The following is a 71,661-nucleotide window of genomic DNA, read 5'->3' as shown; positions in this document are numbered from 1 at the left end:
TGTGACATGTAATATTTGCTTATTTGTTGTATTTGGTTTGTCTGTGGGGAAAGTGAAGGTTCATGTTTTTATTGGACCGTTCAATGTTGTACAGTTGTGCTCCCTCTGTGGACTTTTGGCTCCTTATGTATGCGCAGATGTTGCCACACTTAAATAAATGAATGTATATATCGCTAAAAAAACGGAGCAAATACATTAGAGTGGAGCTATCTGTTGACTGCATCTCACAGTAGACTACTCTCAGAAAGCTCTTCCAAAATAAACCTGTTTTTGGACTTTTAAATTGAAATTATTTTAACAGGTATGGACTGTTGTGTTGAAGGGTAAGCACCAGAACCCAGCTCAACCGGAGTCAGCAAGATCGCTGCTGCCCCCCCCACCTCAAAAAAAACAAAACAAATTTAATTTTCTTACTCCTCCTCATGGAGCCTACTTCTGATACCAGTCAGTCTGGTGGAGACAAGTTTGTCCTCCTTGCTGTCCTCTCAGCTTCTGACGGGGACAGCTGTTCGTAACGGAGGTTGGATCCAGTTTGGACGGAATGGTTGGACACTTCTACAGTGCTGACGTCTCGCTTCTGGTGAGGATTCCTAGTGAGTCCCTAGTATGGGTCAACATTAGCCCCCCCTGCAAGCGGTAAGCGCAAACTCCACAATAGTTTGTAAAGTAAGCTTTCCTTAAAAATATGTCGCTGTCGATATGGTCATCTGTCAAAATGGCAGCACTTTCGTCTTCAAGGCTGGAGACTGAGTCATTAAAAAAATGGGACTAGGGGATTGGTAAACCAGGTCCTAACATCTGGCGGGGTAGGACTGGAACCAAGGGGGTGGAGGCTGATTAAAAGAGCAGCACATTAATGCCATGTTCAACTCTCTGAGTTCCCTCTAAACCAACGACAAGCAGATGAGGTGATTCAGCCACTTGGTGGAGGTAGAGGAATACAAAGCCATCCCAGGAATTAAACAGCTTCACGTCAGTCACCTGATATTACCTACACCCTACCTACCCTATATTAACACAGAAAGATTGTTTTAAATTATAAGAATGGACAATTATATTAATAATTATATTAATAATCAAAATGGGCCAGCCCAGTGTCAATTAAAGAAAAAAAAAAGATGGGCCGATCTACCTGTTTTATGGGCCGGCTACACACACACACACACACACACACACACACACACACACACACAAAAAAAAGACAGAAGTGGCCCGTCCAGCCCTGATCGAGACCCTGGAAAAGAGAGAGAAACGGCTGCTGCTGCTAGCTGAAAGCTCTGGGGAAAAAAAAAATCTAGTAAGTGGACCTTGAGTGAATGGATTTAGCATTGCATTCCTACCTTTTAATAAGTGCCCTTTTCAGAACAGTTTTCAAATCACAAGTTATATATATTTTTATGTATATGTACATATACATGTATGGGTCATAAAGAGAGGAAGCAGCGAAGGAAAGAAGAAGACAGAGGAGTAACGGACGAGGTCACAGACTGAGGCGGCATTCGGACCAAAATCTGCGGAAATAAACGCCAGACTTCACGTTCATTTTGAATGTTGGTGGTGCGTTTAGGCTGCGGCGGTTCGGACTACCGATGGAAAAGCTGAGGCGGATTCAATGCAACCTCACCGTCACACGACGGTGGCCGATCAGACCGGAAGACGCCCAAGAGAAGAAGAACCTCGTTTACCTCTTTAGCACTGTAGCGCTGCGCTTGTTTGCCGAGCAGCTGCGGAGATGGAAGAGAGACTGACATTTATATATCGCAAGGTTTGCAATGTCTTTAGTGTTGTACCTAAGAATTTGGGTGTCATAACGAATGGAGGAAGAGTTTAGACTGGCTTGCGACAGGTGGCCGGGTTCAAGTCCAGCACGGAACCACTTGCCCTTGAACGAGGCACCGAACGCCTGAACTGCTCGGCCCCTCGCTCTGGCATCCCTCCATACATTAATGCATGTGTATAGGTCCTGTTTCTGCATGTGTGTATTCTGGGGGACTGTGTGTGTGTAAAACAACAACAGAGTGAAAAAAATTTATTTCCCCTAGAAAGATTAGTATGCCTTCTTCTTCTTCATTATACAAATAACAGATGGTGAGCTTTTTAAGGCTGATTGTGGCTCATTGAGCCTCATGCTTGAATCACTCATTTAATAGAACTTGTCACAATCAACTAATTTTTCCTCATATTTAGATTTTTTTTTCTAAGCCACAAACGCAATTCACAAGTGGTCCAGACCCGTCACAGAAGGAGACAGTCCCATCTTTCTCTAAAGGAAGGAGACAGTTGAATGACTGATACTTTAATCTGATTGATGTGCATCATACTCGCCAATCTACTGAGAGGCTCCATGCCGTTTTCTTTATTTTTAGATTTTTATTGGATGATTACTTTGCATGTGCAGCAATTATGATACAGGTGACGTTTCCAAAAGCTGGAGTGCAGATTAGACTCGGTAAATAATAGTTACCGCTTTCAGGGCAATTGGTTCCCTGGATTTTAGAAGGAAGATCAACTTTATGGTGTAGTTGCAGGAAAAGTTGCAGGGTGACATCATTCTGTTGTCTATGGCCGTGACTGTTACATCCCCTTGACCACCTCCAATTTTTGTGGCATCAAACTTTACGTCTCCAAATATCTCCACTGACACTTTTCAAATTTGTTTTGTTTTTGCTTGCGGACTTGTGATTGCTGGACTTCAAGCTCCGCACTGGGTGAGATTTTTGGGAATGAAACTTGCCCACACGTGGAACAGGTAGTCTTCAATGCTGCGTGTTTTATGTCTTGGCTCCCTGTTTCTACCCGGGTTACCAGTGTTTCGGATCTTAACGTATTGGACTTTGCCACTTTATTGGACTTCTGTTTCTTGCCGGCTCCTTGGCGGATTTGTTTGCCTGTTTGGGCTGCCTTCTCTGGTTTTGACCTTTTGTCTGCATCACCATCCCGTAAGTCTCCTCAGCGGTCTGCATTTGGGTCCTATTCCCTGTGTGCCTCGCAACCCTGCTTGCATGGCCGTGACATCAAGCAAAGCGTGCCTGATATTAATAATGTGGTTGGACTATACCTCCTGCAGGCGAGGCCATAACCCCTCGTCTGTCATGGAGACGGCTAATCCAAGGTGACAACCAGCGCTCCAGAAATTGCACATCCTAAGGGAGGAGATATACAGTAGTGGGCCTAAGTCTGAATCCCTCACCTCCCCCAGGAACTAGACAGAGACGAAAAACTGACGAACACCAGTTTTAAAGAATGTTTTAAAGCAGATTATACTGTTGTGTTATTTTCCCCCCAGCATAGGATAACGTCCACCTTTGTTCACTATCAGCGCCGCCGAGCAGAGAGGAAAAGAGGAATCTTCATCTTCTGTTTAATTAATTGGCGGCTGGCAAACAGCTTTTAGGCGCATTACCGCCACCTTCTGGATTGGAGGAATCAGAAAGGACTAACTGGTTCCAAGTGCCACAGGGCTCTTGCTAAGCTTGGAATTGGTATAGTGATTACAGAAGCCTTCTGTTGTACCTACCCAGGTAGATAAGATCCGATACCATTTTTTTTTCTCAATCAAGACGCACAATTGTCATTTCATAATCCATACAGGACTTCAGTCCCGCGGAACACTACAGCGCGAGTTTTACCTGGGACGTTTTGGCAGCGCACCAGTTGTTGTAGTTACAGCGAAAATGGGCAACGATTAGTGTCAAACTGAATGCCGACATCGCTCAACTGAAGTCGGGTCTGTCTGCGGAAACAAAACATGACATTTACAACGGCATCGTCTGAAGGTGTCGAATAGCGGAACGAGACAAAACCAGACTAGAGGGCGAGTCCCTCTCCCCACAGCAGGCGAGTTGGACTAGGGGTAGTGTATTACCGCCCGTCACAAAGTAAATTCTCCACCTGTGGGAAACACTGAGGTGGCTATTACACTTTGCAGCGTTGGACCGTCCAAGGTGAAAGTTAACAGGCACATGACGCCCTTAAAGTCATGGAAGATGTTGAACATAACGGAGTTTCCAAGTTGTGACATTTAATAAGAACACTTGGAGTTGGAAGCTCATTCTGCACTTGAAGGCAGGATCAATCTTCGAAGGTTACTGAGCCCAAAATGTCCAACTCCCCTTTCACCCTGCAGCTTCTGTTTCAGTCCACCAACAACAACACGGAAAGGTCACGTTTCCAACCAACCCCTGTTGTAACTTTCAGGCTGATCTTGAATCTAAAAAAGTGCATCTTTTCGAACTATTTGTTACTGAAATGCCATGCTATGTCTAAGGGCTGGTTTGGGAAAAAAAAAATCCTAGTCAACCAGTACTGTTGTCAGCTAGTTTCATCCTTCAAGCAACCAAAAGCACACAGAAGAAGCAGAGACCTCATTTCAAATTCGAGATCCAAGAAATCTGAAACGGATATTTATGATCACTTTCGTATTTTCCCGGCCAGTTAGCTACAGAATGAACTGCTTGTCCCTCCATTCACTCCACAAATGAATCAGCAGACAAACCACTAATCAGCACTGACACTGTTAATAACCCATTCATTTATATCAATTATGACATATTTGATCAATTTAACGGGCATCTCCCGATCACAAGACATTGCCTTTTACACATGCTTTATTTTTTTAGAGGAAGGGAGGATATTTAGAACACTATCATAAGCCAAGTGTCGAGATGACCCCCAATATCTCTCTTCATATGTCTACAGTTCTGCAGTAAAACGTAATCATCTCTGCAGGAGAGACGCAGCAGCAGATGCCTGTAATTCAGGCTCTGATAGGACACGGGCTTCTACAACAATGGTGAATTCAGAGCGATACTTGAAGGACTTCAGCCCTAAATCACTCGCAGAGCAGCCAGTCATGCTTGGGGAGCCGCCAGTGAGGACCATTACTCAGCTGTCACATCACCTGGAAAATGGATGACCTTTCCAGAGTGGAGACTGCAGAGGGGATTTTGCGTCATCATCAAACTGGCACGTCTGCAATTTAAGTGTCGGTACACCATTTAGCCCACATGCAGACAGTGGATCCTGACCTTTTTAAAACGGTCAGATTCCATCTTTGAAATTCAGCAACTGACCGACTTCCACGCCACTGATCACGCTAAACGCGTTGCTAAAGGAAAGAGAACAAATGCATGCCTATACATCTTTTCCTGTTAACCTATTCTTTTATTTGATGATCAATTTATGCTGATTCACATTTTAAAAGATCTGAACTGGGTTTAAAAAAAAACTATATTTTGCATTACACTGTTGGTGGAGCCAGCTACCGTTATTGTGCAGCAGAGACAAGATTTGTGATCCCAAGTCCACAATTCAAAACCAAGTGTCCGTTGGATAAAGAGGGGCTAATCAACCCAATGAATCTCTTTTATGAGTAACAATAATATTTGTAATAGTTTTCGGTCAGCTCGCCACAGCACAGAGACGAGCCCTTGTGAAGTTCTCTAATGACCTAATTTTAACAGCACATAGGGGTGACAGCTCAGTCCTTGAGCTGTACTTTCGACACGATTGATCACCCTGTTACCCTGCACCGTCTATAGACCTGGGTTGGCCTAACTCCTACGTTCTTACCTCTCCATTCAAACCTTCTCTGCCCGTTCTCCAGTTGCTCATTTTAATTCTGGGGTTCCTCAAGGGTCCATTCTTGTGCCACTGTTACTTTCATTTTTACATGCCTTCCCTCAGCCAGGTCATTCAAAACCATGGCGTCTGCATCCATTGTTACGCGGACGACACTCAGTTATATGTCCCTCTCCAGTCCAGTAACTCCGATGTTTAGACCTCCTTGCCCGCCTCAAGGATGTCAAATGCCGGGTGTCGCAAAAAAAAACGTTTTAAAATTGAAATTAAATCTGAGATCATTGGTCTAAATAACTCTACCTGCCTGATCGACAGCAAACTTGCTTCTCTTACTCACAATATGAAACAGGTTGCAAGAGGTCTTGGCATAATATCTGATGCTGCAAGTGACTGACAACTGGCTCCATCATTTGCATCTTTCAAATGCCTTCTTAAAACTTTCCTTTATTGGAAAGTGTTTATGAATATTTAATATGTTGCTGGGTTTTATCTTCCCACTTTTGCCATTTTATATGTTTTTTTGTTGTTTTTTTTAAACTTCATTTTATCCCCCGATGTGTTGGTGTTTTTAAGATCCCCCTGTTGTTTTTATTGTTGTTTTTGCTTTTTATCTGCTGTTTTTTCTGTAAAGCACTTTCTTCGGTGTCCCCGGCTCGAACTGCAAGAAACCTGGGTGTGACACTGGATGACCAGCTGTCTCGCTCCTGACCGGTCTGCCTGCGTGTGCCAATTCCGACTTCTGCAGCTGATTCAGAATGCAGCAGCTCGGCTGGTCTTCAATCTACTCAAGTTCTCCCTACACTACATCGCTCCTCCGCACCCTACACTGGCCACCGGTGGCTGCCCGAATCCCATTCAAGACACTGGTACTTCCCTACTTGAATGGCTCAGGTCCATCTTACATCCAGGGCATAGTCAAACCATACACCCCAGCCCCGTCCACTACGCTCTGCTACTGCCAATCGGCTTGCTGCTCCCTCACTACGAGGGGGGCCTGTCTGCAGGACAGCAGAAACTCTACGCATCTTCTGTCGCAGACTGAAAACCCAGCTGTTCTTTCTCTTATTGTTTCTAAATGTAACACTTAAAAGCAGTTCGGCATAGTTCATGTACTTTCATGATTCTTGCAATTCCTGGGTTGTATCCACATGGTTGAATGCACTTATTGTGAGTCACTTTGGATAAATGTGATGTACCCACAGGCGATGCAAGGATGGGCTATACAAACAACAAAAATATTGGGTAATCCAGAGGAATTTGCTAAAAAACTAAAAAACAAACAAGCAAAAATGTACCACAAAACACTATCTGACCTTAACAACATTAAAAAACAAAACAAAACAAAACAAAAATGTGTGCTGTATTTTACTGGTCCATAATGTTAATACATTCCTAATATTTCCTAGGGAAGTTTCCAGAAAATAACTATTTATGAACCTAACCTAATTATGAACCTAAAAATAACAAATAGTAAAATAAAGCATGAACAAATTGATTCAAGCTGTGGGACTGCAGTCCATGAATTTTGATTTAGCAGTTAGTAATTACCCCTCCGCTATGCTGGAGGTGGAAGCTGCCCCTGCAACCACAGCTGCACTTACCAGTAACCTTGAAAATGAAAGCCTTCCATTACATGCAAGCTGCACTCGCTTAAAGTAATGTTCCTTTTGATCCGACTAGGTTTTAAATGTAAACGCGAGATCGTCTTTATTTATTTATTTATTTATTTACTGCACTTACACATGGGTTTTTGTACAGCAAAGATTCAGGGAAAAAGAACAATGAAGAAAAAGATGTGCACAGTGATGTTTTTGTTTTCCAGCCGTCTAGTTTTCTCTTGAAAGCTGTAGGGTGTAGAGAGTGTTTGCAATCCACTTTTCGGACTTGTTTCTTGTCCATGTTAGCTGTAAAAATAGATTTAATAGAAAAATTTAATGTTTTTGATCACGGATAAGAAAAAAAAAAAACTCCTTTGCTCATTTTAGATACTATGGCTTTCTTTCCCTTTTATGCACGGTGGCTTTAGTATTAGCATTTTGTTTTCCTGGCGGTAATTCAGAGTGATCTTCACTTCTTTTACTTTGTTGTTTTGGTTTTCTAGCCTACCAACTCTGCTCTCACCAATGGATCCCTCACAGTACAGACAACTGCCAAGAAAACAAAAGTCTTTATGCTAAGCTAGGCTAACCATGTCCTGACACTAGCTATGAGACCGCTATTGATTTTCTCATCCAACTCTTGGAAAATAAGCTAACAAGCCAAACTTGCCAAATGTTGTGCCATTCCTCTAATAACAGACCCGTGTTTTAATATCACATTTTATTCCCTACAGTAGAGGCAGTGTTTGAGGAATATGTGCAAGGTATTCTGGGCCCCACAAGCATATATAATGCACATAAAACCATAGGACCGTGTCAAAGTCATATTCACCCACCGTCATGTGAGGGTCCACTGGGAATGTTACATTATCCCCACTAGCTGACATTGAATGCTGCAGTAGAAATTTAGACATGATGCGTTGTTTCTGAAGGGGGTCAAAGCTTAAAGCATTCGGTATCTCTTACCAGTTTTGCTCAAGTCATCGCTCTCTGTCACAGCCCTACGGTTCTCATGAAAACCTCCTCAAAGAATTAAGCATCAAATGTATTTTTCAACTTACTGACTGTCTCTCTGTAACACGTCACACTTTCCACTGTACCCATGACTTCACATCTTAACTCTTGATTTTTACGCAACCTTCCACCATGACACACATATAGACACACATATGGCATGTTTCCACCTAGTTGTGCAAAACTTGAAACAGGAAGCTGTCGGGAGATTTCAACTGAGTGACACGGGTGGGACGAACATGTAACATCTCCAGATTTATATATAAAAAAAGTCTCTAGTGCCCAACTTTTCAAAACTCCTCCCAGCTGGTTAATGAGATGAGCCGAAATCTAAGGGCCCTCGCAATCTAAATTAAATTTTTTTGCCATGAAACAGGTGGCTGTTGTAACTTGACTTATGCGTTGTCCGACCTGCAGCTAACTCATCCTGACAGTTTGTATTGGCGACGTTAAACTGCACATTGGGGCGGTGGTCTATCCTGGTGCTGACGGGGTTTCAGATCCCTGACTTCGGCTTGATTCTGGGTAATCTTGGTCGCATGTCGTTCTCTCGTCTCTCGTATTCCTTTAATTCCCGTCAGTCAGCTCTCTACTGTTGCCGTCTAATAAAGACGAAATAGCATATTATAACACACACACACACACACAAAAAAAAAAGTATGGCGACCAGACTTTTCATCTCTCTACAAACGTGAATTTGACTTTAAAAGCGACACCATCTCATAGGTCTCTATGTATATTCACACCTCGGCCCCCGGAACCTTCCAGACGACAACATTACTCACCCCACTTGAAAAAGCCAGCCTGCTGTTTGCTGAGCCATTGTCATGAGGCACTGCTGCGTGCGTCTGTGCCCATGTGGCCCAGCCCCCCCCCCCCCCCCCCCCCCCCGTCTGTCTCACATTTTCTGCAAAGTAAAAATGATCCAAAACAGTCACACTGTCGTTACGCCATGGTTACGCCAAACATCCAAACACTATACTACAGAAAAGTCCAGGAAACAAGTCTAGGAAACACTCACTTCCTGTGTGTAATATCCGACAGTCCACCTGACTGAAACGACTAAACGTTAACAAGGCAGCTGTACAGCAGAACTCTGCGTCTCCAGAAGGGGACTGAAGGAAAAGGACAACACCGTTCGCTCATCACACCAAACAGTAAGGGGACATGTATTTGCTAATTGGAAGTGTACCAAGACAACACTGTCTCCGTCATCTCTTACAAGTTGTATCAAATCACATTTAGTCCTTTCCAAGAGCCCTCCGTCATTGCTGATTCCCACTGTTGGCCAGTGAAAGGTGTACACAGTCAGCCATGCGCACCCCCCCCCACATGCACTCACTTCTTTTGCTCCAGTGGTAGGGTGTAAAGTTTGAACCACGTTGTCCAAGCTGCATACATTGGCGAATAGGGAACGGAGTTTGTTAACAGATGTTCCAAACCTGGCCCCCCAAACAGGACTTGAATCAGCCAATTCGCTTGCCTGACATGCCGTTTTTAACGGCTGGTGTTGCGATTGGTGCATGCGGTGACACCTCTGCAAGATTCTGCGACACACGGTTCACCCATGTCCAACGTTCTCACCAAAGTGCAATGTCCTGGTGGCTGGTGATTAAGATGCATAGGAGGGCACTTTGTAGCATGTCATTCCACCTCTCTCTGCCCTCTTGTTTCGTGTCACCTCTCAACCATCCACCATCAAATACAGGCAAACCCCAGCCAGCACCCACAGCCCCAGCCAGGAAAGAAGCTGCTCCATAGTCGGGCGGTACGACAGCTGATGCTTCTGTATCGGCAGCAGGGTGAACGGGTCTCTTAGTATCCTTTGGGTTCGTAGGGGTAGGCATGATGTTTCTGGGTGGTTTTAATCACCCGCTGCATAGCCCAGTCAGGACGCTTTCTATCTGCTCCTCCGTAAAAAGTTAGCAAGAACTTGGCGCAGGAATTTTGCCCTCTGGAGTTACCTTACTATTATAAAGAGTACGGCCCAGACCTGCTCTATATAAATAACTTTGAACTGAAATTAAGAAATAGGGTCATTCATTGCTGTTTCGGAAAGGTTCTGCATGTCGCGCTTTATTTCACGATCATCACCTCTTGCACAGAGGATGCCTTGCCAGTGATGAAGGACCAGATTTCAGGTTGTTGGGGGTACACCCAGTTTAGACCCGTGCATCACTACAATCTGCTGCCGGCAGCATCCACAAGAGGCTGGTAGAAACAATAAGAGTTCAGGGGCACTTTGGCTCCGTTTAACCGCCAGTCAGCCTGCCTAACTAACCTCTGGTCTGGTCCATGAAGGGTTAGAAGAAAGGGGACTCTACAAGGCATACAGCAAGAGCAAAAATATGACACTGATATCCGCAATCAGGAAAGCAAAATCTAATTACACAATCAAAGCGGAAACAACAAATTGCATCTAATGACACCAGGACTGGAATGCCACTTATTGCAATATCTGGAGAACCATGACACCTCTCCCTTAACCGAGGGCCATCTCAGCAGCAGTATCTTGGTGCATCTCAAAGTAAACTAACAGACCGAAAGAAAAAGTTCTTCCCGAAGGCTGGCCGCACTAGCGGGGCGCTATCTCAGCGTTCCCCCCCGGACATCGGGACCATCTGAGCAGGTGTTCTCCGCCACGGGTGTCACAGTCGCGCACCGGTTAACTAGCCTGTTTATTTTGATAAGTCATAAAACATTTTTTTTTTTTTAAAACATGGGAGAGCCAGGCTGTTAAATGTCCTACACAGTGGGAGGATTCTATGTGCGCCAACGCGTGAATCCTCATGTTCTGTTGTTGTTTGTGTTGCTATTGCACATGGGAAAAAAAAAAGAAACCCTTTTCCATTTCTAATAGGCCCATTGGTCATTTTTTTAACGGGCCACAGACATTCGCCCCAATCTATATGGCTACGTTTGAATCGGTGATGATCGGTAATGATCGGTTAACGTGGGTGAGAGGGAAAAATAAAAAAAAATAAAAGAATTAGCATCCCTACTCCAAAGACCTCATGGCAGCGGTGTGGTTATGGAACCATCGGGGTCATGGGTAAAAGAATCCAACCATTGAGTGTTGGTAGGAATCCGGAAGTGAATAGCAGTCTCCTGCTAAAAACTGCTGCCGTGTCAGGGCGCAAGTAAAGCAAGTAAAGCGCAAAGTAGCCTTTCCCACCCACTCCGTCTCAATCCCCTACACACACACACACGCATAGTGACTCAGTGCACCCACTGTCCTCTTGAGCATTTCAAGTCGTGCGTCAACCAGGGCTGCAGCCGACGAAGAGGACATTGAGGTCGTGTCCCAACTTTTTTTTGGAGTTTTTAGCAACCTGGTGGTGGTGATGTGGTCGTGGCTGATTCTAGTATACACTCGACATATTTCAATGTCAGAGTCCCAGATGATATAATGTATATATATGTATATATATATATATACATATATATACATATATATACACATATTTCTTTATCCTGTGCACACACGACATTAACGCACAAGTTCCACGCTCCAGATCCATATCTTGTGCGAGTTGATATCGAGTGCTCCGAGGTAGTAAAAAAACAAACAAAATCTTTCAGGACGTTGTGGACTAGTGATCATTTTCACTATTGATCAATCTATCATTTTTATTTTATTTATCTATTTATTTTTTGTCTGACTGAAGCAAATCCTTGACATCAGAGAAGCCTATATTAAAAACAACAACAACTACAACAATAACAACAACACACAAATGTAACGTTACCTGAGCCTGAAAGTGTCATCTTTGCTCATATTGTCAATATTTATCAATTTTTATAAAAATTCTAAAGATTCTAGAAATTTCTAAAAATGAGTGCTTACATGGCCTGGCCTGTTTGTGAAATGATGATGATGATGATGATCTTGTGGTGTTCATTACAGTGAGATTTTTATCAGCTGCTGCATCCATGGAGCAGAACAGTGACGGGGCGGGTTGGGAGGGGAGGGGGGGGGGGGGGCACCTGTGGCAGCACAGACCCATCCTGCCGCTCTGTATCCACCCGTTCACATAAAGCCCAGCTCCCAAGTTAAGTTCACTTACCGCAGACCTTTCGTCACCAAGCCACCTCCATCTTCATCCTCCTCTCCAAATCCCGCGTGTCTTCAAGTCAAACTAGATGATGATGATGATGATGATGATGATGATCCTGTTGCACAAAGCTGCGGCGTTTCCCCAGCTCTCTTCACATGACGCGCGCGCGCCCACTAAACAAAAAAGAATGAACAAAGAAAACAAGAATAAAGTCATGATGCCCGCGTGCGTTAATCCACCTGTCACTCATCTGGCTGTGTGGGGGGTGGGGGGGGAGAAAACAGGGGGGCTTCACGAGCCATGCCTCCGACATCCCCTCAGCGTAGAGCTGCTGCTCGACTCTCCTCCTCCTCCTCATCTTCCTCCCGCCGAGGCTGTCGTTACTCCGCTGCTGCATTCAAGTGCCGTCGCAAATGTTGTAATTGTGACCGGCGTGCGCCCCCCCAAAAAAAGGACTCCCCCAGCGAGTAATATCTGACGTCTTCCATCACACGTGCCGCTTGCCACCTGGCAATGCTTGCTAATTGACCAAGCCCAGCACCGTCGTGGCCACTATTTGAGCATTTTTGTTCTTTTCCGTTGAGCTGCAGAGAGAGAGAGAAAAAAACAAAACAGGCCTGTGCCAGGGCAGTAGCCACAGTTTTTGAGGTCGTGGCTCCGAGGTTTTACCCCCCCCCCCTACAATCGTATTCATGGAAATCACATCAGGAAAAGAAAAACAATAATCTCACAAAGAGAGAATCAGGTCTCTCTCAGACCACGACCCACGTGAACCCAGCGAGGCGACAGAAAGCACAAAAAACGGAAACTGCGGGGGGGGGGAAGATGTCAAGTTAGTGACATGCATCGGTGGGACATGAATGCGTAAAGGTCGGAGAGCGAGAGGAGGAAAGCTCAGTGCATCATGGGAACCCCCCCCCCCCACACCCCAGCAGTCTAGACCTATAGCAGCATAACTTGGGGGGACCTGAGCCAGCCCCTAACTATAAGCGTTATCAAAAAGCAAAACTTTCAAGCCAAAAAAACCCACCCCCAGAACATTACAGCACCACTATGATAATATAATTTCCACATATATTTTTGGGGGGTCCAAGGACACTCCCAACACACGGACACGAAGAGCAGGGAAATCGAACCGCCGCCGCCGCACTGAGACACAGATGCCCCGTAACGTAAAATCGTCACGGTTCTGCTTCAAGTAAGTGGAGCGCGAGCGGATTTTTGAAATTCAGTCACCCCCCCCCCCCCCCCCCCCCCCCCCCCCACACACACTACTACTTTGAGTCTTTCAAACGGATCAAGTACTCCTTGAGAGGTCAAAGATGCGTCAGCTCCACTTCACCAGGTTGTCCTGCCTGTGCATTCCAGCACCTCCAGCGGCCTCCAGGCGACTCCGAGCCCTCTGCGCACAAAACTTCTGCGCGATCGATCGCGCGTGACGTGGCACCGGTGTGGAGCTGGGTATGGCAGGGTGGTCTTCGGTGGCACAAGACCATCTTCGTTTTCACACTGAAAGAAGAAGCTGCGGCTTATCGTAGCTTGAGACTCAAACGGGACCACAGCCAGATACTGTTACTGATTTGTGTTAAAACTCCGTAATATTTGCTTGGTGAGTGTAATTGAAGTAAAGACCCCACTTAAATTTCTCTCAACAATTCTGTTACTAATCGAAGGGGACTTTGTGTTTCACTATAATGGGTTGTATGTGTGCGTCAAGAGTCAGAAACTAGTGGAAATCAATGGATTGTAATGTTGTTCTTAAAAATCTGTCCACGCTAAGTAGACCTTGATTTGTTGCGTCCAGCGATTCGCTCATCGAATGCAGGTATTTTTAGTAGCATGGCTCACAATGAGGAATAATAATTAGAAGAAAAAAAAACAGAATGATCAATAATGAGAAAAACAATTACTAATAAGAAAGAAAAAAGAAGAAGCATGCTTTGGACCAGTACTGTCTGTGGTGTCAGAATGTCCCCGCTGCTTCCCCCCCCCCCCTCTAATGCCTTTGTTATTGGGTTAGTATTGACTATATAAAAATCATTTGATCTCACTTAATGTCACAGTTCCCCCTCCGCACAAGCAGAAAAACAACACATAAAAATGAGACCAACCCTGCAAGGAGAGGAGGAGGAGGAGGAAGCAGTGTAGACGGTAATGATATTCTTGTATAGCATAATTCTGACGTCATCGTGTTTGCTGCCGATATGTTATTGTAATGAATCCCCAACCTTTTTCTTAAGGCAGGTCAAGACGCCATAAGGCTAAAATTGTCCAACTCGCCATCAGAATACATCTAAGCAACACTTATATACACAAATGTAATTATCGTCAGATTTCCTCGAGCTCTACTGATGGGACAGTGATATTAGAAGCCTCGCGCACTCACACAGTGTCAGTTCTCCTGCTGGCCTTCCTGCATTTTTTTTTTTCACAGATTTGCTTAGTCTAATGTTACATGTCATGTGGTATAGCAAATACAGACCGGTCGCGGGGCTTTTAGACTTTTAGTCCTGTTCACTTTGGGGAATGAAAGGATGGACCATTTCATTAGTGGTTCCACTTCCACCCTCATCCCTTGGTATGGCGTGACAGTCCACTTGAAGAGCGGAGGGGAAGTGGGCTATCGTGAATCCGCCAGCTGATTTTACAAATCATCAGAAATACCTGCAGACTCATTTCAATGAGGCGAAGGTGTCTTCGGCGGGATAACTGCAATATGTGGCACTCGGCGATTAGCTGCATCAGTTTCTTTGATTGAGAAATTTCTGTTTGTGGTCTGTATCATGATCACCGTAACTATTAACTGCTACGGGTTTATCATCTCTTGCAAAACAGCCCATTTTTTCCCCCATCTTGTTTCCAGATAATGTTGGAAATAAAGAAATCACGCAAGATTAAGAAACTATGTGCTAACTGTCGAGTGAACCTAAACACGCGTAAACCACCTATACAGGCCTATAAGATAAATTAGAAACATTGAAACACTGCAAAGCAGTTTCTTCTTTATAATTTTCATGCAGATGAAAGTGAGCTCATACACATTTACATTGGTGTGTAATAAATAACCTGTGTTTTACGTATACTGCCACCTAATCATGGATGCATTTCCTTCCACCCAAATGCATGGCCTTGCAATGCCCCCTGGAGGAACAACCGCTGTTGACTCGCTCCCTCAGCCCCTCCGAGGGTCCACCTCCGCCTCAAAAGTTCATTTCGTGTCTTCAAGTCAAATGACAATGACGATACGAAAACCAAGCGGCGAGCCACACAGTGTAAAAGAAACGCACACAAATAAGCAATAGCCGCGTTGTTGAACTGCACTGGGCGACGGACCGGCCATCTGGCAGAGGAGCTGGGACCACACGGAACACTCTTGCGCTGACGTAAAGAAATAATAGAAAAACATATATTTTTGGGGGGTCCAAGGACACTCCCAACACGCGGACACGAGGAGCAGGGAAATCGAACCGCCGCCGCCGCACTGAGACACAGATGCCCCGTAACGTAAAATCGTCACGGTTCTGCTTCAAGTAAGTGGAGCGCGAGCGCTGGGCCTTGAACTTGGTCAGGTGTCAGGCACCCCAGTCAGTCAGGCCAATGAAAGCCCAGCCTAACTCCACAGCGCGCAGTGACCTATCCAGGCCAGCCGGAACGAAGCGATCTGTGGCACATGGCCGGCAGCATTATGCAGACCGTGGGAGGTGCGAAGCGTGGGATAGAAGATGTTCTTCTTCTCTCACAAAGAGCAAACAATTATGCTGAGAAGTCTAAAGATATATATATATAATAGAGAGAAAACTAACACTTTCTACTGCCAAGGCCACGGAGGATTGCTTGAGGAACGTTTTGTTAACTGCTGCTCTGTCACACCGAGTTGCACTTTCCGTCTTGTCTCACGAGCCTGTGACAAAGGCTTGAATTCACAAAGCCAGCCTCAAGCGGCACGCAGAAATGAAGAGCTTTGAACGTTGTGTCATTGTCTCAGTGGCCTTAGTAACAACGAGACCATTTTTCACCGCGCTAAACATGTCAAATTGAATGAATCAATCTCTTATGAGCAGAAACTGAACACTTTTTTTTCCCTCCGAAGCTTTACTTTATGAACAGAACATGTGGATTTATTATAAATAGTACATATTGCAGAGAGTACGGTCCAGACCTGCTCTACATGAGATAACTTCAGTTGTGATTTGGCGCTATATACATTAAACTGGATTGAACCAAAATGTTGTCAAATGCGTTTTAGTGAAGCAAAATGCAATCTCCAATTGTGTCCAAATATCCCTAGGCATTAGTTGGTTTTTTTTCTGGCTGCATGGCAGAAGCCCCGTATGAGCTGGCCTCCCCATTGATGAAGCAATATTTGGAATGTCGCTGGAGTGCGAAACCAGTTTACCACATGGAGAGTGGAATGGTAAGATCATTGGAGACACAAAGACGTCAGCTGCCCGCCGCCCTCCCATCTGCCCCTGCTCCGAAGGGTAGCGCCGCTGTAGGTACAACAGCATCGGTGCTGTTGGATTGGATTAGAAGCTTGCACCCAATCCTCTAAAAGGTCTCTGCCCGGAAATTATGGAACGTCATCCGTAAAAATACGGAATAAGGAGACCCATGCATGGATTGGTGGATTGGTGGGGAACCCTGTCTTGAAATCATTCCCTCAGTCACTCGTTCACTCAAATAGAAATGTTTGGACCCTTCTGTTGTGGTGTCACCCATAAAATGTGATGTATTATACATCGATTCAGCTTGCCATGGAATCTAGAGTTTGTCCTAAGGAGGTGAACCCCACCCACAGCGTCGGGCCGTTGTTCTCCAGGTTGGTAAGAAATCATGGGCTGACAAATGGACAAGGTAACAGAGGGCATTTGGTAAGTAAGCATTCTACTTAACAGGACTACGTAACCTTATAATCCATGGTATCAACCCATTATTAGTGTCTATTTGCACACGGAAGCTATCCGGCTATTTGCACCCAGTGTGAGCGTCGTCTGCAGGCCGGGGGTGTTGAATGTTGAGCAAGGGCGGTTATTGGCGGCGGCGGACGATGATAATCACAGTACACACGTTACATTTTTGGTAAGTAAGTGGGTGATGCTTTCTTGAGAGGTTTTCAAAAGTTGTACTTTTTGAACTTTGGAGCTGTTTCCCCCATGTTTCCAGTATTTCTGCTAAGCTAGGCTAACCACGACCCCGGGCTCCGTACTGAATGTGCAGACATGAGACTGAAATCTTTAAATTGATATCCAACTCTCAGAGCAAAAGCCAAATAAGCATTATTTCTCAAAATGTTAAGCTGTCTTATAAGTACTTCTCAAGAAAATCAAACAAATTAAAGTAAGTCAAAATAATCACATTGTATGTGTTTTCAAAACACTGAATGACACACTCCAGGATATGACTTTTTCCCTAATAGGTAGAGCATCTAGGTCAGGGGTGCCCAATACGTCGATCGCGATCTTCCGGTCGATCGCAAAGGTAGTGTGGGTAGATCGCATGGCATTAAAAAAATAGACGTCAGCCTATCATCCATCCTCACTATGACATTTGTCACTTGATTGACATACAGGGCAGCCAGTCTGACATCTGATCTTATCTGACACATGGGTCACCACGCATGCGCGTACAAGCGCGCCTACCTCCTTGACTGCATTATTCGGCTCCACTTATTTATGCGAGTCAGCCTTTTCCCACATGAAGATTATTAAGTCCAAATACAGTTCCACCTTGACTGATGATCATTTGGAAGTGTGCTTGAGGCTGGCTATCAGCAGCTACTGTCCGGACTATGCATCCCTGGCTGATTCCATTCAGTGCAAGTCATCAGAGTAAGGTAATGACAAAAAAAAGAGTTATATTGTGCAATATGGGTTCATGCAGTTATGCAAAGTACACCAACATATATTGTACATATAAAGAATACTCAATATATTTATAAATAAATATATGTTTTGCATTTTTATGGTAGGTAGATCATTTTCACTTGGTCATTTTATAAGTGCCTCGCATGCTGAAAAAGTGTGTGCACCCCTGATCTAGGCATAGCACACTTCATATCTGGTCCATTTCTTTATCAAAGACAATACCAAAAATATATTTTTTTTGTACCTACTCAATCAAACACAAATATCTAACAGTGGATCTATCTAAATCTGTTTTCCCCCCCAGCAGAATCAGCCGACTCCGACATTCACTATCAGCAGGCCACTGCTACTGTCCAATGTGTTTCCATGGAGATTCAAGCCCATTTCACATCCGTGCACAAGCAATCACCCCCTACTGTTGCCAGCAGTGGCTGGGCCAAATTACCAGCCAATTTACGTGTGCAAACTGCCACGACTCTCAACGGCGCTCGCGTGGGAACAATAAGAATGCGGATCAGTGTGGCAGTCTCATTTCAACATCTGGGTTAACTGCGCGTAATTCACACGGTAACTTCGAGCTGCCGAAGGCCCGTTAAACTCTGGCTTTCGTGCGCCAAAGTCGAATCCACCGCCCTGACCTCCACACCCCTTCCTTTCTTTCTTTGCTCCTGCGTTAGCACAATGACGTAAAGGGGCGCAGAATCCTCCAATATGGACAGAAAATTCCTCGGAGGCTGGGCTGGTTGTGATTTGTGAATCTGTGATTGACGCCATTCGCCGCCTGCCTATAGATTACACGATGCTCCTGATTTCCTACTCATTATCAAGCAAAGGGAGCCCTGATATTTGCCTCGCACGCCCAGTATTTGTATCATTTTCAGCCCGCCCCAGGTTACCGCTCTGTAAAGGCCCCAGCAGACATCAGTCATTATTTTTAAATGAGCTCCTTTTTAAACTTCTGTGAACATTCGGCTTGTATGATTTATTAATGTACGTGCTCTTTTTTATCTTTTTTATCTTTGCTCTCTTCCCCTGGTTGAGAGTTGTGGATAATTAGCCCCCGGCGGCCTCTCACAGCGAATGTCCTTGATAAAGATTTCATTAGGCTTCCCAGCTTCCCCTGGGCTTCACAGCTGCTCCCCCAATCAACACCCGACTCCGAGGCCTTCACCTCCAATCCGCCGCTCGCCACGGACAGGTAAACAGATCAAGGTGGGAGACGTGATTAGAGCAGTTGCATCACTGACGCCAAAGCTGCTGATCCTCATGCAGTTTGGTACATTTTTATTCTATGGCTGACGCACTTTATTCTGCCACGGACAACTTTGGTCCTTCGGTACATTTACACCAATCCAAGACTTTAGGTCCTCCTGCCAGCTCAGATGAATGCAGCGACGTGCAGTTTGTACGCAACAGAACGGCTCACAAATACGCAGTTCATCCTCGATCTTGATGGCAGATAGCACACACACGCACACACAAAAAAAAACTGTGCTTGGCCCACTTACCGGCAATTCCCCAGAGCTTTCATATGATTTACTGAGCTCTGTAGGACTTGTCAATCAAAGTTCAATCTTCAATCCCAGTCCACTAACTAGCCTCCTCGACACATGTGCAACACAGTGAGCTTTTAACCCCGATAACTGGATCACACCCTCCAGTCCCCCCTTTTTAAAAATGGGAGCCGCCACCCACTCCACGCCGCGCTGATGGTGTCACCATTCAACTGTTTACATTAGTTGAGCATAACTGAAGTTGATGAATACACATTTAAAGTACAAGCCACTTTTAAATTCCCCCGCTATCCCCTGATCGTATTCGGTCGAATCAGCTGAGAGGGCTCGCTGGGCCTCACTGTGTGGGTGAACAGCTTGGTTGCTGGATGGAGCAGTTACCCGAGAAATCTCCAGCCCTTGTAATTACACCGTCTCCAGCGACTGCAATTATTCCTCCCAAACGAGGAAAATGTTCTTTTTCATACCTTGCCCTTTGTCAAGCGGCCTAACACGCTGCTTAAAGGGAAATACAGCATTTTTACCAGTATAAAATTACATGCTATGTTAGCTTGTTCTTTTACTTATTACTTTTATTCTGGACGTCTTTTTATGGTGTACCTTAGTTCACCCCTCTCCACCTGACACATGCAGGATTTAAATTCATGTTTATTTGCTTTCTCTCCGTTAGTGCCATATCAATCTCATGTCTGTGCGCTAAGTAGTACGGAGAAGGAGTCAGGATTAGCCTAGCTTAGCATAAGGACTGGAAACAGGGGGAAACAGCCAGCCTGGCTCTATCTAACACGTCTAGAGCTCACTAATGAACATGTTGCATCTCATTTGTTCAATCTGTACACAAACAAAAAAAAATGGTAAAAATGGTTTTGGTTGGGGGGGTACATGTTGGAACGATGTAGTGAAGAACAACAGTTTATCCGTCCGCCCAGTGCTGCGTCTCTGGCTATGGTCGCCAGATACGGTGGGCGAGAAAAGGTTTGGTTTTTAGTCTCTGTGCAGGCACGAAGGTACCAAAATCTGATCCTGCACCCAGCTGTTATTCACCAGAAAATAGTTCCACCCCGTAATTCCTCCTTAAAGCACAAACAGCCCCTTTCTACATTATTGTTTAGAGGTGTTGGTTGGTTGGCTAGAACCACGTCCTTCTACTATTCCTTCAAATATGTTTACGAGAAATGTGGAGCTTGATCTGTTAGTATGTAGACTGTCGACATAACTGCAGTCCACAGTGTTTCAAATTTCAGGAAGTTATTGATAGATCCATGTGTCTAGGTGATAATGAAGCCTTTTGTGGTTTACATTTTCTGCCGTACAGCAGGCCAAACATCCAGAGCCTTCCACCATTGTTCTCCGGCCAATTTACAGCTGAATCAGACAGCCGCTTCCCCAGTATCAGTGTTCAACCGGCTCATTAGCTCAAACATAAACCCAATTTCTGATCCTAATAGGTGGGAAGACGTCACCAGACCGTTTATTTACCGTGATAACTCATCAGATAAAAAGGCCGCTTATTGACCCAAAGTCCTGTGTGAATGGCAAGTTGCATTACCTCACCGCACAGGTCGAACTCTTGCCTCCTGCTTCTCATGTCTGTCCAGGGCTAATGAGCTCTGCTGGGTCATGGAACAGGTGGCGACATGCCCGCAGTCATTTTAAATCAGCTGCGCCTGGCTCCAACAATGCTGCATTAGAGCATTATAAAATCAGGAAGTCATTTGCACTATTCAAACAATATATTCAAGTGGAAAAAGACTAACTGAAATAAAGCTGCTAGCAGGAATTCCACCACCCAAACAAAACATGCTTTATGCCCCTATGCTTTAACACGCCATATTGAACTAACTGTGGTTAGTTCAGAGGGAGCAATCAACCTTTTTCAGGCAGAGAACCATGGCCTCAGACTTGGAAGCGCTGACTCTCTTCCCGACCGCTTCGCATTCACCTGCAAACTGCCCAGGTGCGTGCTGTAGTCTGATGGAGCCAACAGAACCACATCATCTGCAAAGAGCAGAGATGCAATTCTGAGGTCCCCAAACTGGAAACTCTCCTCTCCCCGGCTGCACCTTGAATATCTTGTCCTTGTCAATGAATATCACAAACAGAATCAGTGACAAGAGAAAACCCTGGCAGAGGCCGACACCCACCGAAAACGTATTTGACTTTATGGACACAGCTGTCATTTTGGTTATATAGGGACTGGACTGGCTCGTAGCAACTCCAACACTGGACTCCCCAGGGGACATGGTTGTAAGCCTTCTCCACGTCCACAAAACACATGTAGACTGGATGGGTAAACTACCATGACCCCCCTGTAACCCTGCAAGGATAAAGAGCTGGTCCACTGTTCCAGGGCCGTCCGCATTGTTTCTCCTGTATCTGAGGTTCTACATTTGATATCTATATATAGATCTATTGATCTATTCCTTTGACGAGAAGCTCAAGCAAACTCACTTCTATTGTTGAGTCAACGTCAGACTAACTTCTGCTGGACGCCTTTCAAACAGCAAAAGACATTGCTAATAAATCTGAATGCCCCCACAGCTCAGTCCACCATATCGATGGTTTTGAACTTTCATAATATAAGCACACAGCATTAGTAGCATATTTCAATTACAACACAACTATATAAGCCATGATATGACATCGTTTTTTTAAAGATTGACCATCCCTGTACATAAACAAATGACATACATGAGTTGATCTTTAGACTGATAGAGCTCATTTTGTCCCCAAATTTGTTCTGGTGTTTCATAGACTAACCCTATAAATGTGCCAATTAGAAAAAAAAAATCAAGACAGCCGACACTTCGTCATTCTCCTTCTCTCCTGAGTCCTCAGCTCAGCAACCTCTTCACTCCCCGCATGAGATGTCTATTTTTAGCATTATGCAAACGAAGGCTCACTCAGCACCTATCACGGCAGACACCTTGGACCCAGTTACCTTTTCACAGTGTCATCTTTTGTCATTTTACCCGTGGACGTTACCGACAGGCAGCCCTGTTGCTTACAGTGCGTTTCAGTACTGTTGTAAGCACTGGTAATCGCCTGCTTTAGGCTGGCCTCACACTGCAGACAGACCTGTGAACTAATGTCAGAGTGTGTACAAGATAACTGCTTCAGACAGCAGCTCAGCGTAGCCTCAACAAGACCCACAGCTTATTAAAGGAGTTGTCCAGCGCAGTCGTTCTCAATCGGGACTTGCCTTCCCTCCGGATTGCATCCTCACTGCAGACGTTTGAACTGACTCAACTGAGCTTTTCCTTTGTTTACACGGAAAGATGACTTCCGTTTTGATGACACCATTCGATTTAAGGAGGGTAATATGAGGTCATAGTTGTGCAGCTGCTAAAATGAGAATGGAGCATGCATTAACCATTGAGTATAAATGGCCCCGTACAGCTAGTTAAGCTAAAGCTTTAAAATTTGAAATTTGAAATCCACAAAATCTCCCCCAAGTTGTGAAATGAACACATTTTCGTGGGAAGCAAAGTGTAGGGTGATGTCCCATGCTCTTGACAGCTTCCTGTCGACACACCGGTGCCTGGGTGCAAACACAAATCAAACTGGAAGGCACGGATCCCCGCCTACGCAGTCCACCGTGTCTGCCAACGTGCCCCAAGGCAGCCTTAAACGCCTTAGCTTATGATCATCCATCACAGTTAACAGACGAACTTCCTGCTTTAACTTTGACCTACAGTGATACTTTTAAGTGCTTACTGTAGTCGTGTGCGTGCAGTTTAATGAATTTAATATTTGCATCAGCCGACATTTTCACTTTGTCTGGATCTATCTGCGTTGTAGTATTACGCCCTGCCAGCACGGCACCACTTGGTTCTGCTATCTAACTCTTGTGAGCGAGATATCCCTAATAGATATCTACTGCTGGCCAGATTGCCATCGTCCTCCTTTCTACCGCCACAAATATTTAAGCTTAAATACTGTTCAATAAGGATAGTTTGGACCCAGGAACACCAATCTACCCTGTCTGATAGGACATATAACCAAAGGCTGAGGGTTTCCAGTCTGAGGGCGGCATGGCGCGGTGCAGTGGTTGGCACTGTTGCTTGGGAGGTAGAGCAGGGTTGGCGGTTCATGTTCCGGATGTCCTTGGGCAAGACACCGAACCCTAAAAGTTGCTCCCGATAGGACGCAAAGCACCTCGCTACACTTTAAAAAATGGCCCCCAACCATTCGGCTCCTCGGCGCCCCTCTACTGTCAAAACACGGTGCAATGCAGACTTTAATGTCTGATTGCAGAGGTGGAAATAGCACCTGTGGAACGCCGTCATTCCACTCTGAAGGACTGATCTGGTTGAAAGGGCGAGAACTTAACCCTAAAGTACACCTCCGTGTTGTTTACCCTATGATGCCTATTTGTTTACATTCTGGCACGTCCGTCTCGTGAAATTTTCGCATCTGTCTTCTGGCATCTTTACGTGACCCCCTCAGCTGATTCGATTCACAAGAAAAGCTGCATCGCTTATGCCTACTGGCAGACCTCATGTTAGACGTTGGATGGGTGAATCAGAGGGCTGCTGCTCCAAAAAAAAAAACCTTTTGGGTGTCCTGAAAGGACTGCGAGCGAATGAAACCCTGTGATAAACGAACTGCGTTTCCTCTCAACCTCGGCGGTGATTAGTGGCATGAAAGAAAGATGATCTGTCCTCTCATTAGTTCCTTCGATATATTTCATTTTGAAAGCTTTGTTTTGGCTCCCCGACGATCCCACTCGCCCTCATTAAGCTTTCAAAAGGCCGCATGCTGCACATGAATGTCCTCAACAGTACTTCTGACTGTGGTTTGGGGGCCACTTCCTCATTTCGCCTCCTCGTTCAATTAGCAGATTAACAGATCGAGGATGCCCCCAAATTATAACATGTTTCTGTGAATGGACAACGTTTTTGTTTTTTTTCGGTGAAGTGTCCTTTTAGTCCCCCCCATTGATTGCTACTTCCAATGGTCTCACTGCTGATTTCCACTGTTATTTTTTAATTTGCACAAGGGGAATAGTCCTTTTGTAGAGTACATATGACTATATATAAATGTTGTAATACTCTATATAGAGGAGTTTAACATTATCACTATAGTATAGCGTTGTTGTTTTTTTTCATGTCATTTGCTTGAGAGGCTTTCACCTGCGCGCAGTGGAACCAAATCACCATTGGGCGTGATGGATACGCTAAGTTTATGATGCTCGGCTGCGTGTGAATCCTCCGCATTTGTTTATCCAGCTGACGTTTCTCATTACGGCTTGTCAGTCGAGGGGTGGGGGGTGGGGTTGATTACCTCTCCCTCCTGCACGTTTGAACGCCTTCCAAGTGATCAATCCTGCGCTTGCCCTTGAGCGGGCTACCTTCCTGTCAACCAGTAGCATGGCGTCACGCGTGGAAAACGTGCATGCGCGGACATCCAAAGTTTGGATTGATGTTGGCGGGAAGAGGAATTACACCGAAGCACTGAAATAAATGGTGACTAGCCACGACCTTAAAGGCGCCCTGTAGAGATCTCTTGTAAACAAACAAGGTATGTTTACATTCAGTGTTACCCTCCCAACCACATCGTGTGTGTGTGAATGCATTTCCTTCCTCATGAATTATTTGCAAATTTGATTTTTTTTCAAGTATTTTCATCGTTTACGTCCATCGTTTGCCAACTCACAGCCCTCATCTTTGTTGGCACATTACTATGCTTCTTTAGCGCGTTAGCTCCATCAGTTGTCGGCCAGTGGCATTGTATCGCATTGCCCATGTGCTTGTGTGTGTGTGTGTGTGTGTGTGCATGGTACAAACAAAATGAACCCTCTCACATGAAAACATTGCTCCACTGCTGAACCAGGACCCGACCTATACCGGATGTCTACTGCTGACCGCCAATATTGATATGTAGACACAGCTGTGGCATTATCAGCGTGAAACTGGGCTGTTTTCAGGTTAATTCTACCATCAAGCCACCCCCTTTTTAAAAAAAATTGATTTGTGTAAGTGTTCTGACAGAATGAAAGTGACATATTTCCAGAGATTGTGTATTACTGAGTAGTTCCAAATCATGTGCCAGTAAACGAATTTAGCCTAAAATAAAGTATATGTAAGTCAAGAGTACAAAATCAGTGGATTCATTTAGAGTTAATGATGCTGATATGAGGGGGTTTATAGAAGAAATAAAAGGTTTTTTTTTTACACATTACACACTGTGTTGAATTTGATCAGATTCTGTTACCGCTTTATAGTAATTGGAAGAGCTGCCACTTTTTCTTTTTTTGGTTTTTAGGAAATCACTATAGAAATCAAGAGTATATTACAGAGACACTTGAGGTATCAGAAGAGAGAAGCAATAGAGTAAATGGATGAATGGGCGTTCAGAGGGGAGTGGAGCCTGAGATAAAGGAAATATGATTGGCTGTCATGAAAAGATCCCAAACGAAAACCTTGTTGGGCCACTTGGAAAACGCAAAAGGTTTAGAGCCAGTCCATATTGGACATTTTGCATGTTCAGTTTACATCGCCTGCTATTCATGAACTGGAAATGGAGACAGTGTTTACACAGTTGACACGCTGAAGCTGAATAGCCCCCGACCACGCGGCATGCGTCTGGGTCTGCCTGTAGCATCTGATTCAATTCACAGCAGCGACCAACAGCCGCACATCTCCGCGCTTCTCTTTCTTTTTCATCTCACAGCCTCGTCAGGGTATCGAGACTGACAACGCTGCAAACAACAAAGGGGCTCATTAGTCATTTAGAGGATGGGGGGGGCGGGGCTCACGCTGACATTTTATTCTGTGACCTTCTTTACCACAGGCTCAATGAACAGGAGGGACGATAGCATATAGTAAAAAGACTCCTCACACTTGCATTTATCGGTCCTATAATGCAACGTGAACCTCATGCCACAGAAGTGCACAATTTAAAGCTGCACTAATATATATATTATATATATATATGTAAATATATCATATTTTATTATATATATATATATTACAATATCAGAAGTGCACATTTAGTGCGGTATATATTAACAATTGATCAAATGGCTACACAAAAAAAGTTTCTACATTAAGTGTAAATGCCATGAAAGTACAGAAATTTATTAATTATTATTAATTTATTTATTAATTTATTAAAAATATAAACCATAAAACGTGGAATAAAGGTTGTAATCTGTAAATGAATATAATGGGAAATGACAGATTCTCAACATGATTGTTCAATTGCTTAATTTCCTTGAATGTTAAAAGACATTAAATTCTACGTAAAAACACAAAAACTTTCAACTTTCAATGTAAAATTGAATAAGTAAAAGGAAAAAATAAAAAATACTAGATTCCTCTAGTTTGGCGCTCCACCAAACTAGAGGAATCACGTTTAATTTGGCAAGATAGTCTTAGAACTTATAGGAAGGCCCTCTGTAAAGCCAGAGCAGCCTATTACTCAACATTAATAGAAGAGAACAAGAACAACCCCAGGTTTCTCTTCAGCGCTGTAGCCAGGCTGACAGAGAGTCACAGCTCTATTGAGCAATGTATTCCTATAACCCTCAGCAGTAATGACTTCATGAGCTTCTTTAATGATAAAATTCTAACTATTAGAGACAGAATTGATCACCTCCTGTCTTCAGGTGGTACCTTACCTTCAAACACAGGAATCTCAGAAATAGCTGTAAAACCTGATGTATATTTAGATTGCTTTTCTCCCATTGACCTTCACCAAATTACTAAAACTATCTCTTCATCTAAGCCATCAACTTGTCTCTTAGACCCCTAACCCAACCTGGCTGCTCAAAGAGGTTTTACCTTTAGTCAGCACTTCTTTACTAGACATGATCAATCGGTCTTTATTAACAGGCTACGTACCACAGTCCTTTAAAGTAGCTGTAATTAAACCTCTTCTTAAAAAGCCCACTCTTGATCCAGAGGTTTTAGCCAACTATAGACCTATATCTAACCTCCCCTTTCTCTCCAAGATTCTTGAGAAAGCAGTCGCCAACCAGGTGTGTGACTTTCTACATGACAATAGGTTGCTTGAGGACTTTCAGTCAGGTTTCAGAGCTCATCATAGCACAGAGACGGCACTGGTGAAAGTTACAAATGACCTTCTCACTGCATCAGACAAAGGACTTGTCTCTATACTTGTTTTGTTAGATCTTAGTGCTGCATTCGACACCATTGACCATCATATCCTATTACAGAGACTGGAACATTTAATTGGCATCAAAGGAACCGCACTAAGCTGGTTTAAGTTGTATTTATCAGATCGATCTCAGTTTGTACATGTTAACGATGAATCCTCCATGTACGCCAAAGTCAGTCATGGAGTTCCACAAGGTTCTGTGCTTGGACCAATACTATTCACCTTATATATGCTTCCTTTAGGGGATATTATTAGAAAACACTCCATACATTTTCATTGCTATGCGGATGATACCCAGCTATATTTATCGATCAAGCCAGAAGAACCTCATCAGTTAGCCAAGCTTCTAGCATGCCTTAAGACACCTACTGTCTGAACATTGAAATGCAAGAAAAACGAATGAGCAGTAACTAAAAAATAAATAAATAAATAAAAAAACAAAACGTATGGAGAACAGAGATGAAATGAGTTGGTCAAACTGACTGAAAGCTCACACTGAAGATGCAAGGAATGTACATATGTGCAGTGGACACCACACCGCGACCCTGTCCTCTTGCAAGACAATGGGTGGCAGCATTTCTGCACAAAGGTCCAGAACGATGCTCGGCTCGTTTTGAGCCAGCTTCTATTTATTAATTGAACCTAATTAAGCTGAAACGTCCCACTAAATATGTTGGAACCATAGAGAAATTGTAGAAGTCATTTGGGTTAATGGTGACTGGAGGGCAGTGGGATGCGTAGCAGTTATACTGTACAGTGGCTTGCAAAAGTATTCAGCCCCCTTGAACTTTTCCACATTTTGTCACGTTACGACCACAAACAGAAATATATTTTATTGGAATTTTATGTGAAAGACCAACACAAAGTGGCACACAATTGTGAAGTAGAAAGAAAATTATACATGATTAAAAAAAAAATTTACAAATAAAAAACTGAAAAGTACGGTGTGCAAAAGTATTCAGCCCCCCTGAGTCAATACTTTGTGGAACCGCCTTTTGCTGCAATTACAGCTGCAAGTCTTTTGGGGTATGTCTCTACCAGCTTTGCACATCGAGAGACTGAAATTTTTGCCCATTCTTCCTGGCAAAACAGCTCAAGCTCAGTCAGATTAGATGGAGAGCGTTTGTGAACGGCAGTTTTCAGATCTTGCCACAGATTCTCGATTGGATTTAGGTCTGGACTTTGACTGGGCCATTCTAACACATGAATATGTTTTAAACCATTCCATTGTAGCCCTGGCTTTATGTTTAGGGTCGTTGTCCTGCTGGAAGGTGAACCTCCGCCCCAGTCTCAAGTCTTTTGCAGACTCCAACAGGTTTTCTTCCAAGATTGCCCTGTATTTGGCTCCATCCATCTTCCCATCAACTCTGACCATCTTTCCTGTCCCTGCTGAAGAGAAGCACCCCCAGAGCATGATGCTGCCACCACCATGTTTGACAGTGGGGATGGTGTGTTTAGAGTGATGTGCAGTGTTAGTTTTCCGCCACACATAGCGTTTTGCATTTAGGCCAAAAAGTTCAATTTTGGTCTCATCTGACCAGAGCACCTTCTTCCACATGTTCGCTGTGTCTCCCATATGGCTTCTGGCAAACTGCAAACGGGACTTCTTATGGTTTTCTTTTAACAATGGCTTTCTTCTTGCCACTCTTCCATAAAGGCCAGATTTGTGCAGCGCACGACTAATAGTTGTCCTGTGGACAGATTCCCCCACCTGAGCTGTGGATCTCTGCAGTTCGTCGAGAGTCACCATGGGCCTCTTGGCTGCATCTCTGATCAGTGCTCTCCTTGTTCGGCCTGTAAGTTTAGGTGGACGGCCGTGTCTTGGTAGGTTTGCAGTTGTGCCATACAATTTCCATTTCCGGATGATGGATTGAACAGCGCTCCGTGAGATGTTCAAAGCTTGGGAAATCTTTTTATAGCCTAACCCTGCTTTAAACTTCTCCACAACTTTATCCCTGACCTGTCTGGTGTGTTCCTTGGACATCATGATGCTGTTTGCTCCCCAATATTCTCTTAACAAACCTCTGAGGCCGTCACAGAACAGCTGTATTTGTACTCAGATTAGATTACACACAGGTGGACTCTATTTAGTCATTAGGTCAACATTCGATCATTCAGCAATCATCAGGCAACTTCTGAAGGCAATTGGTTACACTCAGAGAAAAGGGGGCTGAATACTTTTGCACACCGTACTTTTCAGTTTTTTATTTGTAATTTTTTTTTTAAATCATATATAATTTTCTTTCTACTTCACAATTGTGTGCCACTTTGTGTTGGTCTTTCACATAAAATTCCAATAAAATATATTTAGATTTGTGGTCGTAACGTGACAAAATGTGGAAAAGTTCAAGGGGGCTGAATACTTTTGCAAGCCACTGTATATGGAACAAACGTTATTTGTTATTTATAGGTTGTTACTTAAAGGCACCCTGTGGAGTTTTGACCACTAGTAGTGCTATTGAGCGGCGTTCTGATGAGCGTGTTTGTGTCCAGCACATGTACGTCACGACACAACACATGTGTGTGCAAAGTGAGCTCCACGGGGCAGCACTCCTCCAGCTTTAAGTACTACTCGTGTCTTCCGTGGCTCTGGAGGAGCTCCGCCAAGGCCGAGAAAAGGAAGACTGATGATGTGACCGAGGTTGTCTCGGCTTGGGCTTGAGAATCCAGATTTATAGCAACAGGAAGCCTCACTCACGAACTGGGGTTGTGGAATGTGAAAGACTAGGAAGTCCCCCAAGTCCAAAACTAAAACTACCCTGGAGTACTAAACCCCTTCAAATGCGCTCTGTGAAGTACCGTCAGTGATGTTGACAATGTTGACACACCATAGTTCATACCATACGACACGCTGGGCGGGGACTATGGCTCCTGAACATGAAAAGTTTCAAGGTAACACATGACGAGACTGGCGTTGGGCAGATTTTTCTCTTTTATTGGGACGCGGTCAAGGTAGAAAACATGGTTAACACAGATAGAAAGCTAGTACAAACCATCCAAACACCAAAAAGAACACATACAAGAACATTTGAGTGCGTCTGATAAATCATGTAAGTCAAAGCCGCACTCTTTGATTTTGCTATAGCAGCTGATGGCGCCCCCAAATCCTGAGGTTCAACAGCGAGTTGAGAGGACATTCGTGAATTTGGGCCGACGGCTGCCGCGACAAAATCTGTACATTTGTATCTTTAACTTCAAACAAATTCACGGTGGATTATAGATTCAACACTCCGTATAGGTAAAGTGTAACAGAACAAGTCTGACAATGTAACACGTAATTCATTATTTTATGAACGTGTCTAAAACCCAGTCTCCTCTTTAATCAGGAAAGGAAAGAAAAGAGAAAGCAGCTAAGCCTCAGAATCCTGCTAATCCATTATCCCTTTCTCTATCCCCTTCCCACGTCGCACTTCACTTTAGAAACCCTGGCCAATCGCAGCTGGGCTCTTAGGCTGTTGTCTCAGTGGCACTCGGATCCAACTGGGCGTCGCCTCCTGTCGCCAGAGGGCTGGCCGGCCTGTAGGAGAGCAAGAAAGGAGCGGGGGGGGGGGGGGGTTGGGAAAGGAGTTTTAGTGCCTGAGTGGATTATGTGGGCCAGCAGGCCGAGGAGCTCACCTAACCGCAGGGGTGGAGAGGTGGGATAGGAGGGCTAATCCAATCGGGATTAGGCCAGGTGGTTTCTCCAGGGGCAGCTGGTAACACACAACATAACAGTGGGCACTGTGGCCGTAGGTCTGAATCAGAGTTAAACTGTTTGGAAAAGCTTTTGCTGCGGGCGTCTGAACACTTGCTGTGACAAAAGCTGAGTGGCTAAATACCCACTATCGGTCTCTTCAGGAGCAAAAGTCTTAGCAGGATATAAATCAACACGTTTTAAAACCGTGTTATAAACAGAAGAAATAAGAATGAAAGGCTAAAATAGAGCAGGCTTCTGACTTACCCCTGCTAAACAGGGCTGGATTAACGTGGGGGGGAGGGGGGCCCAGGTGTAAAAATAGCTGCTGGCCCTTGTTGATCCCCTCACCGCTCCCAACCTTTGTGAATTGTATATGAACCCTTTTGCCCCTAAATTCCAATTATGCACAGAGCTCACAGGAGGCTATTCACGGCAGCTTAGTTATACGCCCAGATACCTAGAGACAAGTAGTTCTCCTACCAGTACTCTGGAATAGTGACTCCTGGCCCGGTGTGCCCTGCGCCCCACTAAACTAAATATGAATCCAAGTGAGCACGATATCAAATAAAATGTCTCAAAACCAGATTTTCACACAGGGCCGCCCCCCCCCTCCCCTCCACAAAACAGGGGCCAAAATAGAGAAAAAGAACTCACTTTGGGCAGAAAGCCTGCTTTACCAGTTGGGTTGTGGAATTTAAAAGACAGGGAGTGTCTCATCAAAGACGCAACAAAGTGGTATTATGGGAAGTGTAGGATCCCTTGCTGCTTCCGGCTTCAACTTTTTGGAGGTGCAATAACTCCGTAGATGGAGTGCCAGTTTAAGTTATAATGCCTTGGTTGATATTGTACCTCAGTGATACAAATTTGTGGGGGGGGGGGGGCAAAAAATTTGCAATTAATAACATGCAGCTACTTGACATGTAGTAAATGTGGGACTTTAGGGCCCCGAGGGTCTTGCCTCTACCCCATCTTGAGACTGTGTTGTGGTAACCCCTTTTCACCTTCCACCTTTTTTTTTTCCTAATGAGAATTCTCCCTTGTTGACAGCAGAACATTGTTACATGCTGTCTTATGCATAGTACTTGATACTGGTTTGTATTGTCTCACAATATAAGTTGAGGGCAGGCTTGAACCAATGATTCCTCAAATATGTAGCCAGCATCACATGATTTATGATTCAGTTACAATGACAAGTTGCCTTGTTTAGCAAAGTAGGGCATCAGAACACAGAGGTGTATAGACCAGTTGTGTGGTGTCAGATCTGTTTTGTGTCTGCTGGGAATGCAGATGGTCAGATGTGCTGATGCCATTTACTTAAAGGCAGGCAGCTGATTGCGTCAGGAGCCATCTGCGTAGATTCAAAGTAAACAACCACCAAAGGTCAAACTAACCTTATTGAGTGCCTTGATTACACGATTAATACCCTAATCACAAGGATCTAACCTTTCCTCCGTTTCCATCTCATAATTTTGACACATTCTGTCAGTGTTTTATAGAGTAGCAGACCTATAGCTACATGGAGGTCTGCTCGTGTTTTATATATAAAATGTATGTATCAGATTTGCCGAATAGTATCTAAAAGCTGTCTCAAAACTCAAGTTAAACTAACAATGCCATGTGTTACTGATATTGGTACGTGTCCAGTCATACTTGGAAATGGTTATTTCTATAAAAGCAGGAACAAAGACCAGCAAGGTTTACCTGTACCTGCAACTTTGTAATATTACTTACCTATATTTTGTGGCAACCGGCTCACTCTCCTTGGCCTGGCAAGTGGCTGAACTGCCTTCTTTGGAAAACTCTGAATGGGAAGTCAAACTAGGCCTCTGTTCTGATTGTGTGCGACGGGTAGAGGTGTCTATCCTTCTCAAGGGTAGCCTGCCTCGGGAGACCTCTCCCCATGGTCTGGGAAGCACAGAACTTCCAGAGGAGATGCAGGTATGAGAGTTTTGCGACTCCCTTGGACAGAAGACTGAACGGGCATCGCGAAAGGACACAGATGGAATGATCTCTTCAGTGTTTTCTGTGGCACGTGTCACCATTCTTGGAGAACCCGGGCGAGATGAGGGCCTAGAGGTGGTCTGAGGTCTGAACGCAGGAGGGCTTGGAAATCTGTGCTGCACAGAGGGACAAGATGGTGGTAGACGGACTCTAGAGACAGGTGGTGCTGTCACAGGCATGCTGCAAGAGGACATCTCACCCTCATAAAATTCATTGCTTCCATGTCTCTGGCCCATTCTCAGTTGAACGGGTGAAGGTTTTCTTCCACTCAGTTCTGCAATATTCCTCTTGTCAGGAGATTCTGCTGCATTGTGCAGGTGAATGATCTTACGTGCCTGTTGGTAGAGACAGTGAGCCTTCTCCATTTCTGGATCTAGATCAGTTTCTGGTTGTTGTTCTGCATCTTGCGCCCCCATTACAGCATCCTGCCTGACAGGGCGGGCAGGTAAGATACTGATCGATCTTGGCCTCACACTGGCTCGGTTTGGCAGCACTTCTACATTCTGCACGGACGCCCTCAGGCGCTGGGAGACTCCGGTGTTTTGATTTATCATTGGGAGACTCCGAACTGAGTCTTCCTGCGACCTTTCTTCATTTCCTGGTGTGCCCTGAGTACTCTGGAAGGAATTGTCCATCAGAACCTCGGGCGGCGGAGGTGGTAGGTTGTCTACATCCAGGTCATCCCTGCTGTCAGGCCAGCTGTTGTTATTATTGTTGCCATTGATGACTAAACCCCCCTCATTTCCATTTACTGTGTCAGATAACAGAAAGATGTCACTTTTCCGGGGCCTCCTGATATGAGGTGGAATATTAGCAAGGCTCTGCCCTGGTCTTCCATCAACCCCTTGGCTAAAGGTATTTATCAGCCTTCTGACAGACTGGCGCTTGGGTGGTTGGGGGGCTAAAACTGGTAAGGAACAAGCTGATTGATTTGTTCTGAAGGGGCCTTTTTGTGCACCTGATGAATCACTTAATGAATGCCGTCTTAGTCCAGCTCTATACAGGTTATAGTGAGGCCCTGCTAACTCTTTGCATCCTCGGATTTCAGCCATCTTTTTCATACGCTGATTCAAGTCCCTCTGGCTCTTTTGTAGCTCCAATACTATGTTTACACATCTGGTGGTTGAAGAGTGTTCAGGTTTGGTTACAGTGACAGCAGTCAGGGGTCTTTTGACTGGAGGCTGCCGATCCTGCATGTAATTTGCACACACGTAGGGAAGAGGTTGACTGGGATCAGGTGGGGAAGAGTTCGACCTCTTCCTTTCAGGCCTATCACCTACATCATCCTCATACTCTTCATCATCATCATCATCATCGTCCTCCTCCTCCTCCTCGTCCTCTTCATCATCTTCATTATGGCCTACCAGGTTGGGTAAATTAGTATCAAATGCACCACGAATGTTGATTCCAGACCCACAACTTCCAGATCCAGCACTCCCTCTGTGGCGGCGGTGCCTCTCAGACCCTGTCAGACTCTCATTTTCTCCCCCAATACCACTGTCCTCACTGTGCAGTGCTGAATCCTCAGGGTTAGACTTCCTCATGGCAGCCCCCTCTACCCGTGCGAGCACTTGAGCCAACCTCTGCTCCGCTGCTTGCTTGGCCTGCAGCTTCTCAACCAGCATCTTGGAAAGGGAAGAAAAATACTCCACTGCCTCCTTAAGTGTGGTGTCACCCAGTGTCTGGACTGAGCCCCCCACGAGCCTCATTTTCTCTGTTGAATGCTGGAGCAGTTGCTGTAACAGATCTGGAGGTGGATCAGGGGGGCTGGTCATGGCAGTACTAGGTTTAGCTTGCATAACAGCTGGGCCCAGCATCCCAGAAGGCAAGGCCATGTAGTCCCCATGTTCCTTTAACATCAGCTCCCCCTCCTCAGCCATCTCCTCGAGAGCCTGGTTGATTTCCTCAAAGCGAAACACCAAAGCAGACATCATGGGCTGGAGGGACAACTGAGTCTGGGCGGCCTGGTCCAGCAGGCCCAACAGGGTCTCATATTTGGAGATGTTTGGGTTCAGAAAGGCGTAGGCTGCCTGGTGAGCTCTCACCATATGTGGTGGGAAGTTCACCTTTGCATGGACAATAGAGGACTTCTGCTTTTCGGAAGACCGTCTCTTGCCTTTATTTTTCTTTCTTTTCTCTGTCTTCTTACCTATTTGAACAGCCTCATTGACAATTTCTTCGGACATCACATCATTCACCTCTGCTACTTTAATGTCCTCTGCGTTTTGGGCGGCTGTTGCGTTGGAGGCCAACTGAGACCGCGCAGCCTCTTTTGTAGGATGGTCTTCAGTGGGGAGTGGAAGTTCATTTTCTCTCTCATCGGCCTTCAAACAGTTGCTCTCCTCCTCTACAGTTCTAGAATGGACGCCGTTCTGTGGTGCTTCAACCAGCGGTGCCTTTTGAGGTCCAGGACTTTCTGGCTTTGAAAATAACTTCCCCTTGGATGGAGAGCAGCCCATTTTTGCATTCGAATGGGATTCAAGAAAAGCTTGAAGAAGAATTTGTCAGGAGAAAAAGTTAAAGCCAAAGTGTAAATCCATAGGTAAGAATCTCGGTAGTTGGTTCGACGAGATCTTCTAGAACCCTCCAAAAATGGCTCTCATTTGAGGCTTTCTCCTCGTCAAGCGCAGAGAAAGACACCTTTCAAGTGAGCTGACTACCTACCAGGGCTTGCGATGGTAAGGAGCTGAGAGGATAAGATGGATTTGGGGGTTTCTTCCCTCGCTCTCCTTCAGCATGCACAGATGGTCACATTAAGTGCATCAATACACACACACACACAGGCTTGCGCAACACACAAGCATGTAAGACTTTAAGCTCATCAGGTTAATCAGAGCCAAGTTTGTCAGGTGGTGTTTTTAGCCTCATCCACTGTGCTGTTGGTAAAGTTTACGTGTGCAACTGTTGGGTTCACTGAAGACATAAACAACTCTGTTTTTTGAAGGCTGTAATAAGATTGCCAGAAATGTCCAGATTCACTCGGTGTATCTGCGCACACACACACACACACTCACACACACACACACACACACACACACACACACACACACACAGAAACTCACTTTATTTTGCTGGGTAAAGTTGCCCAAAGTCGCCAGTTCTTTTTTTTTTTAAAGAGTACAGTAAGATAGTGATCTTCTCTCTGCCCGTTCAACAGCAGAAATTCTTGTCATGCTAGACACTCATCGGGTTTGTTGACATACCCTCATGTCATCGTGACAGCTTGGCACCCTCGGCAGGAAACCTCTTGGGCCAAATATAATCGTCGCATTTGACCCAGTTAAAAAAAACCAAACCCACTCAACACTCGACTAGTCTCAACTTCATCACCAACAAAAAAAAAAAAAAAGCATTTATCCAGGCCCCGAAAAATAAACTGCACCTGCACACTGACCAACTGCTTTGCATGATACAATCATGACAGGCTTAACAACATATCATATTTGATTTCCCTTTCCTGCAAAAATAGGTGGTTTGAATGAAACATATGGAACTTCTTTGGCATTTTCCATTGCTTTAGAGATCTGTGTTAAGCCATTAATAGAAATGCTTTTGCCATGCCGGGCTGTGAATTTGGGTCCAGACACAGCCCCCTCTTAGAGTGTGTCAGAGTTCAACAGGGGAGGCGGTTGTTGTTCACTTCCTATCAATATTGTTGCTTTTGAGGCGTGATCATGATTGTCCCCCAACCATAACCATGTGGATATCACTGTAAGCGTGACAATGAAGGCCCCCGACAGGAGGAGGTCTTCCAGTTTTACATACAACAAAGCCTTCTTGATTTGCATCACCCTGGTGGGCCTAAGTGCCTCTCTAATTAAGGCTTTTTTATGCATACAGTGCCCACAGCTGCAATTGGGTATCTGTACCTCTAGAAACAATCAAAGAACCAATATTAAAATCTAGAAAAAAACAAAAACAAAAACAAAAACTGCACTCTCAGGTAGGTGGGAATCACAGCATCACGGCACCCCAGGGAGCCCGGGCGCATCCTGCGATCTGTCTCCGAGCATCTCTGTGATCCTTGTCACCCCCGCGCCCAGGTGTGTCGCGGTAACGGGAACCGGGCAAGCTGTTTGGTCAACAGAGCAGAAGGAGCTTAAACCGCCGGAGGTCTGACGTCTGCTCGGTGTGCAGTATTGTACGTTTAACTCCACTAAATTAGATTAAGATTCCAGATTTGCACACGCTTTGGTGGTTAACATCAAAATCAAATCCACACACGCAGTGGACTCTGCAAAGTAAAAAAGGAGCTATGCACTGTTTGCGTCTAGTTTCCCTTGGTAACGCTAACCGCTGCAAATACGTGAACTGACACAGGAAGCTAATTTAGGCTGCTTGATCTGGGGCAAGCTACAAGGTTAGCAGTGGGGGACAACCACTGTTGCCGTTGCTGGTCTTCTGTTCTGTTCTTCCAATTCTGAGGTCGACAGACAACTGCTTTTTTTTATCTCCTTCCCCTTGTTGTAGCACCACTTGTGCGTACTATTTTATTCCAGCTGTACGCGTAGTTTGGCTGAGTTTAGTTTTGCGTCTGTGAATGCAGTCTCACTAAGTGGCTGCTGAATTAAGCCACCTGGGATAACATTGTTTTACTCGCGTGGGCTTTACATGTTGACCAATTACTGTGTTCTACTTCCCGTGAGAACTCGACGTCGACCTTTCGCTGGTGATACTGTAGTTTCTCACATGAAGAACACTGTAACTAATCTGACGGCTAGTCCACACTTTTTGCGATTCCAATTTCCTCGTATGTAATTGAATGTGTTGTCCAATGCTGCCTTCTGTGCACCCTCACGCATAGCGGTTTGTTCGTTTATTTATGTAATGCAATATAACCAACGGCACAATCCAGGCCGCATACTGAATCTTACATTCTTAGACAAAAAAAAAGAACTGATTGAAATCAGAAATGCTATCTGCTAACTAGGCATAAAGATAACTCCTGCATTGCCAACACTTGATTAAATCTCTATTTTATACTGGTTCTGCCACGTGACAACATCAGCGGAAAAGGTACTGCCGGCGACAATAGCTGCATTGTGCCTTCAACTGTTCGTGACACTGAAATGACACGAAATCACAGAGAGTCGGAAAGAACAGGATGTTGGCTTCCCATCGTTGCTGTTACGAGGAAGCATTCCACCATTTCTGGTAAGGCTGTCAGACTGGTAAAGGCTGACACTTGCATGCCCCTGTGTTTTCCACTGTTTTCTGATCAGTGAGGACAAGCCCCAACAGCCGCGTGGTCGAGCGTGGCCAGTGTGTCTGTGTGTCGGCAGGACAAGCGGCTTTAATACCTCTGAGGCTCTGCAGTGATTGGCTGACACTTGTGTAACAGTCTCAGGTGGCTATGCTGCGCTATTCTCGGCTGCAGATGTCTCCCTTCTGGCTGTTTCTCGCAGGCCTGCGCCACAAGGCCGCTGTAAAACTCTGAAGCTGACGTTTTCAAGGAAATCCATGATTGATGATGCCCACTTACGGCCCCTGTAAACCTGTAGGTATGGCACTGCAGGGTTACAGCCGTTACAGTGTTAAACACACAGGTTTACTTCATGTTTGAATCAGTAATGGTTAGGGAACGGGGAGCTGCGCCACAGCAGATTGGGTTAAAAGTACAGGTCTGGTGCGGGAACTTGAGCCTTAAAACTTCAGCGCCAGCGACTGAGTCGCGAATGAATATATTTAAAAGTTGTCTCCGTCTAACCTGCACCTGTTAACGCGAGCATGGGGGTCCGCACGCAAACAGGCTGCACCCGAGACCGTCAGACTGGACTTGATCTAAATATCACTTACTGTCTTTTGACTGACCACAGATTTAAACCAAAACATGTGCCATCAGTGTTTTAATGGGGCATTTTTGATGAACTGACATTCAGGGAAACAAAACTCCAACTTTGTAGCTGATGCGTATTAATCAAGAACTGCCTGAATTGGTCATGCTCTCAATCTTGAAACGTTTACTTTCATTCTTAATACATGATGTAGATGACCATCACCCCCAGTAGAATGCTGCTGCAACTTCTGTAGCCTTATTTAGCCACTTGTTAGCAACTGCCTTATTTCTGGTATCTAACCAAAAACCCGTCCAGCTTGTGACACCCCAGGTGACCGCCCAGCTCGCCTCTGCCCAAAATCAGCCCTGCACACATTCGACATTGTAATATCACAGTGTACGTACGATGTGCAACCTTGGGTCCAATGCACTGTCTCTGACTCTTTGTGTAGCTGAAGTTTAACCCCACTCAACTGGTCAAACAAAACACAGATGAACAAACATCATTCTGCAAATGCTTAAATGCACTTACAGGCTTGGTAAGGTTTAGGGAAACGTGGCGGTTTGGGTTAGAATGGCTTCCTCGTCAAAGCCACGTCCCTGTCACGGTCGCAGCAATCATCACTTGGTTAAGGAGGCTGGTCAGGGAGCGATCGCGGTCACGCTTCAAAAAGACTGTGTCTGACTATTGGTGAGAAAAGGGGAAATGGACAGTGTGTGTTTCGTCAACCCATCCTTCCACCCTGACTTCCTGCCTTTGCAGACTTTGTGGCTCTATAATAACCGGACTTACCCGTCACCTGACTTCCTCCTTTGCTCCCGTCATAATTTGACCCTTCTTTTTCTGTCTGAATTGAGTCTCTAAGGTAAAATTTTTATTTATGCAGCCCAATATCACAAATCACAAACCCTATCCTTTGCACTTCCTCCCTTAGTTCAGTTGACCGTCAGTAAGTCCTCCTCACAGTGTTGTTACAGGGAAGTTGTCTTGCTTTGATTGAGGGCTGACCTTCGAAATTCGATTACTTTTATGTAGAAAGTTGAGGTAGTTTATGTAACCCTTTGCAGAGAAATAGTGGGGATTCTAAAAGATTCCAAGCTCCTGCAAGTAGTTCGGTGATGGGTTGAATTTGCGTTAAGATTGTAAATTCAATTAGAGGAGGGACTGACAAAATGTGATTTAATTTAAGGTGTAAATGTAAGGCCTCAAATGAAATTGAAATGCAGCAACTGTGTTACTGGGTGATCTTGATCCCAAAAGCTAGGCTATTGGTGGCTATTTAGCAAAATAGACAACTGTGACTCAGAGTGTAATTACTTGGCAAATGTATGTGGAATTGTGTTACAGCCAACAAAATCTCAAACGAGGGCCAACAGAGAGCTTTGTGTGCCATGGTGAGCGAAGGCACTGTGCTTTTGATTGATTGATAGGTCGCTTCCGTGAGATTACAAAGAACCCTCTGTAATTTGTCAGTAAATTAAATGGTCTGATGACATACCAAGGACACCACCGCTTGGGCTGCCAACGGACAAAAAGAAGTTGAACCTGGCTGAACTTTTGTAAAAAAAAATGAAAGAAATAAAATAAAATAAAATGCTGCATTGACCAATCAAAATACACGCCAGCCCACATTCTTGGTGGATTAGTGTGTAACATGAGCTGGTGATTTCTACTGTTTAGTTACTGTTGGGAGATTGTCAGTTGTCAGTTGTAAAATCCTGTCTGTGAGTATTAAAAACCATTGTGTCTGTTGAAGGTTCCCTGTGGAGTTTCTGACCTCTAGTAGCACTATGGAACTGTTTTTTTTTTGTCTCATGCATGCGCATGAGGGCGATACACAGTCATGCTAATGGTTTCACACTACTCCACCAATCTACAGGGGGGCGGTAATGCACCGAGAACCAATGCATTAATGCCCCAGCAAAGTCAGGGAAGAAGAAGGCCGCAAGCTAGTAAACATGGATGGAAACGACGCAGGATTCAAACTTTAAAGTCAAATGTATGACTTTGGAAAGGCAGTCATCATATTTGTTAGACCTCAAGGATACATCAACTCGTTTCGGTGAGAAACGCTGAATGTAAACAGAACTGTTGTTTGGTTACAAGACAACTCCACGGGGCACCTTTAAGCCATTAAATGCATTAATCTGTCAATCCAACTGAACCTCTTGGATCGTATTTCATTTGTCTGAACACCTGCTTAGGCTTTTATTGTGACGTGATGTGGCCCATCCACACAGAGTGCGCGTTTTTTTTACATGCTGTGTAACACAAAGAAGGCCAAGTTAAGTAGCAAGCGACCCATTAGCTATGGCAGACAACCTGTTGGGATCTTAAAATGAATTCAAAATAGTGCACATACGATGTAAACAACTTACAACAAGTCTTTAAGGAGCATTTTTGTTTTTAATACCACTTGTAGTTGTATACAACACAACTGTGACATCGTTGGTCTTCTGTATATTAAAGGGTACAACAGTTTTCAGCAGAAAACACATTTTAACGTGAAAGACTGTACAAAAGAAGGGAAAAGGGCATAATAAAATATCAGTACAGTACACATCAGCACATGTCAAACGTTCCTGGAACCAGTTTTTAGAACGACATGCTCCTACGCTGCATCAGTTTTGTTCTTGGACTGTTAGACAGAGGATAGACATGGCTCTGTTCACTGGACATAGGCATTATGCGCAGCTCTAAATCAGTAGGACTGACCTCGCTCAGTGTGCCTGAGCTCCTCAATATAGTTGACGTACTTGATATGGAAAACCTGTCACTCTTTGATGGGGGTGTGTTCATTCCGGGGATATCTATTTCTGACTCTGAATCAAGATTTGGACTGGAGATGACTCGCCATCTCCTCAGAATCCTCTCCAGTGTATAGGCCTTTGACCCCCAAAATGCTTCGTAACACTTGGGTAAGAAATGGCAGAAGATGATGCCATAGCTGGATACTAGAATGGCGGAAGCCTGCACAGGAGTGCCTTCTTCATTGTTGGTTATATAGACTGGGATAAAACACACCCATACAAATAAGTACATCAGCATGCTAAAAATTATGTAACCTGTTTCACTGAACTCCTGAGGGACCTTCCTGCCTTTGAAGGCCAAGAGGAAGCCAACCAATGCTAGCAGAGCTATGTAGCTCAACATAATGCCAAAACCTATGTATGTGGCACCTTCACTACACTGGATTATCTTCTTCATGCTTTGTGGAGATGGAGGGGTGTCATCAATATCAGGAGAATCAAAGATCAGCCAGAGAAGACAGATGATCCCCTGGACAGCAGTTATGACGATGACAATTACAGGTGGCTTGTAAAGTTTATGTAGTTGCCTGTTTGTAATTTGACCAAAGGGAAGGAAAACCAGGAAGGTGCGATAGGCCTTGACCAGATTGCAGGACACGCACAGGGTGAAGCCCATCGCATACATTACCTGGCGGGCCCGGCAGAGGTGTACACTGGGCTTGCCCATGAAGCATATCACGCTTGCGAAGCTCACTGCCAGACCAGCCATCATCACACAGGACAATCTCACCTCGGCTCTTTTCATAGGTGGGGAATCTCTGTACACCAAAAAGATAATGGAGATAACCAACAAGAGCAGGATGCCAAAGGCTGCAGCTGCCATCATGGTGATGGGATGAGGATCACTCCATTGCAAGTAGGACTCCCATCTTGACTTGCAGTGATTCCAACCCTTGAGAGACCAAGTTCCATTGGGACACTTTTTGCAGATATGAAGATCTGTCAGAGAAAACGGTGATGTACATGTTACGCAAAATAAGACCATTCTGGCTTATTTAGATCTGCAGCAGGCCACTGAATCCCCTGTATCTCATGTTTGTTTACATTTTGAAGCTAAAATTGAATATAAAATCAGCATGTCAATCAGGCATACCCCAGGCGTCTGAATAGGTCCCCTCCACACATGGGGTACAGTTGTAACAGCAGGACACATTCAAGATCTTCTTTACCCAGCCAGGGGCACAGCGCTCTGAGCATCGAGATTGAGGGGTCTTAGAGAGCAAAACAAGAGAACAGCATGTAACTCATCAGTCTGTAGTCAAGTAGACTGTAGTTATTAATCAATAATAGTCTCCTCTCGAAGGCATTCATGGCACACCTCCACACAAATGTGCCAAATCACTGCATAAAGTGGGCATGAATGTCTTTGGTGAGCACCTGACCTTCTGTCTTGACTCAGTTGCAACCTTGCCTCAGAACACAAGGGCTACACAGTGACTACACTGACTATCGAAGCTGTGAGTGGATGCTGTAAGTACGGTGTTGTCTTACCGTGTTATTGGCTGTTGAAAGCCAGATGTAATTTTTCACATCGAGTTCTATTCGTTCATCAAGGACATGGTATCTCCCGATCCTTTGAAACCTTCTGTGGTGTCCATCCTTTCCCCAAATGATCAGATCATAACCATTTACAAAATCACCGTTTTCATCAAAGAAGAAATTCTGGTTGTCAAGCTCGAACCTAACCCTCTTCAGTTCTTTGAGAAGCTGCAAAGCAAAGAACAGAATGTCAATTAAAATTGTCCTTTTGCAGAGGCTGTCACTGTGACAGATAATTTCCCTATTCCCTGAAGCTATTATTGGAATTCTAAGGAAGGGAGCACACATTACATTCTAATGCCTAAAATATAAGAAGGCGACTGTATAGTTCAAATTTGAATCTGTTCTTGTCATAAGAGGATATCAATTCTCACCTTCCATGGTGGGAAGTTAATTTCCCCCAAGCATGCGGAACTGTTGCAATTAAGTAGCTTTTTGAGAGCATTTGCGACGGCCCACACTGCTACTTTGCTAAGGAAGGCTTCGCTTGTATCCAGAGCCCTCACAAGATAGTCATCATTTTGCTCTTGGGGATCCTTGAAATTGCATGCAGTGTCAGATTTCATTTTCGTTTTTGTCGGACAATAGGGTGGGGGCTTGTTTGAGAAACACTCTGGGGTGCAGTTGAATCTCAGGTTCTTGTAGTGTTCGATGAAGTGGTTGTATCCTCCTGGGGTTGCTGTAAGATTCTTGAGATAATTATCAAATGATTCACTCTTGCCTGCAACAAAAGTGAAGCCCAAGATGTCCCCAACCTTGTTGATGCCATCCATTTGGGCAAGGGACCAGCTCCTGGACCAGGCGTCACTGGCGATCCAGGTCCTTGATGTGTTGGTCCGCATCATTTCCTTAAAGAGGACCTCCACCAGCTCTGCCTTAAGGATTAGCAGTATCACCTGGGCGTTGGAGGAGCGGACCTGCTGTGCGACCTGCTTGATACGTTGCATGCTGTCTGAATGATCAAGGTAATGAGGCAACATCTCCTGGTAAGCCAAGCACACACTATTTGCCTCAGCACTGCTGAAGAAGCTCTGGAAAGCTGCTCTTCCGTAATCGTCGTCCCCATACACAACTCCGACCCAGTTCCAGCCATAGTGACGCATCAGTTTGGCCACTGCTTTGGTCTGATGCTTATCACTGGGAATAGTGCGTGTAAAAACCGGGTAGCGCAGCTTATCACTCAGTTCTGGTGAAGATGCTGTGCTGCTAAGCTGATAATGAGATAAAAAAAATTGTACAAGAAGAAATTAAAATACACAAAAATATACTTAAAATTGAATTTTGTTATAGCACCCAAAAGTCCCCTCAAATCCCCAAATCTGCCCTCACAACAAAATTAGAGTACATATATGTACACAGTAGGATTAGTAATATTACAATATTTGCTAGAATACTACAGAATATTAGGAAAGACACTTGCTTGAGGTCATACCAGGAGTTAGATGATATCATATGATCATATGAATTCAATCTCTGGGTTCAGTGAAAAGATTGTTCAAGGAAGTGCTTAACCTAAATCAGCACAACAACTGGAAGTAGGGGCAAACAGCTCGCCTCTGCCAAAAGACTGAACATATGCTCTCCAACTGTTCCAAATTTGTCTGGCACCAATACACGTTTTGCACATACCTGCGTTTTGAAAAGGTAGAAAAAGTGTGCAAATTCTCAGTGAGTGCAGGACGGCTAAGGTGACGTGTTGGCCCTGCCGCCGTACTGTAAGAAGGTGATGGGCTTGCTGCTTCCCTTTGCTTCCATTGTTTGTGCTAATCTTAAGATGATGTCTGACACATGTCTTGTGCCTGTTCTGAATGCACGGACTTGAAATTGATCATCCATCTCCCTGTAAGAAGCCAAACATATTTCCCAATATGTTGTCGTATTTCTTCAACAAATGCAGCTTAAACATTAAAGCCTCCATGACTACCGTGTTGGTACGAATATAAGACGTTTTTTTTTTCTCCCTGTAAATGAGTCTGAAGTGGGGCTGTCTTACATTTGGGGTCTCGACTTTTAAATATCAATGTACATCCACAGATGGCGCCAAATGTCTGTAAAACAAGTGTTCCCTTCCTGACTGAAGTGAGCCGCTATCCCTCACAGTGCCGGAGGCCTGAAAGATGGAGAGACACAGTGATTGTCTCGAACAAAGTTAACCAACGTCTGGTAATCACGCACTCTCGCCGCCTGCTGTGCGTCTGCTCTGCGAGTGGATCGTCCAAGCATGGGACGCAGTTTCCCCAGAGAGCGCCATCAACGGATTTGTACATCAAATGCCTTAGATGGCAGCCAGGATGATGTTTCATGGGAGGAGCCGGTGGGACAAGGCAAGTTAGGCCAATTTGCACTACTGTTTTTTTTTGCTCTCTCGGTCAGATTCGTTTCTTAGACTTCACGTCGATGGTTAACGCAGTTGTTTGTCACTATGAGATGGATAGCCCGATTGGTATCAGAAATACCAATAGACTGCAGTTTATTTTCACTTTTATGGTATTCACCCTAAATACGGCACTGTAATTTTCATCTAAAGCATATAGAAAACAGGATTTTATTTCAAAGACTATCTTGTTTTATTGAGTGAGTTGAGTAAAATTGATTTTCAAAAAGTCGTCTTATATTCGGACCAGTGTGGTAATAAATAATGAAATGCCCACAAACCATGGAATGAAACACCCTCTACGTTGACCCTCTATTTGCTGATCAGACGGTATTTGGTACTCACTAGAGGGACCATGTACACATTCAGCAGTCTGGCCACGGCGATGGACACCTCCGAGTATAACGCCCCTAAAATAATCTTGACTCGGGGCCTGAAGTCCGTGTAGTCGCACTTCACATTTAGAGACATGTTGACCGCGAGCATGTGTCCCACGTTCTGCAGCGCTTTGCTTGCATGTGAGCACGTGTCGCACATCAAATATCCGAGATGCACTCCTGGGAGGAAGCCGGCTGCGTTTATCTCCTCAATTTCGTGGATCACAGCCAAGGATTTCAGAAATGATTCTAGATCAAAACTGAAAATGACAGCGTAAAAAAAAAAAAAGAAAGAAAAAAAAAAATCATGAAATTATCTGCGCTTGAGGAACTGTTGGCAAAAGACAAAATAGCAAGCTATTTGCACATTTCGTATACATGTCAATAGTCTTCATAGGCGTTTGGCCAGAGGTGTTTCAGTTCATAGGAGATAGATTCAATTTAAGTCTGGAAGCTTCAGGATCAAAGAACTGAAGAAAGGTGGTGAAAGACCACACCTGCAGACTTGTTTAACAGGAAAAGTACATTAGGCTGACACACTACAGAAAGAAAGGTTACAAATCAGCTTTCCCTCTCTATTTAAATTGCAAGATAAATGCTGATGTCGGAATTTTCTTCCTCCACCCCAACACAGTGGACGTGAATTACATTTAAAGATTTCAACAGTCACATCTCCTCCCAGAAACAGGGCCCCTGGTGCTCGAGGCAATCCTCCGACCCCAGGGTCAAAAATGTCCATTGGAGCTACTTTCAACCAAAGGAATGATACCTACGAGACAACTGTGAGCACCTTTCTAACGCAGCTCCGTTCACCTCCACTCATTTGGGATGGAGGCAGAAGTGCCTCCCCTAAGTCAAACCCTCTGAAATCTGGAACGTGGACCGAAGTAAAACTACCCGTTGTGGGGTTTTATAATGCGGAGTGATCCACATTTCAGTAAGTCCACTTCTCTGGTGGAGGCACATTAAAGCGTATTAAAACTAAGTCATGCTTCTACACAGGTATATTTCCCCCCCTTTGTTTCTTTTCTTTTTTTCCATTTATATAAACATACTACAAATGTACACCATTCCCACATTTATTTTATCGTTTCTATTTTCATCATGACTCATTCCTTAGCCACTGCTCGCGTTGCGAATTGTCTACACCACTACAACCCACATACTTGAAATGAAAGGTGCCCTCCCCTGACACATAACCATCTCATGTCGCAAATGTATCACGCGTGTCGTACTCACTCTGAGCAGCTGAAGCTTTCAGGCCTAATCCGTTCGTGAAGAGCGGTCACTTTATGGTGACATGGCAGCATTATCCCCATCACAACGTCCCCGGGAGCTTGGGCCCCGCACATGGACTGAGCCGAGTGGCATTCATCCACATGAGCCAGGATGCAGGTCGTCGTCGTCATCATCAGGGCAGAGAGGAGGCTGCGGAGCAGGCGGCGCTTGTGCATCTTGAACGGCCCGGGTGAAAAAGTGCTCCAGGGGTGTGCAGGGACACTTTTAATCTCTCGCATGGAATTTTGGGTGGTGCTTGCGGGGGAAACCTGTTTTAAAGCGAAACTGGAAAGAATGTTTCACGCACCAAACGCCATCCTCCAGGCATTTCACTTTAGCCAAAGAATATATTCAACTGACACAACTGGGGGCGGAGCTGAGAGCCTGTCGGTGAGGCAGTGAACGTGAGTGGGCTGGGCTCAGAAGGACTATGTAATTTGTTGTCAGACCAGAATTGAGGCAAAAAAAAAAAAATGAGGCAGTACAGGAAACCATGTGGGCGGGCCATCAATAACAACAACAGGCAAGAACCAGCACAACCAGCAAGCAAAACACAGCGGCCCGTGGAATGCTGTCTGATCAATTGTCATTTCCCCCTACTTATGTCCTTCTCTTCACTGAAAACACACTTTCAAACCAGGGTGTGCCGGGACTCATCCAGGTTATTGGATGCTTAGTCTCAACTCTCTAACCCTTCACCAAATGCAATTTCCACATCCATTCATCCTGATCAGGTTGACTGGGGCTGGAGCTAACACAATTTAGAATCCCAGTTCATCTCACGCTAGAGGTTGTCACCGGTCCACTTAGTTCCTGACAAGTGCATTTTGGATCAAGTCTACTTATCCTCTGGTGCATTTTTGCTGTTGTCCTCTGTTCCCTTTCAGTTCAGTGTTTTTGGGTTGTGGGAGGAAAGGTATGTTCGGACCCTCAGGTCTATTTCGGACCCGGCCTGACTGTCCTCGGGTCCCTTTGGTATCAGTATTTAGCATGTGAAGACCCCCACTGCATGTCTTTGGACTGTAGGAAAGACGTTCTGCTTTGGTTGATCGATTTTGGATCCGGTCGGACCAGTTCTCTTCCAATATCGGGAACTTTTCGGACCCGGTCGTGCTTTAAAAAAAAAAAAAAAAAAAAAGGACTTTGCATGTCAGGTTCGGGTAGGATTTTGATTCACACACTTTCATTCCGGATCAACTGCAAGTCCAAAGACATGCAGTGGACGTTGTTACTGGGCCAAAGTTTTTTTAAACTGATCCGAAATGGACTCATCGAAAACCTGCCTGAACCTGCATGCATGCATGTCTTTGGACTTCAATCGAAACAAAGTTTACTCAGGTGCACTTTGATATGTTAAATATGTTTAATTTACTGTATGAAGCGATAGTTTGTTGTTGCGTTTTGTGTTCCAAGTTCAAACACCAGCGGAGAGTTCAATCAGAAGACGGATGCGGCTCCTTCCTCCTTTTTTTCTTTTCTTTTACGGGTGGGTCTCAGGTGTGGTTGTTCGTGCTGCGCTGCAGATTGGATGATGGTGTTCTCACTGGCTTAGACAAACTTGAGCAAGCATGTAAACTACCGGGGTAATGAACCGCATCAAGCACGAGGGTATGAGTGCGCGTTATCTAATCTGAATCTTAACCACGCTGCCACAATACTTGGACAGCACCGTGCGCACTTTAACCGCCATACTGACCTGGATGAATTAATAAAAGAATGTAGGGACAACATGCGCTGGCAGAAAACGTGTTAGTAAGGTGTTTTTTCTACTGCAATACGTAAATATGTAGAGTCTACGCATCTGCCGCACATCTCCCGCAGGTGTTCGACCGGCTTGAGATCTGGAGATTCACAGCCACATTTCCAGTTCACCAGTGTTAACCCAGCTTCTGAGTCACTGTTTTTTTTTTTTTCAAAAAACCCAGGTCAGCCTTACACATTTCACTAAGCACGGTGGGGGTGTCTGTCGCGTACTTGTCTCATGCGGCACACCCACCTGCATGGATGTTTCCCCTCTCTTTTCTCCAGGTTGGCCCTTTCGCTTTTTCGCCCCTTTTTGTATATATCGCTGAACATGCATGACGCCTTTCTTTTGATGAAAGAATTGCTATGCACAGTTAGTTATCAATAAAGTGCATGCGAGTGACTTCCGAAGCGTTGCTGATGGTTTCGTATTGGGAGCGTTGGTTTTACTTAGTAGGACAAATCCCAACAAACGCTCCTCATTATCTCAGAGATCTGGTAATGTAGCTAGGTTTTGCTAAGTTGCTAAGTTTCGAATGTATTTGGAGTTTGTACCCTGCACTAGAAAATGCCTTGGTAGGACCAGGTGGTACTACAGTGTATTTGCATTTGCTGGACATACATAAAAAAATATTTTATTTGATTTATTTATGCATTTTATTTGATAGTTCTTTTTTTTTTTAATTTCAACAATAGTGACAGTATACTTTGCATTTTTTTTTTGTTGCAGAAAATCTGAGATTTGTACAAAAATAAAATAGAAGCAACAAAAGTAAATACCAGCAACATTAATAACAAAAGGACATATATAAGGACAAATGAATGTACAAAAATAGAGATGCAAAGTGATGAATAATAAAATAGAAATTGACCAAGAATAACAATATACAGTGCATCCGGAAAGTATTCACAGCGCTTCACTTTTTCCACATTTTGTTATGTTGCAGCCTTATACCAAAATGGATTAAATTCATTTTTTTCCTCAAAATTCTACACACAACACCCCATAATGACAACGTGAAAAAAGTTTTGAGATTTTTGCAAATTTATTAAAAATAAAAAACCTGAGAAATCACATGTACATAAGTATTCACAGCCTTTGCTCAATACTTTGTTGATGCACCTTTGGCAGCAATTACAGCCTCAAGTCTTTTTGAATATGATGCCACAAGCTTGGCACACCTATCTTTGGGCAGTTTCACCCATTCCTCTTTGCAGCACCTCTCAAGCTCCATCAGGTTGGATGGGAAGCGTCGGTGCACAGCCATTTTCAGATCTCTCCAGAGATGTTCAGTCGGATTCAAGTCTGGGCTCTGGCTGGGCCACTCAAGGACATTCACAGAGTTGTCCTGAAGCCACTCCTTTGATATCTTGGCTGTGTGCTTAGGGTCGTTGTCCTGCTGAAAGATAAACCGTCGCCCCAGTCTGAGGTCAAGAGCACTCTGGAGCAGGTTTTCATCCAGGATGTCTCTGTACTTTGCTGCATTCATCTTTCCCTCTATCCTGACTAGTCTCCCAGTTCCTGCCGCTGAAAAACATCCCCACAGCATGATGCTGCCACCACCATGCTTCACTGTAGGGATGGTATTGGCCTGGTGATGAGCGGTGCCTGGTTTCCTCCAAACGTGACGCCTGGCATTCACACCAAAGAGTTCAATCTTTGTCTCATCAGACCAGAGAATTTTGTTTCTCATGGTCTGAGAGTCCTTCAGGTGCCTTTTGGCAAACTCCAGGCGGGCTGCTATGTGCCTTTTACTAAGGAGTGGCTTCCGTCTGGCCACTCTACCATACAGGCCTGATTGGTGGATTGCTGCAGAGATGGTTGTCCTTCTGGAAGGTTCTCCTCTCTCCACAGAGGAACTCTGGAGCTCTGACAGAGTGACCATCGGGTTCTTGGTCACCTCCCTGACTAAGGCCCTTCTCCCCCGATTACTCAGTTTAGATGGCCGGCCAGCTCTAGGAAGAGTCCTGGTGGTTCCGAACTTCTTCCACTTACGGATGATGGAGGCCACTGTGCTCATTGGGACCTTCAAAGCAGCAGAAATTTTTCTGTAACCTTCCCCAGATTTGTGCCTCGAGACAATCCTGTCTCGGAGGTCTACAGACAATTCCTTTGACTTCATGCTTGGCTTGTGCTCTGACATGCACTGTCAACTGTGGGACCTTATATAGACAGGTGTGTGCCTTTCCAAATCATGTCCAATCAACTGAATTTACCACAGGTGGACTCCAATTAAGCTGCAGAAACATCTCAAGGATGATCAGTGGAAACAGGATGCACCTGAGCTCAATTTTGAGCTTCATGGCAAAGGCTGTGAATACTTATGTACATGTGATTTCTTAGTTTTTTATTTTTAATAAATTTGCAAAAATTTCGAAAAAACTTTTTTCACATTGTCATTATGGGGTGTTGTGTGTAGAATTTTGAGGAAAAAAATTAATTTAATCCATTTTGGAATAAGGGTGTAACATAACAAAATGTGGAAAAAGTGAAGCGCCGTGAATACTTTCCGGATGCACTGTATATAAAGCTTTGTATGCTATATATATATATATATATATATACATAGCATACAAAGCTTTATTGTTAAAGCATTACCAGTAGTGCAGCTAAAAAAATGTAAAGTTTGTGCTCAGGGGTGGAAAATAAGTACATTTACTCAAGTACTGGACTTTGAGGTACTATACTTGAGTATTTCAGTTTTATGCTACTTTATACGACTACTACTTCACTACACATCAGGGGCAAATATTGTACTTTTTACTGCACTACATTTATTTGACAATATATAGCTCCTGGTTACTTTTCCGATTAAGATTTTACATAAAAACACACACACACACACACACACACACACAGAAAACACACACATAATAAATGGAATGCTTTGTATTTTTGTGAAAGATTCAAAGATCAAACCAGTGGTTCCAGAACTTTTTGGCTCGCGACGTCACGTCTCAGACATCTTTGGGTTGTTGGGAGTTCCACCAAAGAGAGTCAACACAGTCAGTATTAACAATCAAAGTTATAATAATCAAATTACATAATTTGTCTGCCGATCTAATACTTTCGTTGATGTAACTGTTGCGCTTTTACTTTTAGTTGGACTTTGAATGCAGGAACTACTGAACTGTAAAAAAAAAAAAAAAAAAAGATTATTATCATTATCTCAGTGTCAAAGAGAAGGACGGCGCGTCCATTAAGAAATAAAAACTAAAGCTGGCACTAGACACACAGTTCAGATCATCGATTTTTTTTCTTTTTTCCTGGTAACCAGCAGACCTGAGACAGTTTGATTGACAGCGGTGCAAGCCTCTCTGGGGGGGGGGGGGGGGGGGGTTCTTCTGCAGGTAGTTCAAGTGAAGTTCAACATGGCAGAATTCCTTCCCGCAGGGTGACGCTCCAGGAAACCAGATTACTGCTGATAGAAAAAGTAAGAGTGTCACGTCACACACGCCTCGTGTGTTTGACTTTATTGGTCAGGTTGCGCAGAAGCAATTGCGATATTAATTGCAATATAATTATAAAATAATTCATAAATGAATAAAAAAAAAGTGATTCAATGGGGCCAGTGGTGGGTTTGTGTGTAGCAGTTACCGCGCTGAAACCAAAGTCACTATGACAGCTTTTGTTTCAGTGGGATCGTGAGAAGCCGTTGGTAAACATTGGACAATGTTGCCCCCTGCTGGCATTTTACGGCAAAGCATATAGTCAGGGATGGCTCAGGGCCTGCCTGGACCAGCCCCCTAGTTATGCTGCTGTTGCCCTAGACTGTTGGGGGGGGGGGGGGGGGTTCACCCATGATGCACTGGGCTTTCCTCCTCTCCCTCTCCATCTTTACACACATTCATGTCCCACCAGTGCATGTGGCTAACTTTATATATTTATCTCGCCGGTTCCTGTGGATCGCGGTCCTGGTACGCCTGGCTGCCGCCGCCACGGGGCCCGCCTGACTCTCATTGCTACAATTATCATTATTATTCATCGTAGTTATGTTATCATTTAAGCTGTTGTAGCTGTTATTAGTCATGTTTCAGTTCTTATTACAGCTGTAAGGAAAAAAAAAACCTTGACCAGGGCCAGGCGGGTGCAGGTCTCCCGCCACACTGTACTGTAATAAACACACCACTAGAGTCTTCGGAGTCTGGTATATTGCAGATTTATTGAAGAACAAAACAGAGTACGATCAATCGAGCTGTTCAACTAAAAGCTCTCTGTGCGTGCATTCATTTTTTTTTTTTTATGGCAAAATATGCTCCTCCTGATGGATTGTGATGCTTCTGGTTAGTCGACAGTTCAATCACTCAAACGCGGGGACTTCGTCACTGCGCTTTTCAAATGCATCGATTGTACAAATAACACAGTTTCCTCCAACAGTAGACGCGCGAAGGCAACTCTATCTGAAGCCTATTGCTAGACACTATTATAAGCGGCCTCCTGTCGGATTCATCAAGCAGCAGCCTTGTCTAACATCCCTCGAGGCCTTCATCATGCACACTGTGTGCTTGCTGCGTTCCTCGAGCTTTCCCCTGAAACCCTCTCACCGTTATAGTCCAGCTCATTTCTAGAAACTAAAAGGTTTAAGCGCCGTTCCATCACTTTTAAAGATCAGTTGCGTCTTAAGGCGCGGCAAATTAACTTGGCTTGGTTGGTGCGCAGCAAGAGGGCTCTGGGTTCAAGCCCTGGGGTCCTCTCTGTGTGAGGCTTTCATGCCCCCCCCCCCGCCTGCCAAAGACAATGCAGGTTAGGTTGACTCTAGGTGTGAGTGTGGGGTTGAGGGGAGGAGAGTAAGGCGGGGAAGGACAGGTGGTGAAATGCTACGTCATCAAGTACAAAACCCTCTCCGGATCCTGCCTCACCTGCCCCCCCCGCCCCCCCCCACCTCATCAAGGAATACAAATAGGCGCTCAGGGTCCCCGGTGAGGAGCTTACGCATTTAAATGTCTTTTTAGTTGCCATTGTGGCGGCAATGACGTCGCCGTACAGCTTTGCGAAATTCGAAAAAAGGTCAAAAACAGCAGAAAGGTGATCCACGGTTAACTGCGCGAAGAGCTTTGAAAAAAAAGAAGTGAACTCGTATGGAGAAATGTGAGTTAGTGATCGTTAAAAAAAAACTAAAAAAAACTGCAACTGCATACAATTACGAGTCTTGCAGCTCAGATCCAAAGCAAACCATCCCACGCCAGGAGCGCACATATTCTTTAATACTCCACGGTTATTAAATACGTTATATAAATAAGTGCCGCAGCTGTCTGGGGATCTTTACATTTCATCATAAAGCAGTTTTATGGGGGGGGGGGGGGCTGGATTTGCCATGCTTCCTGTTAGACTTCAACATTCTTATATTTGCTCCTGTGTATACACTGTTCATGCTGCAGTGTGTGTGGGGGGGGGGGGGGGGGGCAGCACCTTCGCATTGCTACTGGGCAACCTTTTACTTGTTGTATGTCTGTGTATGACAAATTCTTTTTTTTATTTCTGAGGTATATATATATATATGTGTGTCATTTTATGGGTTTTGGGGGGGCAGCATGTCAGGAGTAGGTTTACGTTCATGTTGGCGGCTCTCATACCAAAATGGCGTGTGGAAGATTTTCGCTCCGGAATAAACTCAAATAAGTACACACGAGCGTAAATCACGGTGCCGTCGGCTTCACCGGGTGCAGGTTTTGTTGACTCGTCTGGATCACTTTGCGGAGTAAGAACCACAACCAGGTCCTTTGGCTCCCAAGTCCCCATGCAGATTTGAGGAAGGCGTTACTCGGCGTAAGTTAGCCAGCTGAGAGGAGTACACGACGCGCAGAGGAGTCAGGAGGAATGGGGAGGCCTGCAGCCCCCTAGCGCAGTGGTTCCCAACCTTTTTCCTAAGGGACCCTATTTTACCACCATATATAAACTGACCCCCAATCCACATACAATTACAAAAAAAAAAAAGGGGGAAAAGTAGCCTACTTCTGTTGAAATATCTTTATATATACACACATACATATCTATTAACTGTACAATTAACATAATAGTGAACTTAATACCTGCCGGGAAGTTTGTGTAAAACTACCAATATGTGTAAATTCTGACTGGAATACTTCCTGTAGGATGTTGCAACGTATCAGACGATGTTCCCTTACATTTTTAGTAACACGACTCTACGTCCGTACACGTTTTAACAGTCCCAGCAAATGTCTTCACTTCCAAAATGACCCTTAGCTGTCTTCTTCACAGATGCATGTATATTATACATATACATATATATTCTTATACCCTTAAAATCAGCCCCCCCCCCCAGGTTGGGAACCACTGCCCTAGTGGGTTGATCCAGCACTTGTGAAAACCATTTCCTCGGGAGATCATGCTTTTCAGCTTAATTCCTGCAGCAACTGTTGCAGGGATGCGTTCGCTGTCTCCGCTGCACAGCTCTCAAGGAGGAGTTATATTAGAATGAAATTATTAGGATGCGGCGGAATAAAAGCCTCTCAAAGGCCACGAGTTTTGCTCAAGTTGTGGTGGTGAAAGAGAAATTTGAACCCTGAAATGACACCACCATCTTTCAGGAAGAGTTTTCAAGTCATCGCATGATCCACAAGGTTACACGCTACCCCCGACATACATTAAAATCCACGGCAACCACAGTTCATTTAGTCACCAGGGATGGTCTGATATTATACAGTGGCTTAAACAGCAGTAGTATTAGTAAGTAACACTTTAGAATGAGGTTAAACAAATGAACGGGCTATTAATGCCTGAATTCGTGTGTAAAGTTGTATGGCTGTTTGCTTCCTAGTCTTCCCACTGTCAGCTCAGTCAGTGGGGCCCGGATGAGATTCACTAGTTCCCTGACCTGTTATGTGTTTATTTGTGCAAGCCCTATAATGAAGTGTTACACACACACACACACACTCTCTCTCTCACTCACACACACACACACACACACACACACATGCTAGAATAGAAGAGTTCTCAGTGGAGCATGCACCCTGTCCATGCTGATGCTACAAAGCCCTCGGCCGGTCCCGCTGGGCCACAGGCAGGCCCGGCGGCTTGAGGGAGGAAGGGATGGGCAGCTCGTGCAGGCTGTCCGGGAAGGTCGTGGGGCTCAGCTGCTTCAGCACGGTCTGCATGGCGGTGAGGGCCAGCGGCGCCGGGCTTCTCCCTGCCAGGTACTTGTAGGTCTCCTCGCCCAGCACCTTGCTCCAGCGCTCGGGCTCCCTGCACAGGGCTCCCCTCATTTTGAAGCGCACCTTTGGCATGAACATGAGCAGGTTGTCCAGACACTGCCTCCTCTCTCCGCCGTTCACCCCCTTGGAGTCCCTGAGCTTCTCCAGAACGACGTCCAGCGGGGTCAAGTCGTTGCGGTCCAGGGCGTGCGGGGACACGCCGTTCCCCAGCAGCATGATGACCGCCTCGGGCCGCAGGAGCTCGCAGGCCAGGTGTAAAGGGGTTCTGCCGTCCTCCATGTGAAAACACCCGGCTCGTTCCGTGTAAGGGGGCGTGCTGGGTGCCCGGTGAGTCTCCTGTAAGATGAGGCCGAGAATGTAGCGCCTGTCGTAGCGGACAGCCATGGCCAGGTGCGGGGCGGAGGACGGGCAGCAGCAGAAGCGCTCCCCGGGCTTTGCTAGCGCCTCGTCGGTGTACCGGCTGAGCAGGTACTGGGCGTACGCCTGGTGGTCGTGAACTATGGCGTAGAGCAGCGCCTCCGACGGGGTGTAAATCCTCTGGCTGGCGTCCTCCTCCTGGTGGAAAGTCTCCATCGTCCGTATGTCCTCCAGCATCCAGACCGGCTTCAGGTCCCGCACGGCCCGGTAGAAGAGCAGCGAGAAGGACTTCCGATGCTTCTCGAAGCTCCGAGCCGCCGAGCCGACGGCTAAAGAGGCCATGGCGACAACGACCCGAGCCACTCGTGTCCCTCAAGAGTTATAACCGTTCCAGCGTCCGTCATGAGCCGTTAGGCTACTTCAAAAGCCGCGGAGCTACATGGACAGAGCGCAGATACATGACGTTTACCCCCCCCCCCAAAACACCCGAGTGGAGTCCTTGTGTGACAGTGACAGGCGCACATTCCTCTACGATCCCCCCTGACAGCTGCGGGAGTCCTCGCTGCAGTACGTAGCCCGTGCGCATGCGCACAATCCAATAACGTCAAAAGCGTCAAGGAAACTTTATTGACAACAGTGTTTGTTTCATTTCTGGGACACCGATACTTAAATATTAGTGGAGCCCCCTTTTTTTTCAACCGGATGTACAGTGTTACTGTGGAACTAAAAAAATAAAATAAAATAAATAAATAAATATATATATATATATATATATATATATATATATATATATATATATATATATAATTTAAAAATAATAATAATAATAATATATATATATATATATATATATATTAATTATTAAAAATTACTAAGACAACGAGGAGGAAGAACGTGAGAGTGACGTGTAACTGAATTATTTTGGCCAAACAATATATTCACGGGTAATTATTAATATTAGATATGAGTTTTATAAACTGAGATGCTTAATTTTAAGGAATATTCACTCATATTCCAGATTTGACTTCGGTCCTTTATTTATTTATTTTTTATTATTATTATTATTATATGATGTTTGGATACATCTGTCTACATTCATGCAAAAGTGTCATTTTACGCTGATTTTTTTTATTTTATTTACTGCCATAAACTGCTGTATATATATATATATATATATATATATATATATATAAACAAACATAAAATACAAAGATGTAAAGAATTCAAACCTCAAACCATTAAACGTGGTCGCTGATTCAAGATGCAATAAAAAAGTATACCGAATATGAGCTGCACAAACAAAGAGCCGATCACTCCAAGAAGAAAAATTCACAACTAATTACTAATGTATAACTTCAGGTTTTGCTACTATTTCTGTCAGTCAAAATGAACCAGAATCACTCACTTGTATCTTTTACAATTTTAATTTGTTTTGCAAAAAACAAAATGTTGCCCGGATTTTGTATGTCATTTCCAAACAGCATAAGTACTAATTAAAGCGATTATCTTTATTGGCTTTATTGGTTTATTCACAAAATGTTGATTGTCTTCATGGTGTAATTGCTTTTGTAACAATATTGTTATGTTGTTTCGATAACGTGAAATGGATTTTTTTTTAAATAAAACAGCCTCTGTTACCAAAGTTGCACAGCACAGGAGATCATGAACTAATGAATGAATAAAAACAGCAACAACAACAAAAAAGTGTCAGTGTGTCTAGAGAAATGAAAATGTGCAGGTCACGTTGAAACACCACGTTAATAACTCCATCATATAACTCTATAAACGAGGACGTAAACGTTGCAGTGACTGTGCCATTATTGTGCATTATAGTGCCCTCTTGTGGCAGAATAATGGCCGAGCTTGTTCCTGATATTGTAAAGGTATCATCAGAACGATGTCATACTGTACAACATGTTCACTTGAAACCACGAAGCCCAAAAAAGTGATGACACACACACACACACACACACACACACACACACACACACACACATTGTGTGTGACACACAATTATGTCATGGCAATGTGGCTGTGAATGGCAAAATATTGAATGAGTGCAGCCACAGTGAGAACATGTGAGCTAAACATGTGAGCTGTTCAACGGGATGCACTTCTTAAAGTATCCGCACCCTGGCACAGAGTGTGGGCCCCTGGGCACAGACAGATAAAAGTCCTCACCCAATCCCACCCCCGTCCCCTCCCTCTCTGTCTGTGACATCTTGCAGATTACCAGAACCGCAGAAAGCACTACACCCGAACTTCTGTGTTTTGCTCATGCGGGGACTGAACGATGGTCGTCTCAGACCTTTCCGAAAGCTTCCTGCATAAGCAGATCCACTTGGAGCTGGCACTCGACAAATACAACCCCAAGTTACAATAGGGCTCTTTACAGCAGATGAAAAAGGAAGCCAATAATGGAAGCTTGTGGCGCAGGTTCTAACTTGTTAAAGCAGCCGCTATATGCATATGTAGTGTATACTTGACTGAGCTCTTTGAAAGGACCCTGGGCCTGTGACTGATGGACCCATTAGTAATCCATCCATCCACTAAATGATGCAATACACTTATTTATTTATTGTCTTTAAAAGGATTTCAACAGAGAAAAAAAACTCATGTCATCGGAATCATCATCGTCAAAGATGCTGCCGTTGCATAAAATCCTGCACATCAGGTCGTTTTTTTTTTGTTGTCATTTTAAATCAAAGGCTCAGACAAACGGAGAAGGAAGAAAATGATTCAGTTTTGTTTGTTAGGTTGTTTCCTCCTTCCCAGAGCGGCGGAAAGTAACCTAGTACTTTTACTAATGTACAATTTTGGAGGTGCTTGTGCTTTGCTTTTTATATTTCATACTACTTTATACTTCCAACTGCACTGCATTTAAGAGGATATATATATATATATATATAACACCAATATGTGCCATTCTAAGTGCTGTTACGTCGGACCACCTATGTGCATGTTTGCTGATGATACCTATTTACTTGAATGGCATTTCGAAGGCGGGACGTTGAACTTGTGACGTGGCATTCTTTGTATTCCGGTATTTGCTGCTTTTACCTCACATATTCGACGTCTACGTTTCTGCACAGAGAAAAAAAAATATTGGTCATGAAATTCCAAATCCAACAAACCATGCACACTTGAACATGAACAACACCCGAACATATCCATTAAAAAAAAAAAAAAAAAAAAAAAAATAGCATTTGCCCCTTAAAGATAAAGATAACAATATTCTCTTCAGTTTCCCTGTTACAGTGCTGCCTCTCGTTATTATGTGTGCCAGTACTGCTACAGGATGCTCTCTCCACAGTACAGCACGTGTAAAGCATTGGTGTTGCGTAGTAATCGCCTCTGGCCACACTGGGGCAGTAGTGATCTACTGAATGGAGGACTCCCCAGGGACATGAGAACACTTTTTCAATACCAGGTGTAGACGCGACCCCCCCCCCTGCAAATCAGATGTCGTCCAGATTGCATGTTAAGACTGTTCTAACTCTCGGATGGTCTTCTCCACCACCATCTCTTGGCCTTGCCCCTGTTGGAGTCGCCATCCACTGGGGGGAAAAGGTCAAAGATCATTGACTGGGAGGGAGGGGGGCTCAAAGAGGACCTCCGCATCTGACGCCAGAGGCCACCCATCCGCGCCCATACACGCAACCGCCCGGTATCACACGACCGGAGTTCCACGCCTAGCTCACGTGATAACCACTGAGCCATGTCTATGACAACCGAGGAAGGCCGTGAGATGTGGGAGAAAGCTTAGAAGACAGCAGGCTTATTTTTTGTAGTCAAAAGACACTCGTGTATTTTCCAGAAATCAAGGTCCCCCTTACTAGCAATTTCAAAAGCTTTCAAGCACGTCTTCCTCAGCCATTGGAGTTGGCTCTGTGGTCTCTCGCTCTACATGCAGTAGATAGACTTAAAAAATCAAATTCATCACTAAGCGTTTCACAGTATGGTTACAAAAAAACCCAACTCACTGCAAATGAAGGCACTACTTTTCCTTTCCTCTCGAGGATAACTTACCTTTTTTTTTTTTTTTTTTTTTTTTCCTCTCTGCAATCTGATCACACGTATTCCATTCCACAGCAGCCCTGCTGAGTCACACGCACAGGACATCTGCCTTATGGCCTGCAGCTCTGCTCTGTGCGTGATATACCCCCCCCCAGCCAGATCTCTCATGGCTGTGAATTTTTCATGTTTCAGTGTGACTGATCACATTGCCACGACTATTAAGATTCCTTTTGATTAGCGCTGCAGCCTCGGATCACCTCTGGCTAAGCCCTTTTGATTAAATTTGCGTATGGTGGCCGGTCAGCACCCCCCCAAACACCCGCCCCCCCCCGCCGGTAATTACGCGTTTTGTATTCTGACCAATTGAATTAAATGTCAGAATGAGCTGGCTCAACAAGCACTCTGGCATGCTTTTGAAATATAATGTGAGCACTGCAGATCTGTAAGGGGGTCTTGATTACTGTGCAAAGCGTTTCTGTCTGGGTGGGCCCCTGCTGCTTCACAGATGCCAGAGATCATAACTGTGTGTGTGTGTGTGTGTGTGTGTGTGTGTGTGTGTGTGAAGGTCTGTCTGTGGATACTGATCTGGGAGCAGTGTCTGTGATGGCACAAGCACCATGTGAGTCTATTTACCCTGGTTAGTCTGTAAATAGTACGGCACTTTGAGGGACGGTAAAAATGTATTCATCTGCTATTTACAGAAATCCTTGTGCTGTGGGAGGCTGAGCGCAGGGACAGAAAGTATTCACACGCTGTACTTTGCATGCGCGTACTTGCAAGGCCGGTGCGCAGACAGACTTGGGGGTTCAGGATATGCAGGGTAACTGAAGCTTGAAAGCAGGGCGAGGGAATGAGTGGAAAAGGGGGGATTGACTAATCCCATCAATAGGCTAATCGTTTCAGCTCCAATTACAAAGATTTTGCATTGTCGACACTGGCCAAATTAAGCTCGACATGGAAATACACTTGGTGTGAGTGATGATGGTTCTTACCAGACCCTGACCCTGAAAAGTGGATGAATCTGTAAGAAATCCCTGTGTCCAAATCTTCAACGAGTTCACCGACAAGTTCATTTTCACACGAACTCAAATGTAAAACGGTGTCTCTAGACTAATCTCTGGACTAGCTAGACTAGACTATACCAGCCCGACAAGTAGAAAGCAGTAGACAGCCGGGTCGGAACTGTTTTTTTTTTTTTACACTGACGCGCGATGATGAGCACAGATAAATCCATCGTCATCACGCTAACTGAGTGCCAAATAGCTACGTAGTTAGCACTCTCCCTGTGACCGTGGCCTCAGCAGAGAGGAGCTTTTCAAAGCTAGAGCTCATTAAGACCTACCTGAGGTCATCCATGGGGACGCGGACTTGCTATAATCAGCATCAGTCGGTTGGCAGATTGGCAAGCAGCTATCACACGGGGGGGGGGGGCTTTGAAGACGACGAAGCAGACGCGAGACATGTGATCATGCAGATCTCTGCTAGCGAGCGGTGTTTCCCAATTACTATCATCATTCTCTGTTGGTTGAAATTTATGGGGTCAACTTGAGATGTTTCACAAAACTTTCCTTCCACGCTGTTTTTCTTCAGTGCCTGTCAAAGGGAAGTGGTCTGCGCCTTGGTGGGGCCGCAGTGGGTGTCCCCTCCAAATCTGTTTCCTTTTCATGTCCCCCTTTTTCAGGAGCTTTAAGGTTGAAGAGACATCGTGTCACACGTTGTCCTCTCGCTGTCACTCACGGTTTAAACATCACATAGCTTCACACAAATGATGTTTCTAATGTTATTACGGAGACCCAACGGTTCCCAACATGAGCAAGCACTATGGAGACAAGGAAAAACTTCCTTTTAAGAGGCAGAAACCTCGAACTCTAGGTGGGGGGGGGGGGGGTCATCTGCTTTGACCAGTTGGGTTGGAGAGAGAAAGAGAGACAGAGAGAGACAGACAGACAAGCAGAGATGTATAGCAGCACCAGCAGTAGCCATAGCAACTATAATAATAATGGAAATATAACTAATAATACTAGGTACAGCTGTAATAATAACTGAGATATGATTGATAATAACAATAACAACTTTATTAGTAACAGAAACATGACTAAACATAATAACTGTAGTGATGAGAGTCAGGCAGGCCCATGGCAGCAGCACCCAGGCGTACCAGGACCACGATCCACAGGAACCTGCGAGACGACAAAGCACAAAGAAACTCCAGGAAGATATAAAGTTAGTAACATGCATTGGACTGTGATGAATGTGTAAAGATGAAGAGGGAGAGGAGGAAAGCTTAGTGCATCATGGGAAGTCTCCCCAGCAGTCTAGGCCTATAGCAGCAGAACTAGGGGGGCTGGTCAAGGCGGGCCTGAGCCAGCCCCTAACTATAAGCGTTATCAAAAAGCAAAGTTTTAAGCCTACTCTTAAAAGTAGAGAGTGTGTCTGCCTCCCGGACCCAAACTGGGAGCCGGTTCCACAGGAGAGGAGCTTGATGGCTGAAGGCTCTGGCTCCTGTTCTGCTTTTAGAGACTCACAAGGAACACAAGCAACCCTGCATTCTGGGAGCGGAGTGCTCTAGTGGGGTAATAGGGTACTATGGGCTCTTTAAGATATGATGGTGCCTGACCAGTGAGAGCTTTGTAAATCAGGAGAAGGATTTTAAACTCTATTCTGGACTTTACAGGGAGCCAGTGCAGCGAAGCTAATACAGGAGAAATATGATCTCTTTCCCTGGTTCCTGTCAGTCCACGTGCCGCAGCATTCTGGATCAGCTGGAGAGTCTTGGGGCAGCCAGATAATAAGGAGTTGAAATAATCCAGCCTAGAAGTAACAAATGCATTGACTAGTTTTTCTGCATCTGTTTGAGACGAGATCTTCCTGATTTTTGCAATGTTACGGAGGTGAAAAATCATGCACTGAGCCCCCCGAAGTCCCGAAAGATGACATTTCTTCTCAATCTCTTGGTTTTGTGAAGATAATAACTTCCGCACACCTTTAAGTAGGATACAGTCATGATTAGTTTGGGCGTGCACATGAGACTTGTTGACACTAAGAGCGTAATCGCCATGCTTCTGGTCTGATAATTGCCGGGTTCCAAATCTGGGACTGGTGCAATAAAGCCCTTCTTACCTTTGCCTGCGCACTAAAGGCGCTGTGAGAAGCGGCTTTGAAGGGTCCCTGAGTTCACTGGCACGCCGGCTCCGCCCGCCACACCATTCCGCAGAAACGCTCCCACGATGACGCACAGTTCCTCAAAAAACGAAAGCCAAATCCTGCGATGGCCTGCCCTGAACGTCTGAGCCCCGTATCACCACCCCCCCGCCCCGGGGATTAAGTTGGGTGACCTGGTCGAGCCCTCTTATGACCTCTAATCCAGTTTTTTTGTTGCTGTTGTTGCACATGTAGCATGTGAGCATTAACAGTTTAATAACATAATAATATGTCATATTGTTTCAAATAGATTTTCTTACAAAATTCTCATGTTCAATGTTCAGAGGATGAAAACGACGTCGTTGTGTTTTTGTCAGTTGGGGCTGAAAGGAATACCTGCAGACACTACTCAGGGCTGAAAAAAATCCGTCACAGTGTCAGGTGTCTATAAAGGAAACTGAAAGGACTGATCGATTGATTTCAAGTAGGGTCGCTATTACATTACCATTAATGCGGAAAGCACACGTGTAAGTTCCTGTTAGTGCCACCCCCCCCCCCCCTGGCTTTCCAGTGATGCCGAGGAACAAGCAAAAGGACAGTGACGCTGACAAGACCTCACAAACCTCTGCAGAATTCCTTTTAAATTGCAGATTGGTTGTTTTCCTCTGCATCCTCCGGTGGACTTTACAGATGCCGGTGTGCCTGACTCACCATCAGGCGAGATGTGATGAGTGACAGGTGACGGAGGGCGGGATGAACAATACATCAACAGCCAGGGCCCAAGCGAGCAGTTGTGCCTTGTAACGACACGCACGTGCAATCGACCCAATGAATCCGCTGAAGCCCTGAATGTAAGATTAACCGACCAAGGCCGAGGAACGTGAATCATAAAACTGCTGAAATCACGTGTTAAACTAAAAAAAGGTGACCTCAAGTGATGCCAATGGCTCGACAGGAAAACGCTTCAACTACTGATTCAATCTTAGAAACAATACAAATAATTGTAAGCCCGGTAAAGCTGGGTTTCCACGTGAAGCACGGGGGTTTAACAGCCATGGATACCTTCGTTGTGAGGGTTCACAGTTCAGAGTTAGACCTCACTTGCTGACAGCGCCGCAACAGCCGCAGCCGCAGCCGCCAGGTGCGCCCACTCCAGAGCCCCTTGACGCCTCAAGGCCTTCAAATCCAGAATCTCAGTGTCTACAAGGCTGTTTAGCGCTTTCGCATTTGATGTGACATTGCTGCCTTTTAAGGGGTCCCCGAGCAAGACGAGACTCGGTTCTTTGCATGGGTCGCTCGTTCTGGTCTTCCGCATTCCCTCTCTCTCTGGCGTGCAGTTGCGAGCCGGCGTGCAGATCCAGCGCTTGCCTCTCCAAACCGGAAACGTCTACAACCTGTCCCCCCGCGTCGCGGTCATCGTCGCCCGCCTCCTTTCTGATGATCGGCTCCTGGTCTGTGGGAGCAACATTTGGAATCACCTGGGGTGATCGCACGGAGCAACGTTCCAGTGTGGATATGAATCGATCTGCTTTCTCGCCGGGTGGCAATTTAAGGGTCCGTTACTGGAACATCGTGACAACAAGATGCAAGAGGGGTAAGCTGTGAACGGATTTGTGAGGCCTTGCAGTTCAAGAACACTCAAGTGAGCATTCGGTACCTGGGAATCAGTTTTACGCTGACCTTCCGGGTGGCTTTCTATCTATTCTGTTCACACGACATCTGTTTCCTGGGGGGGGGGGGTAGTCGTATGCTGTACAGATTGAAAAGCCCCCCCCTGAGGTAGATTGTGATTTGTGATATTTAGGCAGTAGAAATAAAACTGACTTGACTTTCTGCATCTGCTTTGTAGATTTGTTGTCGACAGTGCGTGTTGAGTGCAACGGCCATCCTTCATGGTCGCACACACACGGCCCCCCTGATGACGGGCCCCTTAAACTATTGTGAGCCTCAAGGTTTCGCTGCTAAGCCGTGGAATGCAAACATGAGCAAATCACATCGACTGAGTGGATGCAATTGACCGCAACATTTCAATTCATACGCAATTACATCGCCCCCCCCCCCCCCCCCCCCCCCCCCCTGGGTCTCACCTTGATGATTTTCTTTTGTTTTTGATTCAAAGCATTCAGTTTTTATTGTACAGCTGCGTGTGATTTTCACAAGAGGAAATGCACCGACATCACGTGGCTGTCTCAGGAGATTTTAGTTTTATCATAGTAGCAAAAACAACAATTTGACCACAACAAAAACATCTTTTACAGCTCCAGGTAAGAAATGTGCACAGTTGCTGAGTAACGACAGCGTGAAAGCTGCTGCCACCGCCGCTGCTCCTCCCCCTCCTCTCTCCGTCTGCGAAGTTCAACTGCCACACATATTCCAAAACAGAAATGCAATATACAGAGACACTGTACGCACGCAGTCATATCGGCAATATCACCAACCAAAAAAAAAAAAAAGGGAGTCATCCGGACATGTGAGAAGTGACGGCATAGTGAGTGCATACACTGGACTGAGCTGCCTCATGGGCCGGGCTCGGCAGAAACATGCAACGCCTGACAGTGAAAAGCCAAGCCGACATCAGTGGCGCCCGACAGAAACGCTCTGGGCTGAACGTTCGACGCACGAAAGCCTCATCAGGGAAAAACGTGTCTCCCACAGATGAACATGGGGACGTCGGCCATGTGGAAAGGGCTTATAAAAGCGGCTGAAAGCTCGTAATCTTAAAAAAGAAAAGAAGCAAGTAAGAGGAGAGTGATGAACTGGACCGCTGGACAAATAAACTTTGGCGACTTTCCCCTCAAAATGAACATGGCGCGTGAGGGGGGGAAATTCTGTTTTTTTTTTGTACGACTTGGGTCTGAAGGGATCGTTGCAAGATGGGAAGGTGGTCGACGGTGGCCTGGTTACCTCAGAATCAGTGCATTGCTGTAAAGTTGTACTGTAAAAAGTCATAGAATTGTTGCTCATGGTAATATTGCTTCCTTTGCGGCCCTGACAGCAAATGTTCTGTGGCCCAGTACTAGCCATAGAAGGTTATTAAAGGTTTGTTTCCAACCTGTCTGATGGGTCTGACTTGCATGTGTTATTTTTTTACTTTTTTTTTTGTTGTTGCCCTGTTGGGCTTTGTTCTAGTGACAGTTTCGAGATCTCAACAACGAGTACAGTGTTATAATTACTGACAGAAACGATCGAGTTGTGGTAAAGCAGAAGTATCCTGATTTTGTCGCACTGAATGCGTCCTACGTGTCAGCGAACTGGGAGAAATTAATGTTTGTTTTTTTGGGTGGTTATTAAGTGCTGTCACGAAAAAAAACACAAAAAAATTGATTGAATACCAATAAAACCCATAAAAAAAAACAACAACTTTTTTTTTAACAAATCTACTAAAACTACTTGTCTTGGGACGTCCAACCCCGTCGCGCCAGTTTCCTCCTCAGCAATTTGGCATTTTAAACAGTTAACTGCCAGTCTCTCTTAGACATACGTACATACAGTACAGTACAGTACAGCCACTGTTTAGGAGATGGTGGGCTTTTATAATCTATGCAGTCACATAAAGTTCGACATGATCAGCATACAGAATTCTTGAGTGACCCCTCAAATATATACTCTGTATAGAAAGTAAATATATTCACATACATCTTTGTCAATAAATATTTTTTTTTCTTAAATCTTAACGAATCAAAGCATTATATATATATATATATATATATATATATATATGTATAGCACACCATTCAGTTCAGAAGGTTAAACTGCATCAGTAGGTAAAACTGAAAGAGGATGAATTTACAGGGGAAGATTTTGGCCAGGCCTTGCCCTTGTGTCAGGGCCGAGACCAGTGGCGGATCTGCGCTTGTGTTCGACCGGCAAAATAAAAAATATAAAACTTTGAATTACATTACATACATTAGATTTGTACAACACAATAGCAGTCCACATGGGCGGGGCCACATGTTCCTGTCATTTTCCCCTTCAGATCAGCCACTTTTTTTTTTTTTTTTTTTTCAAATCAGTCTCTGTACAAAGTGTGACACAAAACAGTCCAAAAGGTATTATTCCTAAAGGTTGTATTTGGCTCTGACTGTGAAAACCCTCCCTCGTCCTGTCTCACTTGAGTCTGAGCAGTGGAAGGGAAGGGGTGGGGGGGGGTGAAGATGAGTGTGCTTCATGCGGGACAAAGGCTCTTAGACCAGCAGGTCTGTCTTGGCATGGCTGTGTTGGCTGTCCATTTGGGCAGCGTTTGACATTGTGACGGTCCTCCGTCTGTCCTAGACAGTACTCTCCATCACCCAGTCTGCGCTGTCTATTGTCCCCTTGCTCCCTCCCGTGTCCCCCTCCTCCTCACACTGCAGCAGCATGCCATTTACAGACAGGCTCCTCTTAGTCCAGATGCTGCTTATCCTGCGTGGTTTGCTGCACAGCTGAGCGGCTCTGGCGCCTGTTACGTCTCCCATGTCGAAGGACTGGCTCCTTTTTGGCTTGGAGTCCAGGGGTAGCATGAGGAGCCGGCTGAGGCTGGAGTCCAGCGTCCGGCCCAGCAGCGGCTCCCTGTCTGTGTGGGGTTTCGCTACCGCCATCGCCGTGCCACTGGAGGCTCCCGGGTCGCGGCCCTGCGACCCCCGTAGCTCCAGCGTGGTGAAGGCCCCTAGGAGATGGTCCAGGTTGGACCGGGGCTTGGAGTGAGCTGAACTCCAAATGTTGGCAAGTGTGCTGTTGGGGCTGTAAGAGTCCCCGGCCATGGAGCCTGAAGATGAGGACGAAGAGGTGAGGCTGCTCTGGAGGGAGCCGCACTTGAACTCCACCACCTCGTCCTGCAGAGTCACTTTGGCCTTGACCTTTGGCTCGGGCTCAGGCTGAAGCTGAGGCTGGGGCATGAGAAGTCCATTTTGCCCGATTCGCCCCCCATTGGTCTGACAGTGTGTGTCACTGACGCTGGTCAGCTTCCCCACCGGCGGGTCAGTGTCGGCGGCTTTGTAGCGCAGCATGAGGATGACGATGAACACGAGCAGAGTGGCCACGATGATGCCCCCCACCACCAGGATCATGGTGCCTCCCAGAAGCTGGCTGGGCAGAGACTGGCACTGAGGGTAGTCATCCAGGGTGAAGAAATGGGTGCAGCCCACGACGTTGGTGGCCGTGAGCGTAGTGGCCGTGTCGTCCCAGGCAGCCAGCACACACAGATCGTAGCGGGTCCCTGACACCAGATTTGTCACCAGGAACGCGTTGCTGGAGGCCGGGATCATCCTTAACAAAGACAAAGAGAAACAATTAAGACCTGCGGGTTAATGACTGCATTAAGACAAAGAGGTCCTCCTGTGTAACAGCCTGGGCTGATATCTCCTTTAAAGGCACCGAGGCAGCTGTGACAGCCTTGAGGAGTGATACAGTAAATGCTATAAATGCTTGAGCCATCAGCATCTGAACAGGGTACACTTGTAATTTCGCCCCATGGAGACTTAACTAACTGCTGCGGTAGGTAACGCGAGCTCTATTCAACGTGCAATTTTTTCATTAAAAGGAGAGCAAGGATTTCCATTTCCTTACCCCCCGGGAGTTTCTCTCCACTGCTAAGTCTCTCTGCGGTCGCTGCTTCAACAGACAGCCAGCAGTAATTGGCTTTATCTCTCAGAGCCATCTGTCTTGCTGCAGTGAACAGAGGGTCCATTTGGTATCGGGGCTAGCTCTGGAGCAGCGCTAAATAAATAAGGAGGAAACCCAGGAAAAGGCGGTGGGAGGCTGGAGAGTGGAGCACATTTTGTGCGGCCAATCCAAGATAAAGTTGGACCCTGTGGGAACTGCCAGAGGAGTCCTTGTGGTGGGGGCAGCAACACAAGGGAGTGTGTCAGGTGTTGGGGTGTTAAGCTGTAATGCTGCATGCGCAGGTGTGCGCGCGCGTGCTTCTTGCTTCAGCAACCGCCACCAAGACGCGGAGGTGCCCCAGAGAAAGACAGCGAGCCTCCGACTGCCCGAGGTGAGGCAGCTCAGCAGCCGGCAGCAGAGGGCTGGAGGCTGTGCTGCGGCAGCCTACGCTCCCACCTGCTGTTTGAAATGATATGACTCATTCACATCCGGACGCACAGTTTGACGAACCTGATTCGTCTAACCCTTGGGCCAACTCGGCAAAAGCGACACGTGCCCTATCTCAGGGTGCTGAGATGTGTAATTGTGTTCGGCAGAGTCATCGCCAGCTTTGATCTCTCTCTCTCTCTCTCTCTCTCTCTCTCTCTCTCTCTGCGGCAAATCTGCCGGCTTTGTCCATTTTTCTGCTGAAAATCTGCCGTCATAAAAAGTGCTGTCAAACTGTAATAATAGGGTTCATTATTTCCGTTTCCCGGCAAAATGAAAAAAAAAAAAAAAAAAAATCCACTTGCAGTCCCTGGGGTAAAAAAAAAAGCAGTGGATCCCTATTGACTGCCACCCCCCACCCCACCCCACTCCTGACGCGTTTAAATACCAGTGAGATACAGTGCAAACAGCAGCTTCATTATATTGTGCTTTGACCTCCCCCCCCAAAAAAAAATCCATTTTCTTTACATCCAAACATGTACCATTTAAACATAATATCAACAATAATATAAGTATTGATGAAGGTATTAAAAGTAGATTTTAACAGCACAAGACAGGACGTCCAGGTTCGGTAATAATGCGGGCGCCACCTTAAGGACCTTATCAATTCAGCTGTTTTTTTCTTTTTACTTTAAAGGTGCACAACAAAGCCGCGACTTCGTCACGGGACCTTTTGAGTTAAGGCGTGGCACTCCCTCATGCGACGCGAGTACGACCGGCAGCTTTTGGGACCCTGCATTTGTTTGCCCATTGCGACCGGCCACTTTCTCCAAAGGGGACATTCATCTGACACGCAACTGAGATCATAGATGCGTCCAGAAGCAGAAGCAAAGAACAGCGCGACCTCGGCGTTTGCCTTATCCCAAATTAGCCACCGCGGCTTGAACAAAAAGAAGCTGCTTTCCAATTTATACAAAGAGAAAAAAAGAAAATAAAAGAGTTATACTTCTCCAGCAACTTGTGCTGCAGTTCATTACGCCATTATAATTGGCTGCCCGGGATGGGGAGTGAAATTCTTTTGCCCAGTGATGCTTTCGCTGCTCCTCTCCTGTGTCTGGGTCTAATTGATTCGAGGTTGTCTCCGTAGACTGGCTAATTCATTTTAATTCACAGAAATAAAGCCAAGTCCGGACAAACCTATGCCCATGCTTATCAGGGGGGGAGATAGAAGCCCCCCCCCCCCCCCCCCCCCCCCCCGCACCCTTCAGGCGGCAATTTGTTGAGTGGCCTGCTTAGCTCCCCCGATGATGGCGTGAGGCCATAGCATTAATCACAGTGAAAGCAGGAAAAGGAAGAGTGTGGGAGAGGGTACGGGGGAGGAGATGGGCTCCTGGCTTAGGCTTCCTTAAGCTTTGCGAGAGATTTGTCAGCTAGAGTTTTAATATTCCGTATATTTTCTCAAGTTCAAAGAAAGAGCTGACAAAACAAATAAATCATTACTCCGGGCTGCATCTTTCCTGTCCACAGCCATTAAACTATTTCACGGCTCCGGACTTTTCTTTTTTTTCTCTTCTTCTTCTTCTTCTTTTTCCCCAGCTGCAAAGAATCACTGACACATTGTTCATTATCTTTATTGATTT

At 45.2% G+C, this 71,661-nt stretch overlaps 4 protein-coding genes across 4 annotated transcripts in view; all 4 read right to left on the bottom strand.

The window, feature by feature from the left end:
- Positions 1–33,498: 33,498 nt before the first annotated feature.
- pcare2 (photoreceptor cilium actin regulator 2) lies at positions 33,499–35,888 on the bottom strand. The gene is made up of 3 exons (XM_070926366.1): positions 34,706–35,888; positions 33,629–34,180; positions 33,499–33,545 (listed from the first exon to the last, which is right to left on the bottom strand). The coding sequence occupies exons 1-3, from the start codon at positions 35,886–35,888 to the stop codon at positions 33,499–33,501; spliced, it is 1,782 nt and encodes a 593-aa protein (XP_070782467.1).
- A 5,704-nt stretch (positions 35,889–41,592) lies between these two features.
- On the bottom strand, positions 41,593–47,761 carry olfcb1 (olfactory receptor C family, b1). Its single transcript, XM_070926043.1, has 6 exons — positions 47,546–47,761; positions 46,275–46,566; positions 43,930–44,766; positions 43,508–43,723; positions 43,110–43,227; positions 41,593–42,955 (listed from the first exon to the last, which is right to left on the bottom strand). The coding sequence occupies exons 1-6, from the start codon at positions 47,758–47,760 to the stop codon at positions 41,802–41,804; spliced, it is 2,832 nt and encodes a 943-aa protein (XP_070782144.1). The 5' UTR covers position 47,761; the 3' UTR covers positions 41,593–41,801.
- An 8,553-nt stretch (positions 47,762–56,314) lies between these two features.
- Positions 56,315–57,199, bottom strand: LOC139302712 (ankyrin repeat domain-containing protein 9). Its single transcript, XM_070926426.1, has one exon. It carries the CDS (start codon positions 57,197–57,199, stop codon positions 56,315–56,317), a length of 885 nt encoding a protein of 294 aa, XP_070782527.1.
- An 11,084-nt stretch (positions 57,200–68,283) lies between these two features.
- lrfn2b (leucine rich repeat and fibronectin type III domain containing 2b) overlaps positions 68,284–71,661 on the bottom strand; it is an 11,815-nt gene continuing 8,437 nt past the window's right edge. Inside the window, exon 2 of the mRNA XM_070925725.1 lies at positions 68,284–69,259. Coding sequence (XP_070781826.1) covers positions 68,284–69,259 — 976 coding nt within the window. The remainder of the gene's footprint in view (positions 69,260–71,661) is intronic.

This window comes from Enoplosus armatus, chromosome 19, assembly GCF_043641665.1.
Source record: "Enoplosus armatus isolate fEnoArm2 chromosome 19, fEnoArm2.hap1, whole genome shotgun sequence".
In the NCBI taxonomy this organism is placed as follows: Eukaryota; Metazoa; Chordata; class Actinopteri; order Centrarchiformes; family Enoplosidae; genus Enoplosus; species Enoplosus armatus.
Note: the sequence above shows the minus strand (reverse complement) of the source record. Positions and strands in the feature narration are given on the sequence as shown.

What these genes read in the sequence shown, in the direction of transcription:
- pcare2 (XM_070926366.1), bottom strand. Translation starts at nt 35,888, where the DNA reads ATGGGCTGCTCTCCATCCAAGGGGAAGTTATTTTCAAAGCCAGAAAGT. An exon ending in AGAGTATGAGGATGATGTAG is followed by an intron (nt 34,181 to 34,705) that starts GTGATAGGCCTG and finishes TATCTGACACAG; the next exon opens with TAAATGGAAATGAGGGGGGT. An exon ending in AAGCAATGAATTTTATGAGG is followed by an intron (nt 33,546 to 33,628) that starts GTGAGATGTCCT and finishes CCCTCTGTGCAG; the next exon opens with CACAGATTTCCAAGCCCTCC.
- olfcb1 (XM_070926043.1), bottom strand. Translation starts at nt 47,760, where the DNA reads ATGCACAAGCGCCGCCTGCTCCGCAGCCTCCTCTCTGCCCTGATGATG. An exon ending in ATGTGTACATGGTCCCTCTA is followed by an intron (nt 44,767 to 46,274) that starts GTGAGTACCAAA and finishes TCTCATTATCAG; the next exon opens with CTTAGCAGCACAGCATCTTC. An exon ending in GACCTATTCAGACGCCTGGG is followed by an intron (nt 42,956 to 43,109) that starts GTATGCCTGATT and finishes TTTCTCTGACAG; the next exon opens with ATCTTCATATCTGCAAAAAG.
- LOC139302712 (XM_070926426.1), bottom strand. Translation starts at nt 57,199, where the DNA reads ATGGCCTCTTTAGCCGTCGGCTCGGCGGCTCGGAGCTTCGAGAAGCAT.